This window comes from Rhinolophus ferrumequinum, chromosome X (genome assembly GCF_004115265.2).
Source record: "Rhinolophus ferrumequinum isolate MPI-CBG mRhiFer1 chromosome X, mRhiFer1_v1.p, whole genome shotgun sequence".
NCBI lineage: Eukaryota > Metazoa > Chordata > Mammalia > Chiroptera > Rhinolophidae > Rhinolophus > Rhinolophus ferrumequinum.
Window position 1 is genome coordinate 70891274 of NC_046284.1, and position 72089 is coordinate 70963362.

The 72089-nt window shown below is 39.6% G+C and overlaps 1 protein-coding gene across 1 annotated transcript; it reads right to left on the minus strand.

Moving 5' to 3' along the window:
* Window positions 1–16168: 16168 nt before the first annotated feature.
* CYLC1 (cylicin 1) lies at window positions 16169–58746 on the minus strand. The gene is made up of 8 exons (XM_033090957.1): window positions 58742–58746; window positions 58452–58505; window positions 41260–41300; window positions 39676–39794; window positions 36795–38468; window positions 19774–19974; window positions 18632–18746; window positions 16169–16260 (listed from the first exon to the last, which is right to left on the minus strand). Exons 1-8 carry the CDS (start codon window positions 58744–58746, stop codon window positions 16169–16171), a joined length of 2301 nt encoding a protein of 766 aa, XP_032946848.1.
* Window positions 58747–72089: the final 13343 nt, after the last annotated feature.

The window sequence follows — 72089 nt, forward strand, 5'->3', positions numbered from 1 at the left end:
TTCTCAAGGATAGACAATATATTGGGACATAAAACTAACCTCAGCGAATTTAAGAAAATTGAAATCATACCAAGCATATTCTCTGATCACAAGGCTTTGAAATTGGATATCAACTGCAAAAAGAAAACAGGAAAAACCACAAATACATGGAGATTAAACAACACACATTTAAAGAATGACCGGGTCAAAGAAGAAATAAGAGGAGAGATCAAAATATATATAGAAAAGAATGACAATGAAATACATCCTACCAAAATTTTTGGGATGCAGCAAAAGCAGTTTTAAGAGGGAAATTTATATCAGTACAGGCCTATCTCAAGAAACAAGAAAAATCCCAAGTAAATAACCTCATGTTATTCCTTAAAGAACTAGAAAAAGAAGAACAAAAGAAACCCAAGGTCAACAGAAGAATGGATATAATAAAAATCAGAGCATAACTAAATGAAATAGAGAACAAAAACACAATAGAAAAAATTAATGTGACAAGGAGCTGGTTATTTGAAAAGATTAACAAAATTGACAAACCCTTGGCTAGGCTTACTAAGATAAAAAGAGAGAAGCCACTAATAAACAGAATCAGAAATGAAAAAGGGGAAGTTATCATGGATGCCACAGAAATACAAAGGATCATCCAAGAATACTGTGAAGGACTATATGCTACCAAATTCAATAACCTAGAAGAAATGCCAAGTTCTTAGAAATGTATAACCTTCCTAGGGTGAACCATGAAGAACTGGAAAATATAAACAGACTGATGATGAAAAGGAAATTGAATCAGTCATCCAAAACCTTCCCAAAAGCAAAAGTCCGGGACCAAATGGCTTCACTAGTGAATTCTACCAAACCTTCAAAAAGGATCTAATGCCATTCCTGCTCAAACTCTTCCAAAAAATTGAAGAAGAGGCAGTCTTCCCTAACTCATTTTATGAGGCCAACATTACCATGATACCAAAACCTGGCAGGGACAACACAGAAAAAAGACCTACAGACCAATATCTCTGATGAATACAGATGCAAAAATCCTAAACAAAATTCTAGCAAATTGAACGCAACAATGCATTAAAAAGATTATTGATCACAACCAAGTGGGGGTCATCCCAGGGGCACAAGGATGGTTCAACATAGGCAAATCCATCAATGTAGTACATCACATAAACAAAATAAAGGACAAAAATCATTTGATTATATCAAATGATGAAGAAAAAGCATTTGACAGTATACAACATCCATTTATGATTAAAACACTTAATACAATAGATATAGAAGGAAAATACCTTAACATAATAAAGGCCATATATGACAAACCCTCAGCTAATCTCATAAGTAATGGTGAAAAACTGAAGCCCTTTGCTCTACGTTCAGGAGCACGACAGGGCTGTCCCCTATCACCTCTGGTTTTCAACATAGTGTTGGAAGTCCTCGCCAGAGCAATCAGGCAAGAGAAAGAAATAAAAGCCATCCAAATTGGGAATGAAGAAGTTAAATTGTCACTCTTTGTTGATGACGTGATGCTGTATATAGAAAACCCTAAAGACTCCACCAGAAAGCTATTTGAAACAATCAACAAATTTAGTAATATGGCAGACTACAAAATCAACATACAAAAGTCCATTGCGTTCCTATATACTAACAATGACATCTCAGAAAAAGAAATAAAAAAAAATTCCTTTTGCAATTGCAGCAAACAGAATAAAATACCTAGGAATAAACTTAACCAAGGTTGTGAAACGACTATTTGCTGAAAACTACAAGACATTTTAAAAAGAAATTGAAGAAGACACAAAGAAATGGAAAGACATTCCGTGCTCATGGATCGGAAGAATCAACATAGTTAAAATGGCCATATTACCCAAAGCAATATACAGATTTAATGCAATCCCCATCAAAATCCCAATGGCATTTTTAAAAGAAGTAGAACAAAAAATCATCAGATTTGTTTGGAACCACAAATGACTCCGAATAACCAAAGCAATCTTAAGAAAAAAGAACAATACTGGAGGTATCACACTCCCTGACTTTAGCTTGTACTACAGGGCAACCATAATCAAAACAGCATGGTAGTGGCAGAATAACAGAAACGTAGAGCAATGGAATAGAATTGAGAACCCAGAAATAAACCCCCATAAGTATGGACAGATAATTTTTGACAAAGAAGCAAAAAACATACAATGGAGAAAAGACAGCCTCTTCAATAAATGGTGCTGGGAGAATTGGAAAGCCACGTGCAAAAGAATGAAACTGGACTGCTGTCTGTCACCATGTACCAAGATTAGTTAAAAATGGATTAAAGACTTAAGCATAAGACCTGAAACAATAAACTGCATAGAAGAAAACATAGGTACTAAACTTATGGACCTTGGGTTCAAAGAACATATTATGAATTTGACTCCAAAGGCAAATGAAGTAAAAGCTAAAATAAATGAATGGGACTATATAAAACTTAAAAGCTTCTGCACAGCAAAAGAAACCTTTGACAAAATAAAAAGGCAACCAACCGAATGGGGGAATATTTTTGGAAACAATTCCTCCGATAAGGGGCTAATATCCAAAATATACAAGGAACTCATGCAACTCAACAACAAAAAAACAAACAACCCAATTGAAAAATGGGCAGACGACCTGAAGAGACATTTCTCCAAAGAGGGTATACAAATGGAAAATAGACATATGAAAAAATGCTCAACATCACTAATCATCAGAGAAATGAAATTAAAACCAGAATGAGATATCACCTCACCCCAGTTAGAATGACTATCATCAAGAAGACAAATAATAACAAGTATTGGAGAGGCTGTGGAGAAAAATGAACCCTCATGCACTGTTGGTGGGAATGCAGATGGTGCAGCTGCTGTGGAAAGCAGTGTGGAGGATCCTCAAAAAATTACGAATAGAATTACCATAAGACCCAGCAATCCCTCTCCTGGGTATCTACCTAAAAAATCTGAAAACAGTTTTTCGTAAAGATATATGTGCTCCAATGTTCATTGCAGCTTTATTTACGGTGCCACGACATGGAAACAACAAAAGTGTCCTTCGAAAGATGATTGGATAAAGAAGTTGTGGTATATATACACAATGGAATTCTATTCTGGCATAAGGAAAGATGAAATAATACCAATGCGACAACATGGATTGATCTTGAGATTATTGTGCTGAGCGAAATAAGTCAGACAGAAAAAGTCAAGAACCATATGATTTCACTGATATGTAGTATATAAAACTGAAAACAACTAAAGAACAAGACAAACAAATGAGAAACAAAAACTCATAGACACAGGCAATCGTTTAGTGGTTACCAGAGGGTAAGGGGGGTGGGGGGTGGGAGATGAGGGTAAGGGAGATCAAATATATGGTGATGGAAGGAGAACTGACTCTGGGTGTGAACACACAATGGGATTTATAGATGATGTAATACAGAATTGTACACCTGAAATCTATGGAATTTTACTAACAATTGTCACCTCAATAAATTAAAAAAAAAAATACCCTGGTTTGGAAAAGACAGAATTAGTTTTTAATTACATAATCTTAAGGTACTTTCTAATGAGAAGAGAGTAATTCAACTATGTCAAATTATAAAAAGTAAAGGTACTAATCTAATATGAGATGTGTCCTTATAAAAATGGAAAATCTGGACACAGAGACGTGCATAAAGGGAAAATATCATGTGAACATGAAGACAAGCATCTACAAGCCAAGAAGAGTGTCCTCCCCTCATACCCCTGAGAGGGAACCTACTCTGTCAATACCTTACTTTTGGACTCCGGCCTCCATAACAGTGAGAAAATTAATTTGTATTGTTTCAGCTGCTTAGTTTGTGTTGGCTTAGGCACTTGCCACTTTTTATAGCAGCCCAACAAAGTAATATATATGGACAGGTAATAAACAGAGTACTGGTTATAGTTGAGTTTACAGTGGGTCTAATGGATTTTGCAATACCACCCAGTGGTAATTTCCTCAACTCCTAAGTGTATAGGTACCAATTACATGGTTTGCAGTTGGAGTAACTCTCTATTTGTTCCATGTACTGTGGAGTAGGAGCTGTTATAGTAGGGAAATCCAAGTGTAAAGCTTTGAAACTTCCCTGCCCCGGAGAAGAGAAATACAAAAAACAATATAGTTTTCCTGGATACAGTTGGCAATGATTTGTACCACTTTTAAAGATCTAAAGGTCCCATTCATATCTCTAGTTACTTTGCCAGTTTGGCTACTGAGGAAACTGGATAGATTGTGGAGAATGATTATAGACTACCACAAGCTCCTCTAGGTAGTAGGCCCCATTGCAGCTGCCCTGTTGGGCATGACATTATTGCTTGATCAGCTTAGTAAGACCTCAGGTGCACTGATTTGGTCAATCAATTCTATTCTATCCAATCATAAAAGAGGAACAGAAAAAGTTCACCTTCACATGTGAGAGAGACTATTCATTTACAGTTCTACTCAGAGCTATGTAAATTTTCCATTCTCTCTCAGTATAGTCCAAAAGTTTCTGGAACATCTGGACACCCCACAGAATAGTACACTGCTTTTTTACATCAATGATATGCTGATTAGGCAGGATAAAAAAATGGTAAATAGTATGCTGGAAGGCTTTATTAAGATACATTCAGAAAATGAAGATAAATCCTAAAAATATTCAGAAACTTGCAACTTTAGTAAAATTTTTAGAAATAAGTGGTCAAGAGCATGCTGAGAAATGCCTGCTCTAAAAAAATGAAAAATTACTGCATTTTGCATTTACTACCACACAGAAGGAAGCACAATTCCTGGTAGCCTTCTTTGGATACTGGAACAACACATTTAACATCTAAGAATACTGCTCCATCCCAATTTACTGGATGACACAGGCTGCCAGATTTCAGTGAGACCTGGAAACAGAAAATTGCTTGACAGCAAGTCCAGGTTGTGGCACGAATATTCCTGCTGCTTGTTACACATAATCAAGAAGACACTTTGGTTTTGGAGGTGTCAGTTGTAGGAAAGGATGTAAGGTGAGGCTTATGACAGACTCCAGTGTGAGAATCCAATGCAAACCCCTGAGATTCTGGAGCGAGCCCATGCCATCTATAGCAAAGAATTATATGCCCTTTGAGAGACAGGTCCTGGCATGGTACTGGGCCATAATAGAGACAACATACTATTGGGTATTAAATGACCATGCATCTAGAACTGCCAATTATAAGCCAGATTCAGTTGGACTTAACAATTAAAAAAAAATCAGACAGATCCAGCAGCTGTCCATTGTAAAATGGACATTGTCATTCTGGAATGAAGTCTGAGCAGGACCAGAGGGTATATGTAAGCTGCATAAACAGGTAGTACAGACCTCCATTTTATGCGACATACTTGCACCAGCACCTTCCCTCACCTTGCACCTATGGATATATGACAGAAGAGAGAAAGCCTGAGCCTTGATTATAAATAGGTTGGCTCAGTATATGAGTTCAAGGGGATGGCACCTTACAGCAATACTTGGGTGACACTGAAGGAATAAGGTGTCTGACAAGAGTATCCACTTCACAATAAGGAGGTATGGGGCTGGGTACCTGACTGTGAGATCCACTTGTTATATTACATATCACACTATCCGGAAGATGCTGACCCCAAAGAGAGCTTGAATGACCTACTGAAGGTGCAATAAAGTGTTAGCTTGGATTGCAAAACTCTGCAAAATTGAGTGCCATCCTTTAAGATGCAGTATATGCATTAAATTGGAGAATTATCGATGATGTCTCTTCAACAGGAAAAACACACGTGCCCAGAAACCAAGGGATATGCTTAGGAGTGGTTTCACTTACCATCACTTCCAGTGACTCATTCAGGGCTTGTGCTCTTTTCAAATCAAATTTGGTCACTGCAGAGATATATGTGCTGATCTCCAAAAACGGGGCATATTGCCAGGGATCCAGCAGTAGTCCCATTGAAGTACAAGTTATGGCTGCTGTCAGGACACTTTGGACTCCTATGCTTAGAGGCTAACCGTTGTGAAGAAGAATCACCATCTTGACAAGGGTAATTTAACCTGATGGGCAAGTGTTGCTTTTCACAGTATGGGAAGGAATGGATATCTGTGGAAGCAACATGATCCACTTGGGAATCTCTTGGTACTTCCTTGCCCAATTTTAACTGTGAATGGAGTTTGAGGAGGATATGATTGCTAGAAGCTCAGACCCTTCAGAAATGAAGTTTGGGATCATACCATCAGGTAGGGCATCAACACCTGCAGAAACAGTAGCTGAGGATAAGAAGAATTTTGAATAGACAGTGTAAAAGGCCAAACAACTGTGGCCTTAAAGTCAACTGCAGTGATGGAAGCTATCCTTTCTATTTTAATTTTTCCCTAAGGAGAAGAAGCCCATGGGAATTTTGGAAGAGTGAATATGGATAGAGAAGTGGACCTGTGTAATGAGTCATGGGAATTTGCTGCTTAGATCTCACTTTAAGAGAGGTCCTGCTTTGAGGAGTGTAGTCACCTGACAGCCTCTAGCTGGTGCAAATTTGAGGTCCACCAGTGTACAAGCTGGGGCCACACTCCCACTGGACTGCTTCCAGCCAATTGTTGAACACCATGGGTGTAATAAGGCCAGGGTATTCATGTACAACACAGACTCCTTTAAAGAGCACTCTTTGTTGAGGGTTCCTCCATTGGCCTGCTTGAGACTTTCTCTGAGCTGCAGAATGTCTGAAGCTATTCTTACCCAGATTTCCTTTCTCCTTTCAAAGAGGTCAGAACTGAATGGTAGTCTGAAGGCTCTCCCTACCTACTCTTGTTCCCCTTCTCCATTATCCTTCACTAGTGTTTCTCTTAATAAGTCTTTTATATTTCTCATTATGTTTTAGCTTTTGATTCCTGGAGGATCCCTGGTGTTCCAGAGGAGAAGGCCAGAGCAAAATTTAAGGTGGAGGGTGAACAGTGTAGCTGCCATTTACCAACTGCTTTAGGAGTACAGTTCACCCTTGAGCAACATAGGGGCTAGCGATACCAACTCCTCATGCAGTCGAAAATCCATGTATAACTTTTGACTCCCCAGAACTTAACTACTAATAGTCTACTGTTGACCGGAAGCCTTACTGATAACATGAACAGTTAATTAACATATTTGCATGTTATATGTATTATATACTATATTCTTACAATAAAGTAATCTAGAGAAAAGAAAATGTTATTAAGAAAATCATAAACATGAGAAAAATACATTTACAGTACTGCACATATTTAGTGAAAAAATCCTTGCATAAATGGACCAACACGGTTCAAATCCATGTTGTCCAAGGGTCAACTGTATTTTATCAATGAGTATGGCTCTATCCTTGCATACTGGTTGAATATCGGTATTAGATTTAAACTTCATCCCTGTTCCTCATCTATTTATTTCTCCCAACACCATTCCTCCTTCATATCTGTAAATCACTTTTATTATTTTATTTTGTATCCTTCCAGAGTTTCTTTACACAAAGACAGGCAAATACATACATACATACATATATATATATACACATATATATATGTATGTATATATGTGTATATATATATATATATATATATATATATATTCTCTTTCCCCCTTTTAAAAATATACTACAGCTCATAGGGCATATATTCTCTGTACCTTGAATTTTTTCACTTAAATTTATATTGGAGATCTTTTCATCTTACTACATAAAGAGATTGCTTATTTTTTTCCACATTCACATGACATTCCATTGTGGAGAAGAGCTGTTATGTTTTCAATAAATCACTTATTGACATATAATTAGATTGCTTCTAAACTTTTTCTTTTCTTGTCTTTTTTTTGTACATTAATATTCTTATCAGCTTTATTTGTAATAGCACAAAACTGGAAACAACTCAGATGTCCATCAGTCAGTGAATGGATAAACAAGTTTTGTTTTTTACATACATTGAAATACTGCTCAGCAATAAAAAAAAGAATGAATTACTAATTGAGGGGATCACTTCATAAATTATATAAATGCTTAGCCACTATGCTGTACACCTAAAACTAATAAAAAATAATATTGAGTATCAACTGTAATTGAAAAATAAAAAATATTTTAAAAGAATGAATTATGTATACACAGCATAGATGAATCTTAAAATAATTATGCTGAGTGAAAGAAGGCAGACAAAAGCAGAGTGGACACTAGACACTATATGATACCATTTATATAAATCTTTAGAAAATACAAACTAATCTACAGTGATATAACAGAAGACAGGTTAGTGATTGCCTGAGGAAGAGGGCAATCACTCTTCTCCTTTTCACGAAGAAAAGGGGCACGAAGAAACCTTTTGGGGTGATAGATATGTTCACTATCTTGATTGTGGTAATGGTTTTACATGTATATACATATGTCAAAACTTGTCAAATTATACACTTTAAGTATGTGAAGTTTATTGTATGTCAATTATACTCAATAAAGCTATTTAAAATAATACTTATGTGACAGATGCAGAGATTGAAGAGGGAGGAATGAGAAGGTATAATCTATATAGTAAGTTTCCATAAGGTGGAGGTGAGGTATCCAAAACACAGGTCAAGGAAATTATTTGCATAGGGTAGGGACACCTCTTCAGCAACAAGAAGGATAAAAGAATGGTTGGGGACAGATGTGCATGTCTGTAAGTTTGGTGGCAGGGAGCTGAGGGAATCCCACCTAATGGCTCGTTTTAATGGAAATTTGGAAGGAAAATAACCTGCTGAGAGTGAGGTGGAGGTTTGGAATAATCATTTCAGATGGAATATAATGTGTCTAGAAAAAGAAAGAATGGATTCTGGAAGGTGTTGAGGGCACCACTGGGGTGGCTCTGCATAAATGGACAGTGGTACCCCTCTGACCTTCCACGAGATTTCCTCCAGCAGCAATCTGATGCCCTCATGCAGACATCAAGGAAGTAGGTAGTTCAGTTCACACAAAGTTGGTGACTTTGCTAGACAGTGATGACAAAAAAGATAAATAGGAAGGAAGTTCAGGTTATTAATGGAGCATGAAATCTAAGGTGAATAGGAGTGAAAGGAAGAAAGGAGAAAGCTAATATTTTGTGAGAAAATAAATCTATGGAATGTACCTTCTGATGGTATCTGAGAATAGTTGTAGGGGTCTTTTCTAGGTATACCCTTATACATATCACAGTTTTACTTTGTGATCTAATCTGCAAAACATTTCTTTCTTTCTTTTTCTTCTTTTTTTAATTTAAATTAAAATTATTGGGGTGACAATAGTAAAATTACATAGGTTTTAAGTGTACAATTTTGTAATACATCATCTATAGATCACATTGTTTGTTTACCACCCACAGTCTGTTCTCCTTCCATAAACTTTTTAATTTACAATATTGCAATGAAAAATATTTTATGTGTGATTTAGGTCATGTGTAAGTGATCAAATGGGTTACAAAAATGACTCCTCTTTAAGAATTGGATCTGAAATCTAGTCATTTCTGAGAGGAAATGGAAGTCAAGATTATAACAAGAAGGCAGAAAGCGACTGAGTGAAGTGAAGGAAGTCTCTATATTTATATCTATCTTTAACTATCTGCATATATATCATTGCTATAGATTAAATATTTATGTCCCCACAAAAGTCATAGGTCAAATCTTAATGTCCAAAGTATTATTAGAGTGGGGCCTAACACCCTAAAAGTAAGGACTTTGGGAGGTGTTTTGAGAGGGTGGAGCCCTCATGAATGGGATTAGTGCTTCTATAAAAGAAATTACACAGAACTCCCTAGTCCCCTTCCACTGTGTGAGGACACAGTCAGAAGGACTGTCTATGAAACAGAAAGTGGGCTCTCACCAGACATCAAATCTCTCAATACCTTGATCCTTGATTCCCCAGCCTCCAGAAGAATGTGAAATAATTTTCTGTTTTTCATAAGCTACTCCATTTATGGTATTTTTGTTACATCAGCCCAAAACAGACTAAGACAACTATCTATTATCTATCTATCTATCTATCTATCTATCTATCTATCTATCTATCTATCCATGTGGGTTGAGTCTCGGGGGTAAGGTATTTGTGCCTCGGGGAGCTGGAAGAAGATGTGTGGAGTCGAAGGCAAAGTAGACATACTTTATTCAGGTTTATGGGGCACAATCAACCCCCTCGCTGGATACAGCCAGCAGCCCCCGTCATGTCTCAGCCGCCCACCTCGTGAAACAGCCAGACACCTTTATACCATAAAGAAGCAAAGGTGGCATACGGTCAGGATGCTTACATAAGAGTATATCTTTAGGATGGATGGCACCTGTGCTATGTTCCATCGTGTTGGATTGGCAGGTTGTCAGGTCAGGACTAGTACTGCATACCATCGTCTCCAACCGGTAGGTTGCTGGGTCAGGGCCAGCAGCTGGTCAGGGAGGGAACCTGACCAAGGCTATTTTCCCTATATTCCACCCCTTCAGGGCTCCTCACTGGCCAGCTAGTCTCCTCTGGTTTGGGCTTTGCTGTAGACATCTTTGTTAACAGGGCAGAACCCTGCACCCAGAGGCCACAACAGCAATACAAAGAACAGCAGAAGGTCTCTAGGAGAGAAGCCCCTCAATCCAACAGGGCAAAGGGCCATCTCTAAGAGGAGGAGAGTTGAGCCCACCATTCTCCTATCAGGTGCTGAATGCCAGTAATCTCTCCTGCCAGGGCAGAGAGTGCCCAGCTTACGTTTGCCTTACTATCAGCAATGTATACCATGTTTCCCTGAAAATAAGATCTAGCAAGACAATCAACTCTAATGCGTTTTTTGGAGCAAAAATTAATATAAGACCTGGTCTTATTTTACTATAAGACCTGGTCTTTATAATGTAATATAATATAATGTGATGTAATATAATATAATATAATATAATATAATATAATATAATATAATATAATATAATATAATATAATATAATATAATATAATACCGGGTCTTATATTAATTTTTGCTCCAAAAGATGCATGTGGGGACAGAGTCCCAGACAGCAGTTTCCAGGCTTTCTGCCTTACATGGGGAGGTGCTGGCTCAGGTAGTGAATGACGATCAACTGTGATTGGTTGGCCGTCAGCTGTGACCAGTTGGCCAATTGGCTGCTGATGTAACTGCAGGGCTGTGTTGATTGGTTGGTTGGCAGGCAGAGAAGTGAATGGTGGACTGCGGATTGTGTGGCTACTACTGCGTGTGTCTCGCCTGGCTGCCAGAGAGAATATAGTGGTATGACTCCCCTATCTACTGCTCCGTGGGTGTTCCTTTTTGGCCTAGCCATGTCCAGCGTTCTAATGTGGGGAGCGGGACCAGAGGTCCCACAGGCCGCCCCGCACGACAAATGGTGCAGTGAACAGGGTCTGCCGCACAACAAATGGTGCAGCGAGAGAGTATGGCGCCGGCCAAAACCTACCGAAGCATGGTGGAGCAGTTTGTGCCTGTAAAAGTTCAGTTTCAGAAGGCCCGAGAGGAGTTGCGCTGGGAATGGGAGGCGCGGTCTGCCTGGGAGACTCGAGCCTCCAGATGGTACACCTCCCTCCTGGCCACAGAAGGCGTCACCTTCCTTTTAGTAATGTGCTGCTGCTGTAGTCTCCGAGGGTTGCAGACATCTTACACTGAGACCTCCACTCAATCGGATGCCTGGCACGGTGAGCAAAATTCCGGCCAGGTAGGAATGGAGTCTGACTCTGGGCAGAAGGCTGTGTGGCCCCCACACAGTGTGTGGTGCCCGGTGACCACTGTTCTCAGGAGTTGGACCCCCAAGGAGGGGTGGGAGGACATGGATGGCTCTCCAGCCAGCGTGGAGAGTGCCCTGCAGGCGCGGTTGCCAGAGGAGGAGAAGGCCACAGCCGGCCGTGTGGGCTGGATGTTCCTCACGGCCTTGAGTTGTAATACGGAAAATGTGCCTAATGAAATAGCCCAGGTGCCAGACCAGGTGTCCCGGTTGGAGGTGCTGGAAGCTCCAGTCCGCCTGTTAGAAGATGGGCCCTAAGGTGGAGACTCTGAGGCAGAGGCAGAGGAAGCGAGTGGAGACAATGTAGCTCCTAACCCCCAAGCCCGGCCAATCTTGAAACAACAGGTAAAGCATGAGCAACCTTTGGGCCCCGGGGGCGTTGCTGCCAGCAACCCAGCTGTGACTGAGTTCACAACCTACACCCCTTACACTCCCACTGAGTTGCAGGAGCTGGGGAGGCCATACCGACAGTGCCCTGGAGATCCAGTCTCGGCTTGGCTACTATGTTTATGGGATGAGGGAGCAGACAACATTCTCTGCTCCCCAAGCGAGATGGAAAAGCTAGCATTCGTGACAATGCATCTGTCCTTGCGACAAAGGTTACAGAACTGCCATAGGTTGGCCCAAGACCAGGGCAACCACTCTCTAATGGAGTGGCTCACTGCTGCAGTACACACAGTATGGGGACAGGCTGGCAAGCTGCCAGACACTGTGAGTCAGTGGCAGTGATATACAGAACTTACTCAAATCATCCGTGAAATGGGTATGAGACATGCTATTTTCAACCCTAATATTCAGGGGCCGGATGACGAGCTTTTTACAACCAGCATGAGAGATCTGGTTTTGGATACTGCACCTGCGAGTGCTTTTGGATCCTTGGTTGCCATTCTTACACCCTATGTGGGGCAGCGGATCCGTGAAGTTACAACTGCCATGGTCACCCTAGGGGATGTTGAAAGCTGGAGGCAAAGGAAGTTAAGACAGGAGGTCCAAACAGTTGAGACCTGGAAGCCCAAATCAAAAGTAAAGGGGCGAAGTCGTGGGCCTCAGAGAGTAACACGCACACAGATGTGGCATGGTTTCATGGCAGCAGGGGTCGGTCGGGAAAAATAGACCGACAACCCAATGCACTCTTGTTGGAACTTTGCAAACAGTTGCGTCTGGAACAGCACTTCCGGAGAAGCCTAAAGGAGAAGTCTGGGAAAGCGCGACCCGTGTCCCTCTAGGACTTCATGCGGCCGCTTGAGGCCGACTCCTTTCCACTTAATTAGGGGTGGGGCCAAGGTACCAGCTCAGAGGGGACGATCAGGGACCAGAGGCCCCACGTGGAACTGTCCATACATTGGTCCCCTTCTAATGTGCAGAGGGTTTTAGCCCTAGTGGACACTGGCGCAGACTGCAGTCTTGTTTATGGGAACCCAGAACTGTTCCCCGGACCAGCAATCTGCATTGATGGCTACGGGGAAAGACTGTGACTGTAAAAGCCGTTTCCTTACCACTGGGTATAGGAAGGCTTCCCCCTGTACCTACAAGGTTTATGTCTTCCTCGTTCTGGAGTATATTCTAGGGGTGGACGTGCTACATGGCCTCAGCTTACAGACGTCGGTAGGAGAGTTCCGTCTCTGGATCAGGGTGGTGAAAGCGGTTACACACAGGCATGCTCACAACCCTCCTCAAGTGTTGCCACAGCCCTGGCGTGTGGTTACAGTGCGACAGTACCGCCTGCCAGGAGGGCAGGAGGAGACTGGTCGTACAATATTGGAATTGGAGAAGGCACATATTGTGAGACCAACGCACAATCCCTTTAACTCCCCATTATGGCCTGTCAAGAAGCCAGATGGGACCTGGCAAATGACTGTGGACTACAGGGAGTTAAATAAGGTGACTCCACCTTTGCATGTGGCAGTACCTTCAATACACGATTTGATGGATCGTCTGACTGTCTGCCTGGGAACATATCACGATGTAGTGGACTTGGCCAATGCTTTTTTCTCTACTTGTCCCGTAAATTGAGGTGAGACCCTGGAGGGGTGGAGTGTGGGGACAGAGTCCCAGAGAGCAGTTTTCAGGCTCTAGGCCTCGCTTGGGGAGGTGCTGGCTCGGGTAGTGAATGACCATCAACTGTGATTGGTTGGCCATCAGCTGTAACCGGTTAGCCAATTGGCTACTGACGTAACTGCAGGGCTGCGTTGATTGGTTTGTTGGTTGGCAGGCAGAGAAGTGAATGGCGGACTGCGGATCGCGTGGCTACTACTGCATGTGTCTCGCCCGGCCGCCAGAGAGAATATAGTGGTATGACTCCCCTATCTATGGCTCCATGGGTGTTCCTTTTTGGCCTAGCCATATCCTGTGTTCTTATGTGGGGAGCGGAACCAGAGGCCCTGCAGGCCACCCTGCACGACAACACATTAGAGCTGATTGTCCAGCTAGGTCATATTTTTAGGGAAACAGGGTACACAGCAGTCAGTATGCACCATGGTGCATGTCCCTCCCTGGGCAGCCGTTAAAATGTCTAAAGCCATCCAGTTTTGGAGGACTACCTTCTTCATCTGGTCTACTTCCTCCGTCAGGAGGCCCAGAGCCCATTGGGTTTGGTTGAGAGCTCAGACAGTGTGCTTGGCAAGCGCAGTTACTTGTGTGTCCACCACCATAGAACTGGCTTGTGGACTCAGAATAGCCAAGGGATAAAACCACCTGGGTGTCGTCTTGACACAGTGGTGCCTGGCTTTAAAGGACTCCCAATTTTGGGGTTGACTTTCTAGTGTGGGTCATACACTAACTGGAAGGTATGGCCACCCCATGTACAATGCCCTGTCCACTGGGTAGGGAGGTAGGGCCAACCATAACAGCCACAAACCCACAGGCTTCCATTGGGGACAAAAGTGGTGGGGGCCAACCCCTGTTGCTTTTGGCCAATCCATCATACACGACCCTCGGGGATTAGGGTTGTGTTCTGACATAGGGCCACAGGCACTCAACCCATGTCTCTGGTGCTAGTCTGTCATTCCAAACACAGAGGAACAACCTGGGTAAGCTCTATACCTTCACTCATGAGCCACCACCACCCATCCCACACTGCATGACTCAGACACAGCTTGATGTGGTTTCTTTGCGCCCTCATGCGGGAGAGGACGTGTCGCCCACTTGTGTTCCAGTCTGCCTGTCAAGGGTTCCATCCTTACAACCAAGTCCAATTCACTGTGGTGGCTGGATAGATACGCCATGACAACCCCGCCATGGGGTTAGCCGGAAACTCCATGCAAATCCAACAGAGACGTTGACCACTCTAGCATAAGTGTGGGCCCAGTCCACCATGGTATTGGCCCACAGGTACCTACGGGCAGAAAGAAACAGTAATCATTGAACCAGCAATGGCAAACCCTTCCCATGTGGGAGGATACATGCCAGCTTTTTGTCCTGGGAGAGGAGGGTTGCTGCCATTGGTACCTTTCCCAGTTTGTGGTACCAGACCTTTACAGAAGTGCTTGTTGTCCCTTGCATTGTTTCAACATGTAACAGAATAGGGGATACCATGATAGGCCACAGTGACAGCACAAAAGTCCCTCGCAAAATTGTCCCACTGTCGGGGCCTTCATAGACCACAGTCACCTGCGGTGGCCACTCGGCCACCACCCCTGGAGTCACTTACAAATCGTGGGTCACACCAGTTCCCCATGGGGCTATCAGGCCCAACCACTGACAGTGGGGTTTTTTGACCCACCAGGGCCAAGTCCATTGCAGTCGTTCTCCTGCTTTCAAACATGTGGGTGCTAGTAACAGGATGTTTCCATTTCTACCATATCCCAGCTGTAACAGGGTCTCACTGGTAGTGACTTGTAGTTGAACGGGAGCGGCTGTCCGATGTAGCAGAGCTTCTACTGGTGAGGGCCCGCCCTTTTGTGGCCTCTCATTCAAGCTTCTCAAAACGTCCCACAAAAACAAGGTCCAGTCATGCATTGTGGGAGGGTGTTTCGACAACCAAAGGCCTTGTTTCAATAAGTCGTTATAATGCTCAATCATACCAGCTGCCTGTATAGGGCATGGGACAATCATTGTATGTCCATCTTGGAAGCCCATCGCTGCACTTCTTGCCCTGTAAAGTGAGTACCCTTGTCACTTTCAATGAACTGGGGGCACCATTAGAAGGCAAACATCCGTGTGAGAGTGGCCACCATATGCCGCTGGTCTGTGACCAAACACGGCCAAGCAAACAATAACCCTATAGCAGTGTCTACTGCTGTGAATGCATAAGTGGCAGTCCGGGCTTTGGGTAGGGGTCCTATGTAATCTACTTGCCAGCAAGTGAGGGGCATCCTCCCTCGCATGAGCTGCTGTGTCTCCCAAGGGAGTTTTTGTTGTTGGGGGCTGTCCTGGGCATAGACCATACAGTCATGGCAGACATCAGCTATCTTCTGCCATTTCAAGGGCAGCCTCCAGTGTCTGTTCACCTGCCACACAGTTTTGCTTCCAGAGTGTTATAACTTCCTATGCAGCCAATGGGCCACATCAGTGGCGGGGGCCCGTTCTAACCACCGGACCCGTGCTAAGGCATCTGCCTCATCATTACCTGGGGATGTTAAGGGGGAGTGACCCGTGATGTGCATCAGGATCACCTCCTTTCTCTGCCCTAGTTCCCAGAGGTCTTGCCACATGGCTTGACCCCACAGTGGACAGCATCCTACCAACCAGTTTTGGTGTTTCCACATGGGGAGCCACAACGTCAGGTCCCGAAACACCACCCAGCTGTTTGTACAAATAACCAGGGGCCCAGGCTCATGGCTGATTATCATCCACACAGCCCATAGCTCAGCCCACTGGCTACTCCGACCCACTGCTGTATCAAACCAAATGGTGTCTGTTTTGGGCTGCACACCAATAGCCGTCCAAATGGCTGCAGCTCCCCAACTGGAGCCATCAGTATACCAGGCATCTTTAGGTACAGGGGTCTGTCCTTCTCTGTAGGGTGAGGGCTCCAAGTCCTCCCCACTAGGTAGGGCTACAAGCTCCACAGGCCCCAGGACCTGTTGCAATTCTGTGCTCAAAGGGCTTGAACTGAGGGTGCTACGTTGCTCCAAGTAGGCACCCCATTTGACGAGAGTGGTGGTCTGTGCCACCCCCATTTTGGATCCCTGGGTCCACGTACGGACCCTACCTTGGACGGGATAGGTTGTGTGAACCAGCACCCGTGCCTTTCCTATGATGGCTTCAGTGGCCACCAAAGCTGCATATACAGTGGCTGTTTCTCTATCAGGGAGTAGCGGACTTCTGCTCCTTTCCACAATTGGGACCAGAAACCCACTGGCGACTGGAGATTCTCCTGCTGTTGCCAGAGGCCCCAACCGTACCTGTCGTGCGGGGTGTCAGGCGGGGTCTCTGCTCCCACTCCCCACACAAGAACGCAGGATATGGTGAGGCCAAAAAGGAACACCCACGGAGCCATAGGTAGGGGAGTCATACCACTATACTCTCACTGGCGGCTGGGTTGGAGACACAGGAACCAGGAGCAACACAATTCTCAACCCTCACTGTGCCGCTTGCAGACTCAGCCACCATCTTCTTGCTAGCTCCCCCTTTTCTGCTAGCCTAGCCACGGCAGTTATATTAGTGCCCAATGGCTCAATGGTTACAGCTGACGGCCAACTAGCCACAGCTGATGGCCATTTGGTCACAGTCGATGGCCATTTACTACCTGAGCCAGCACCTTTCTATGTGAGGCTGAGAGCCTGGAAACTGCTTTTTGGGGCTCTGTCCCCACAGTACCCCTCTTGTGTTACATGAACATCGAGTTCAAACAGGCGACCTGGGTCTACTACTTGTATTAACTGTGCCTGCTTCAGTGCCCCTTTAGTGGTAATAAACGCCTGCCCTATAGCCTCTGTCCAATCCCATGAGGCACCCTTCTCCACTGTGGAATACAAGGGTCTTGCCATCTGTGCTAAATGGGGTATAAACATCTGCCAATATCCCAGCAGACCTAAATACACTTGTAGTTGGGAGACCTTGGTTGATTGGGGAAATGCCTGTATTTTATCAATAATAGCTTCTGGTATAACCTTTGTCTTACCCGACCACACAACACCCAAAAACTTGACAGATAAGCCAGGGCGCTGGACATTTCCTTCGTTCACCACCCAGCCACATGACTTCAGGTGGAGGAGGAGGGAGGGAGCTGCTTGCTCTAATTCTGAAAGAGAATCAGATGTTAGTAATACATCATCAACATAGTGAGACAGGGCCACAGAGGATGGGTGTTCCCACTGTGCCAAATCTTGGGTTACAAGCCCATGGCAAATAGTGGGGCTATGCAAATATCCCTGCGGGAGGGCTTGAAAGGTCCATGATACCCATTCCAAGTGAAGGCAAACTGCTCTTGACTCTCAGGTGCAATGTCTATAGAGAAGAAGGCGTTCACCAGATCCACTATATAGTGATATGTTCCCAAGTGTACAGTCAAGTGGTCCATCAAATCATGAATTGAAGGCACTGCAGCATGCAAAAGTGGCTTCACCTTATTCAGTTCCCTATAGTCCACAGTCATTCGCCAAGTCCCATCTGGTCTCTTCAGCGGCCACACTGGGGAGTTAAAGGGACTGTGCATTGGTCTCATAATGTGTGCTTTTTCCAGCTCTAAAATTGTGCGGCCAATCGCCTCATGATCCCCGCCACCCCCTGCCCCCCGCAGGCGATACTGTCACACTGTAACCACGTGCCGGGGCTATGGCAGCACTTGAAGGAGTTGGTGAGCATGCCGGCGTATCACTGCCTTTGCCACCCGGATTTGGAAGCAGAACTCTCCAACTGATGTCTGTAAGCTGAGGCCATGCAGCATTTCCACCCTTAGAATATACTCCAGAATGGGGGAGACATACCACTGTGTAGGTATGACACAGGGGTGGGGGAAGCCTACCTATACCCAGTGGTAAGGAAATGATTTTCACCTTCAAAGTCTTTCCCTGCATAGCCGTCAATGCAGATTGTTGGTCCGGGGAACAGTTCTGGGTTCCCGTAAATAAGGCTGCAGTCTGCATCAGTGTCAACTAGTGCCAAAACCCTCTGCACATTAGAAGAGGACCAATGCATGGACAGTTCCATATGGGGCCTCTGGTCCCTGCTTGTCCTCTCTGACCTGGTACCTTGCCGCCCCCACCATCCCCCAGTCAAACTGGAAGGAGCTAGCCTCCCGCGGTTGCAGGAACTCCTGGAGGGACACGGGTCATGCTTTCCCGGACTTCCCCTTGGGGCTTTGCCAGAATTGCTGTTCTGGACGTAACTGTTTTCACAGTTCCAACAAGACCGCATTGGGTTGTCTGTCTATTTTTTCCTGATCAACCCCTGCTGCTACAAGGTCTTTCCACATTTGCATGCATGTCACCCTTTGTGACCCTCAGGCTAGCCACCATACTTCTACTTTGGACTTCCTTGTCTTAACTTCTTGGACCTCACACCCTAACTTCCTCTGCCGCTGGCCTTCCACGTCTCCCAGGGTGGCCATGGCGGTTGTAACTTCATGAATCCGCCACCCCACATAGGGTGCAAGGATAGTAATCAAGGACCCAAAGGCACTTGCAGAGGCAGTCTCCAAAATAAAATCTCTCATGCCAGTCGTAAAACGCTCATCACCCGGTCCCCGCATATTAGTGTGGAACATAGCACGCCTCATACCCATTTCACAGATGATTTGCACAAGTTCGGCATATGATTGTCATTTGGTCACAGTCTCAGGCAGCTCACCTGCATTTTTGCACACTGTGAACACCACAGCAGTGAGCCACTCTATTAGGGAGTGGTTCCACTGGCCTTGAACTAACCTATGGCAGTTTTGCAGCTGTTGCTGTAGAGACGGGTACACTGTCACAGAGGCTAGCTTTTCCATTTTGCCTGGGGAACAGAGAATGCTGTCTACTCCCTTGTCCCACAAGCACAGCAGCCAAGCCAGGAGCGGCTAACAGAGGCATTGCCGGCATTGCTTCCCCAAGTCTCTCAACTACATGGGAGTATAGGGAGTGTAAGCTGTGAACTCAGTCACAGCTGGGTTGCCGGCAGCAATGCCCCTAAGCCCCAAAGGTTGTTCACGGTTTACCTTTTGCTGCACAATGGGCTGAACGCAGGGGTGTGGGATGTCTTCAGCCTCCCCAACGTCCTCTGTTGGGAACTCTGGAGTGGCATCTACTTCAGACCCCCCCACTACAGAGGGCCTCCTCGAGCTGATGGACTTGGGCCTCCAGCACGTCCTCCTGAGACTGCAGGTCCCGCACTCAGTCCACTTCAGCGAGCACTTCCTCTTTAGTGCGACACAGTTCAGTGAGGAACAGCCAGCCAGCCCACACAGCCTACAGCGCCTCTTGCTTGTTCTGGCAACTGCTCAGTTAAAACCTGCAAGGCTTTTTTTATGCTGGCCCAAGAACCATTCACGTCTTCCCACCCCTCCATGGGGGCCCAGCTCCTGAAAACAGCAGCCACTGAGTACCATACACTGTGTGGGGGCCACATGTCTTCCTGTGTAGGGATGCACAGCTCTCTTAACTGACAGAGACCCTGCTTGCTACGCCAGGTGTCTGGGTGGGTTGAGTCTTGGGGGTAAGGTGTGTGTGCCTCAGGGAGCTGGAAGAAGATGTGTGGAGTCGAAGGCAAAGTAGACATACTTTATTCAGGCTTATGGGGCACAATCAGCCCCGTTGCTGGATATAGCCAGCAGCCCCTGTCATGTCTCAGCTGCCCACCTTGTGAAATAGCTGGACACCTTTATACTGTACGGAGACAAAGGTGGCTCACAGCCAGGGTGCTTACATAAGAGTATATCTTTAGGATGGATGGTGCCTGCACTGCGTTCCATCTGGCAGGTTGCCAGGTCAGGGCTAGTACTGCATACCATTGTCTCAGACCAGTAGGTCGCTGGGTCAGGGCCAGCAGCTGATCAGGGAGGGAGCCTGACCAAGGCTATTTTCCCTACACTATCTATCATCTATCTATCTATCATCTATCATCTATCATCTATCTATCCATCTATCTAATCTGTTTCCTTCCACATTCCTTTCTTGCCCTTAGGAAAGAATGTGACAAGCATAATTATGGAAATATGTAAAATGATTGATAAATGTGTTATTATTCCAGGGAAGTTTTCAGTTTATCATTAAATAAAATAATAAACTAAAGGGAAAAATATCTAAAGATAAATGATTACATTGAGAACTCTGTATATGGATGTGGGAGGTGGGGATCACTATCTACATAAAGCTCTCTATTTCTTTTAAGTGTGTGAAAGATCTGGTTCCTTCCATTCTGGTTACTTTTATTAATAATAAATAAAACAGAAATTTAACATGATAGGGGTATCCAAAGGAAGAGTACTAAGTTTTAACCTAAACTCAGAAATGGCCTACAACATGAAGCTTCAGAACATGGGGTAAAATGCTACAGTATTTTGGTTCAGGTATTTAATGAATAAAGCACATACCTCTATAAATTGCATGCAAAAAATCATTTCCTGGTACTCACAGACTTGGTTTTATTTATTACAGTTCCACAGAAGTAGAGATGCTCATTTGAAAGATGCTCACTAGTAAAGCTACTGTTTGCTGTGGTAAGGCCATTCTGTCAAACCAAATGCTCAGTTGTTCTTTAAATCAGCTTTCGAATCCACTTTGCTTCAGGCTGAGAAATAAAGTAAAAAGTAAAATGTTATTTATCTGTTAATTATAGGGAGTTTCTGGTGTGTTAAGAGCCACATCAAAACACAGAATGTCTTCAGTGGAAGGGAACTTGCATATCATTTGTATTATTTCTTATTAAAAATGCAGGTCCATGGACTCCACCCCAGACCTACCAATTTAAAGTCTAAGATGGAGTCAGCAATGTGCATATTCAAAAACTTTCTAAAAACAGACTCATAAACACAGAGAACAAACAGATTGTTTCCAAATGGGAGGGGATTGGGGGACTGGGTAAAAAATGTGAAGGAATTAAGAAGCACAAATTGGTAGTTACAAGATAGTCATGGGGATGTAAATTACAGCATAAGGAATATAGTCAATTATACTGTAATAACTATGTATGGTGCCAGTGTGTACTAGACTTATCAGGGGGGATCACTTCATAAATTATACAAATGTCTAACCACTAAGCTGTACACCTAAAACTAATATAAAATAATACTGAATGTCAACTGTAATTGAAAAATACAAATAATAAATTATTATTTTTTTAAAAACCAAGTGAGATGTCTACTTAAGTTTCCCCTTACCACAAGATTTTGGAAAAGGGGGATGGAAGAGGAGATCATCTGGAGGGCAGAAAGTGAAACTTGAAATTTACAGAGTATTTGGAGACATCATCAAAATGGTGGTGTGAGGTGAGCCTCTGGAAATCTTCCCTGGAATTCAAAACAAATTGAAAAACTATAACTCCACAAAGGACTCCTTGCACAGCAGACAGGCAAGACGAAGTGTCTCACTACTGAATTCACCTAAAGGTGGGAAAATTGCGCAAGCAGGGGAGGAGGGAAGGGAGAAGTGCGGGGGTGGAGCCTCCCAGGCGCAGGAAGCAGACCTAGATCAGTGCTCTGAGCTAGCTGCATCTGGGAACTACCGCAGCTGCGGGAGAGGGAAGAACTTGGACTGCTAGGGCTCTGCCTAGGGCCCACAGAGCTGAGGGGACAGCATACAACACGGCTGAACCAAACTCTCACGGCAGAGACCTCGGAGCAAAGACTGAGGGAAAAAGGCTGAAAACGGTGGTTTAAGCCCTCACTGCCACAGAGAATGAAACCCTTAGGCACTGAGACTAGCCGCCCGTCCCTACCATCCCAAGGTTCACCCAGCCCCCACATGCCCAGTGCTAGAAGTGGAACAGTAGCAGTGTCAGATCAAAAGAACAGAATATTTGCAGTTCTGAGAACTGTGGTCTGCAGACAGAGATTCACAGCACAACTAGTTCTGGCAAAGGGGAAGGAGCTTTGGAAACAGGACCAGCTATGGTGGTGGTCACTGCCATTGCTCTGGGCCACCTCTCACAACTCACCCCGCCCCTGTCCCCACCTATCTGGGCGAATCCCTGCAGGAGTGAACAGAATGGCTGAAATACATGGGCTCTGAATCTGGTGCAGGAAGAGCTTTGGAACTTCAAAAGCTCTCCAAAGCTCCACAGGGACATAGGTGCCCTATGACCTAGGCGAACTGTTAACAGAGGAGAAGCCCGCCTTCCAGGGAATCCCCACATTGTGTGAGAAGCTGGAATAGTGCAGAGAAAACATAACACTCCAATGTGATAGAGAAAAAAAGGCTGCAGTCAGAGAGCAAATGAAACATTCTAGCAACACATACTGGAAAACAAAAGAAAGACCTGTTCCTATCAACCTGTTGCAGAACCCACTCCTGCAGATGTCTAGGAAGAGAAATAATAAATCAGTACTTTCCGTGAATAACCAAGGCAACAAGAAAGTTCAGAAAGAAAGTGAAAAGTCTCCAGAAAATGAACTTAAAGATATGAAAATATGTGACTTAAATGACAGAGAATTCAAGATTGCAGCTCTGAAAAAACTCAACGTGATGCAAGAAAACACAGAAAGGCAGTTTAATGAACTCAGAAAAACAATCAAGTGAGCATTTTACGAAAGAGATTGAAATTTTAAAAAATAACCAAATAGAATTTCTGGAGATTAAGAACGCAATAGAAGAAATTAAGAATGAAATAGCCAGCCTAGGTAGTAGAGGTGACCAAATGGAGGAAAGAATCAGTGACATCGAAGATAGAAACCTGGAAATGATATGGATGGAAGAAGAAAGAGACTTGAGACTTAAAAGAAATGAAAGAACTCTACAAGAATTTTCTGACTCCATCAGAAAGAGCAATATAAGAATAATGGTCATACCAGAAGGAGAAGAAAGAGAGAAGGGAGCAGAGAGTATATTCAAACAAATAGTCTATGAGAACTTCCCAAACTTGTGGAAAGAACTGGATCCTCAAATCCAAGAAGCAAATAGAATACCTAATTACCTCAACCCCAACACGTGTTCTCCAAGGCACATTGTATTGAAGCTCTCAAAAATCAATTACAAAGAAAGAATCCTCGGGCTGTCCCGGTGGCTCAGGTGGTTAGAGCTCCATGCTCCTAACTCTGAAGGTTGCTGGTTCAATTCCCACATGGGCCAGTGGGCTCTCAACCACAAGGCTGCTGGTTCAACTCCTTGAGTCCCCCAAGGGATGGTAGCCTCTGCCCCCTGCAACTAAGATTGAACACGGCACCTTGAGCTGAGCTGCTCCCGTATGGCTCAGTTGGTTGGAGCGCGGGCTCTCAACCACAAGGTTGCCAGTTCAATTCCTCAACTCCCGCAAGAGATGGTGGGCTGCGAACCCTGCAACTAGCAATGGCAACTGGACCTGGAGCTGAGCTGCACTCTCCGCAACTAAGACTGAAAGGACAACAACTTGAAGCTGAATGGCACCTGTCACAACTAAGATTGAAAGGACAGTAATTTGACTTGGAAAAAAGTCCTGGAAGTACACACTGTTCTCCAATGAAGTCCTGTTCCCATTCCCCAATAAAATCTTAAAAAAAAAAAAAAAAAAAGAAAAAGAAAGAAAGAATCCTCAAGGCAGCCAGGGAAAAGAAGACGGTAACCTACAAAGGAAATCCCATTATATTATCATCAGATTTCTCAGCAGAAACTCTACAAGCCAGGAAGAAATGAAATCAAATATTCAAACAATTGAAAGAGAGAAATTATGAGCCAAGAATAATATACCCAGCAAAGACATCCTTTAGATATGAAGGAGGAACAAAGACCTTTCCAGGCATACAGAAGCTGAGGGAATTTTCTAATACACGACCTACACTACAAGAAATACTAAAGGTGGCTATTCGACCACCATCAACAGGAACAATCTGTGGCAACCAAAACAGAAAAAGGGGGAAAGTAAAGGCCTGAACAGGAATATGGGAATGGAGAAAGTAGGCATGCTGAAGAAAAAGGAATACTCTAAATATTAAACTTTTCTTTACGTAAACTTAAGGGTAACCACTCAAAGAAAATCCAGAACTGAAATATATACTGGAATCAAAGAAGAAAGAAAGGGATACATCATAGAATACCACCACACAGAAATAATAGACAACAACAAAAAGGCAAAGAAACAATGGAGACACAGTCTTACCAGAAAACTAAAGATAGAATGACAGGAAATCCTCACATATCAATAATCACCCTAAATGTAAATGGACTGAACTCACCAATAAAAAGGCACAGAGTAGCAGATTGGATCAAAAAACTAAACCCAACCATATACTGTCTCCAAGAGATGCATCTCAGTTACAAGGACAAGCATAGACTCAAAGTGAAAGGGTGGAAATTGACACTCCTAGCAAATGGTATCCAGAGAAAATCAGGTGTAGCCATGCTGACATCAGATGAAACAGACTTCAGGGTGCAAAAGATAACAAGAGACAAAGATGGACATTTTATAATGGTAAAGGGGACTATACAACAAGAAGACATAACACTCATCAATATTTATGCCTCCAATCAGGGAGCACCAAAACATATCAAGCAACTACTAAAAGAGCTAAAGAGAGAAATTGACCAAAACACAGCTATACTAGGGGACCTAAATACATCACTGACAGCTATAGATAGATCATCTACACAGAAAATAAATAATGAAATAGCAGCCCTAAATGACACATTAATGAAATGGATATAATTGACATTTATAGAGCACTTCACCCTAAAACATCAGAGTATACATTTTTTTTTCTAGTGTACATGGAACATTCTCAAGGATAGACCATATATTGGGACATAAAACTGACCTCAGGAAATTTAGGAAGATTGAAATCATACCAAGCATATTCTGATCATAAGGCTTTGAAATTGGATATCAACCTCAAAAAGAAAGCAGGAAAAAACACAAATACATGGAGATTAAACAACACATTTAAAGAATGAACGGGTCAAAGAAGAAATTAGAGGAGAGATCAAAAGATACATAGAAACAAATGACAATGAAAATATATCCTACCAAAAATTTTGGGATGCAGCGAAAGCAGTTTTAAGAGGGAAATTTATATCATTACAGGCCTATCTCAAGAAACAAAAAAAACCCCAGATAAACCAGCTCACGTTACATCTTAATAAACTAGAAAAAAAGAACAAATGAAACCTAAGGTCAGCAGAAGAAAGGAAATAACAAAAATCAGAGCAGAACTAAATGAAATAGGTAACAAAAAGACAATAGAAAAAATGAATTTGACAATAAGCTGGTTCTTTGAAAAGATAAACAAAATTGAGAAAACTTTGGTTAGACTCATGAAGACAAAAAGAGAAATAACACTAATAAACAAAATCAGAAATGAAAGAGGGGAAGTTATCACAGTTGCCACAGAAATACAAAAGATCATCCAAGAATACTATGAAGGACTGTATGTATGCCACCAAATTCAATAACTTAGAAGAAATGGACAACTTCGTAGAAACATATAGCCTCCCTATGTTGAACTATGAAGAACTGGAATATCTAAACAGACTGATCACCAAAACGAAATTGAATCAGTCATCCAAAATCTTCCCAAAAGCAAAAGTCCGGGACCAGATGGGTTCACTACTGAATTCTACCAAACCTTCAAAAAGGATCTAATACCAATCCTGCTCAAACTCTCCCAAAAAATTGAAGAAGAGACAGTACTTCCTAACTCATTTTATGAGACGAACATTACCCTGATACCAAAACCTGGGAAGGACAACACAAAACAAGAGAACTACAGACCAATATCTCTGATGAATACAGACGCAAAAATCCTAAAGAAAATTCTAGCAAGTCAAATGAAACAATGCATTAAAGAGATTCATCACGACCAAGTGGGTATCATCCAAGGGGCACAAGGATGGTTCAATATATGCAAATCCATCAATGTGATACATCACATAAACAAAATAAAGGGAAAAAATCATATGATTATATCAATTGATTCAGAAAAAGCATTTGACAAGATACAACATCCATTTATGATTAAAACACTTAATAAAATAGGTATAGAAAGAAAATACCTTAACATAATAAAGGCCATCTATGACAAGCCCTCAGCTAATCTCATAATTAATGGTGAAAAACTGAAGCCCTTTGCTCTATGTTCAGGAACACGACAGGTCTCTTCCCTATCGCCTCTTGTTTTTTTTTTTTTAATTAAAGTTAATTGAGGTGACAATTATTAGTAAAGTTACTTAGATTTCAGGTGCTTTTCAACATAATGTTGGAAGTACTCGCCAGAGCAATCAGGCAAGAGAAAGAAATAAAAGGCAACCAAATTGGGAATGAAGAAGTCAAACTGTCACTCTTTGCAGATGATGCTTTATATAGAAAACCCTAAAGACTCCACCAAAAAGCTATTAGAAACAATCAACGCATAGAATAAAATTGCTGGCTACAAAATCAACGTACAAAAATCCTCTGCATTCTTATATAATAACAATGAAATCTCAGTAAAAGAAATTAAAAAAAAATTCCTTTTGCAATTGCAGGAAAAAGAATAAAACACCTAGGAATAAACTTAACCAAGAATGTGAAACACCTATATGCGGAGTACTATAAGACATTTTTGAAAGAAATTGAAGACACAAAGAAATGGAAAGACATTCCATGCTCATGGAGTGGAAAATCAACATAGTTAAAATGGCCATATTACCCAAAGCAATATACAGATTTAATGCAATCCCCATCAAAATCCCAATGGCATTTTTTTAAAGAAGTAGAACAAAAAAATCATCAGATTTGTTTGGAACCTCAAAAGACCCCGAATTGCCAAAGCAATCTTAATAAAAAAGAACAATACTGGAGGTATCACACTCCCTGACTTTAGCTTGTACTACAGGGCTACAATAATCAAAACAGCATGGTATTCAGAGATGATGTCATAGGAATGGCGGCAGCTGGGTGCACTTTCTGAGTTCTCCTCCGGATCTTATTACAAATGGGACCTATAAGCCATCAAAGAACTCTTTGCTCATCACACAGAACAGCTAAGACACTCGTGGAAGCATTACTTGAAGGTGTGCTAATTGGGCGAGCAGGGGAAGGAAGGAAGGGAGCGGAGTGAAAACTCGCGGGCTCGCGGCGGGATCTCGGCTGGAGGCGGCGGCGGTGGCGAAAACCGCGGTGGCACCCGCAGTTCCGGGCACGCATGGGATCTCAGGGCAGAACAGAGAGCACAGAGACCAGGAGGTGGGCTCTTTCCCTGCGTCCCACGGCTGATTTCTCCTGCCGGGAGGGCAGCTAGTGGGCCCTAGGGCGGACAAAGAACAAAGACTCCATACCTGGGCCCCGCCCCCCCGCTCTTCCAATCCTACCTCCGCCCTTCCAGAGATTCAAACTGGCCCCTAAACTGAGGAGTAGTGTCAGATTACAGAGGAGCCATAGTAGTGCTCAGGCTCTGGGAAGACTGACAGGCAGCCCTGACCCAGGGAAGAGGCTGGGAAGAGTGTGATTTTGGCTGGGCTAGGAGAGAAGAGACTCCTCCACCCCCAGCCACCACCTTTTCTGGCCTGCGGGAAGAGGGTGACGCGCGGCTGGGCTGGGAGAGAGAACACCCCTCCATCCCCAGCCCCCACCCTTTCTGGCCTGCCTAGGGCGGGGCAAGTGCAACAACCGAAACACTCCCAGGGATCAGCAGTAAGCAGCAGACGCAGCTCAGGGCTTTCAGCACCTCAGAAATCTCCCGCCCACACCCCCTCCCCATTACACACACACACTGAAGAAGTGCCCTAACACTCAGGAGTACTGGACACAGGGCTGGTGGTGCTGCTCTCAGTGGGCATATGTGCAGGCAAGGGCAGAAACTGCACTGACTTTCTAAAACTATCATCCAGACCCCTCAGGCCCACGCATTTAAATCTACAGTCCCAAAGTCACTCAGGGCACCAGGTGACCGGCTCTGCCTGCGCAATAAGCAGGGGGCTCTTTGGTACAGCAGAGGACAACCTGGACATTACTTGGTGGGCTTAAGCCAAGACTGGTGCTGCTTTTTGTTTTGCTTTGTTTTGTTTTGTTTAGCTTTGTCTTTATATCTTTGATATCTTTGCCTGTGTCGAGTGGGGGTTATCGGGTGTTTTTACATGTGAATGTATTTGATTTTTTTCTTTGTTGTTGTTGTTGTTGTTGTGCTTGGTGATTTGCTTTGTTCTGAAACTGCCCTACCAGGGCCCAGCTTAAGAGGCACAAGGTTCAACATATCCAGAGGCCAACTCCAGACCAAACCAGAGTACTACCGGGTTTGACCTACAAGTCACACACCCAGAGGGAATTCTCTGCAGGCACTAGAGCCCATAGAGGCCACACCACATTTAAGTGGTTAACCCTCAGGCAGCTGAACGCCCTGCAGTGGGCAGAGCCAAGTCTCACAACGAGTCAGCCTAGGAGTTAACCCCACCTACTCACAAGCAAAAAGCAATTAAAGATCTTCTTTAACAGGACAATACACACAACACAAGAGTCACCTTTGGAGCACATGCAGAGGAGAAGAACAAAGTAGTGCAAGTCAAATATAAAGGACACATACTACATAAGATAACCTAGCAAGATCTAAGAACTCTAGCGGATCTACCTAATACATCAAAGCAAACACAAAGAGTCAGCCAGAATGGGGAAACAAAGGTACACGTACCAAATAAAAGAACAGAAGAAACCTCCACAACTAGAACCAAATGAAGCGGAGGTAACCAACGTTTCAGATACAGAGTTCAGAACACTGGTGATAAGAATGTTTAAGGAGCTTAGAGAAAACATAAAGAAGGATGTAGAAATCATAACAAACAACCAGTTAGAACTAAAGAACAGAATTACCGAAATTAAGAACTCACTTGAAGGAATTACCAGCAGGTTAGATGAAGCAGAGGATCGAATCAGCGACTTAGAAGCAAGGTAGCAGAGATCACCCAAACGGAACAACAGAAAGAAAAAATAATAAAAAACAATGAGGATGGCTTAAGAGACCTCTGGGATAACATCAAGCGCAACAACATGCGCATCACAGGAATAGCAGAAGGTGAACAGAGGAAGCAAGGGATTGAGAACATATTTGAAGTAATAATGTCCGAAATCTTCCCCAACCTGTTGAAGGAAACCAACATACAAGCCCAGGAAGTGCAGAGAGTTCCAACCAGGATAAACACAACAGGTCAACACCAAGACACATTATAGTTAAAATGGCAAAGCTTAAAGACGAAGAGAGAATCCTAAAAGCAGCAAGAGAAAGACAGAGGGTTACATACAAGAGAACTCCCATAACACTATCAAATGACTTTTCTACAGAAACATTGAAGGCCAGGAGGGAGTGGCAGGAGATACTCAAAGTGATGGAAAACAAAGGCCTACAACCTAGATTGCTTTATCCAGCAAGGCTATCATTTAAAGTTGATGGAGAGATTAAGAGCTTTCCAGAAAAAAATAAGCTAAAGGAATTTATTACCACCAAGCCAGCATTGCAGGAAATACTAAAAGGACTTCTGTAAATAGAAGAAAGATCAAAACAACCTAACTACAAATTTAAAAATGGCAATATCTATGTACCTATCAATAATCACTTTAAATGTAAACGGATTAAATGCTCCAATCAAGAGACATAGGGTGGCTGACTGGATAAGAAAGCAAGACCCTTGTATATGCTGTATACAAGAGACTCACCTAAGAACAAAAGACACACACAGGCTGAAAGTGAAGGGTTGGAGTAAGATATTTCTTGCAAATGGAAATGAGAAAAAAACTGCAGTTGCAATACTTATATCTGACAAAATAGACTTTAAAATGAAGAACATATTAAAAGATAAAGATGGGCACTATATAATAATAAAGGGATCGATCCGACAAGAGGACATAACCCTAGTAAACATCTATGCAACCAACATAGGAGCACCTAAATACATAAAACAGGTACTGACTGACATAAAGACAGAGATCAACAGTAACACTATCATAGTAGGGGACCTCAACACACCTCTGACAACAAGGGGCAGGTCTTCCAGACAGAAAATCAATATGGAAACAACAGCCTTAAATGATACATTGGACTACTTGGATCTAATCGATATTTTCAGAACATTTCATCCCAATGCTGCAAAATACACGTTTTTCTCAAGCACACATGGAACATTTTCCAAGATAGACCATATGTTAGGCCACAAAACAAGTCTTGATAAATTTAAGAAAATTGAAATCATACCAATTGTCTTCTCTGATCAAAATGCTATGAAATTAGAAATGAACTACAGGAAAAAAACTGGAAGACACACCAATTCATGGAGGCTGAATAACTTATTACTAAATAATGAATGGTTCAAGCAGGAGATCAAGGAAGAAATCAAAAGATATCTCGAGACAAACGAAAATGAAAACACGACGACCCAAAATCTATGGGATGCAACGAAAGCAGTCCTAAGAGGGAAATTCATAGCTTTACAGGCCTACCTAAAGAAACAAAAAAATCACTAATCAACAGTTTGTCTTCACACTTAAGGGATCTGGAAAAAGAACAGCAAAATAAGCCTAAAGGGAGCACAAGGAAGGAGATAATAAAGATCAGAGCAGAAATAAGTGAAATAGAAACCAGACAAACAATACAAAACATCAATGAATCCAAGAGTTGGTTCTTAGAGAAAATAAACAAAATTGACAAATCTTTAGCCAGACTAATTAAAAAAAAGAGAGAGAGGACCCAAATTAATAAAATCAGAAGTGAAACAGGAGAAGTGACAATGGACACCGCAGAAATACGAAAAGTTTTAAGAAATTACTATGAGCAACTATATGCCAAGAAATTTGACAATCTGGAAGAAATGGGCAATTTTCTAGAGGCGTACAACCTCCCAAGGCTAACTCAAGAAGAAACAGAAAACCTGATTAGACTGATTACCACCAGGGAAATTGAATCAGTAATCAACAATCTCCCAGCAAACAAAAGCCCTGGACCAGATGGCTTAACAGGTGAATTTTACAAAACGTTCAAAAAAGAATTATCACCTATTCTCCTCAAGCTCTTCCAAAAAATCCAGAAGGAGGGAAGACTCCCAAAAACTTTTCACGAAGCCAGTATCACCCTGATCCCAAAATCAGACAAAGACACCACAAGAAAAGAAAACTACAGGCCGATATCTCTAATGAACATAGATGCAAAAATCCTCAACAAAATATTAGCGAACAGAATTCAGCAATACATTAAAAAGATCATACACCACGATCAAGTGGGATTCATCCCTGGTATGCAGGGGTGGTTCAACATCCGCAAATCTATTAATGTGATACACCACATTAACAAAATGAAAAATAAAAATCACATGATCATATCAATAGATGCAGAAAAAGCATTTGATAAAATCCAACAGCCATTTGTGATCAAAACCCTTAAGAAAGTGGGAATAGAGGGATCATATCTCAACATAATAAAGGCCATATATGACAAACCCACAGCTAACATCATACTCAATGGGGAAAAGCTAAAACCATTCCCCCTAAGATCGGGAACAAGGCAAGGTTGCCCACTATCTCCGCTTCTATTCAACATAGTGCTGGAAGTTCTAGCCACGGCAATCAGACAAGAAAAAGAAATAAAAGGCATCCAAATTGGTAAGGAGGAAGTAAAATTATCATTATATGCAGATGGTATGATACTATATATAGAGAACACTAAAGACTCCACCAAGAAGCTATTAGAGCTGATAGATGAATTTAGTAAAGTGGCAGGATACAAAATTAATATTCAGAAATCAGTTGCATTTGTATATACCAATAATAAAACATCAGAAGGAGAAATTAAAAAAAAACAATCCCATTTACAATTGCTCCAAAGACTATAAAATACCTGGGAATAAATTTAACCAAAGAAGTAAAAGATCTGTACTCAGAAAATTATAAGACACTGAAGAAAGGAATGAAGGAAGATATAAATAGATGGAAACACATATCATGTTCATGGATAGGAAGAATTAATATAGTTAAAATGTCCATACTGCCTAAGGCAATATACTTATTCAACGCAATTCCTATCAAACTACCAACGACGTTTTTCACAGAAATAGAACATATAATTCTAAAATTTATATGGGACCATAAGAGACCCCGTATAACCTCAGCAATCTTGAGAAATAAGAACAAAGTGGGAGGTATAACAATACCTGACTTCAAATTATACTACAAGGCTACAGTAATCAAAACAGCATGGTACTGGCATAAAAACAGACACATAGATCAATGGAACAGAATAGAGAGTCCAGAAATAAATCCATGCCTATATGGCCATTTAATCTACGACAATGGAAGCAAGAATGTACGATGGGGTAAAGAGAGTCTATTCATTAAGTGGTGCTGGGAAACCTGGACAGACACATGCAAAAAAAATGAAGCTGGACCACCTCCTTACACCATATACAAAAATAAATTCAAAATGGCTTAAAGACTTAAATGTAAGATCTGAAACCATAAAATTCCTAGAAGAAAATATAGGAAGAAACTTCACAGACATTACCCTGAGTAGGATTTTTACTGATATATCCCCTCGCGCGAGGGAAGTAAGAGAAAAAATAAACATGTGGGATTATATCAAACTAAAAAGTTTTTTCACAGCAAAGGAAACCATCAATAAAACAAGAAGGGATCCTACTGAATGGGAAAAGATATTTGCCAATGATATATCTGATAAGGGATTAATATCACAAATCTATAAAAAACTCACTCAACTCAACTCCAAAAAAAAAACAAACGACCCAATTAAAAAAGGGGCAGAGGACTTGAAGAGACATTTTTCTAAAAAGGACATACAGATGGCAAACAGACATATGAAGAAATGCTCAACCTCACTAACCATCAGAGAAATGCAAATAAAAACCACAATGAGATACTACCTCACCCCAGTCAAAGTGGCTATCATCAATAAATCAACAAACAACAAGTGCTGGCGCGGATGTGGAGAAAAGGGAACGCTTGTGCACTGTTGGTGGGATTGCAGATTGGTGCAGCCACTATGGAAAACAGTATGGAGATATCTCAAAAATCTGAAGATGGAACTACCCTATGATCCAGTAATTCCACTCCTAGGTATCTATCCGGAGAAATCCAAAACTCCAATTCAAAAATCTTTATGCCCTCCTATGTTTATTGCAGCACTATACACAATAGCTAAGACATGGAAACAACTGAAATGCCCATTGGTAGATGACTGGATTAAGAAACTGTAGTACATTTATACAATGGAGTATTACGCAGCCATAAAGAAGAAAGAAATCTTACCATTTGCAACAACATGGATGGACCTAGAGAACATTACGGTAAGTGAAATAAGTCAGACAGAGAAAGATAAGTACCATATGATCTCACTTATATGCGGAATCAAAAGAAAGAATAAGTGAATGAACTAATCAGAAACAGTTTTGGAGACAAAGAGGAAAAACTGAGGGTTGCTAGAGGGGCGGGGTGGGGTGGGGGTAAGGGGGAAGGTGTGGGGATTAGAAAACAATCAGTAACCAGAAGATGGTCACGGTGTTTTGAAAATTAATCTGGGGAACATAATTTAGTGGTTACCAGAGGGTAAGGGTGAGAAATGAGGGTAAGGGGGATCAAATATATGGTGATGGAAGGAGAACTGACTCTGGGTGGTGAACAATGTAATTTATAGATGATGTGATACAGAATTGTACATCTGAAATCTATGTAATTTTACTAACAATTGTCACCCCAATAAATTAAAAAAAATAATAAAAAAAAATTTAAAAAACCCAAAAAACAAAAAAAAACACAGCATGGTATTGGCAGAAAAACAGACACGTAGACCAATGGAATAGAATTGAGAACTGAGAAATAAAACCACATAAATATGGACAGATAATTTTTGACAAAGAAGCAAAAACATACAATGGAGAAAAGACAACCTCTTCAATAAATGGTGCTGGCAGAATTGGAAAACCACGTGCAAAAGAATGAAACTGGACTGCTATCTGTCACCATGTACCAAAATTAATTCAAAATGGATCAAAGACTTAAGCACAAGACGTGAAACAATAAACTGCATAGAAGAAAACATAGGTACTAAACTTATGGACCTTGGGTTCAAAGAGTGTTTTATTAATTTGACTCCAAAGGCAAGGGAAGTAAAAGCTAAAATAAATGAATGGGACTATATGAAACTTAAAAGCTTCTGCACAGCAAAAGAAACCATCGATGAAATAAAGAGGCAACCAACTGAATCGGAGAAGATTTTTGCAAACAGTGTCTCCTATAAGGGGCTAATATCCAAAATATACAAGGAACTCATGCAACTCAACCAAAAAAAACAAACAACCCAACTGAAAAATGGGCATAGGACCTGAAGACACATTTCTCCAAAGAGGGTGTACAAATGGCAAATAGAGATATGAAAAATGCTCAACATCACTAATCATCAGAGAAATGCAAATAAAAACCACAATGAGATATCACCTCACCCCAGTCAGAATGGCTATCATCAACAAGACAAACAGTAACAAGTGTTGGAGAGGCTGTGGAGAAAAAGGAACCCTCATGCACTGTTGGTGGGAATGCAGATTGGTGCAGCCACTATGGAAGGCAGTGTGGAGGTTCCTCAAAAAATTACAAATAGAATTACTGTATGACCCAGCAATCCCTCTCCTGGGTATCTACCCAAAAAATCTGAAAACATCTACATATAAAGACACGTGTGCTCCAATGTTCACTGCAGCTTTATTTATGGTGGCCAAGTCATGGAAACAACCAAAATGTCCTTGGTTGATGAATGTATAAAGAAGGTGTGGTATATATACACAATGGAATACTATTCGGCGGTAAGAAAAGATGATATAGGAACATTTGTGACAACATGGATGGATCTTGAGATTATAATGCTAAGCGAAATAAGTCAGACAGAAAATGCAGAGAACCGTATGATTTCACTGATATGTGTTATATGAACCAAAAACAACAAAAGAACAAGACAAACAAATGAGAAACAAAACCTCATAGACACAGGGGATAGTTTACTGGTTACCAGAGGTTAAGGGGGAGGTGGGTGGCGGAGTAGGTTAAAGAGGGTCAAATATATGGTGATGTTAGGAGAACTGACTGTGGGTGGTGAACACACAATGGGATTTATAGATGATGTAATACAGAATTGTACCCCGAAATCTATGTAACTTTACTAACAATTGTCACCCCAATAAAATGTAATTAAAAAAAAATTTACAGAGTATTTAACACCAAAGGGACCGAGTTAACCTTAAAGAGACTTTTATAAACCAAAAGAGATCGATTAGGCAGGCAAGTTAACTTTTTCCTGATGATTAATAAGAATGATGGCTCATAAAGAAGTTTAGTTCAGATATGGATTATATAATTTATTTTTTTTATATCTGAATCTGGTAATGTAATATTTGCAAACTGCTATGTCTGGATTTTGGTTGAGTTTTTACTATATTCAGCAAATTCCTAGAAATGTCTTTACATCTCACTTGTAGGAATTTTAATCAATTTTCATGTTTGTTTTTTCTAACTACATAACAGTTACCATGTTTTGCCATGTGTAATGTGCACCCACGTTTTTGGTGCAAACTTTCAGGGAAAAAAATCTTTCAGTTTAATTTTTAATTCAAATTTTTATTTGTTTATATTTAGGTGCTTGTTTTTTGTGTTATAAAGGAATTTTAGAATTTATTTATTTATTTATTCATTACACTTTTAACTCATAAGCATAAATAAAATAATTGAAAACATTTATATAGATATGGAATAAGTACTACCCATTTATTATGTGCATCCTTATTTTTCTCATAAATTTGGGCAAAAGGTGCACATTTTACATAGTAACATATGATAACTACTTTTGTAATATGACTCTCTTTACAAATAGTTTTATATGTTTTCTTAAATCACAAGCCAGTTCTCTGTGCTCTTGTCTAAATGTTATTAACTTTTTGACATTTGTTTCGCAACTCTTTTGAGTCATTTTGAAGTATTCTTTATCTTTCTAACCTGAGAGTCCCAAACTTGTCAATATTCCAGAGAAAATATAAATTCAAATCTTTAAAATATCTTTCATTTTCAATACAATTGTCTCTACAAATAAAACAGGAATAAACATACCAAAGGAGCATATCTTGGTTTTGGAGGTGGAGGAGGCATCTTGCACCGACAGAGACGTTTTACCTTAGGTGACAGTAATAAAGGCTTACAAGGAGGAAGCGGTGGTCTTTCTCTTGATGGAGGAACTCTACCTGGAGGTGTTTTTGTCCCTTTTCCTTTGAATGTGATCTTTTTGAATGGCATTTTGTATTCTCCCTTTTGTGCTTCTTTCTGTGAATCTGTAGATGTGGCATCTGATTCATCAACTCCTTTCTTTTTAGCCCCAGATTTATATATTGACTCTTCAGATTCAGCATCTGAACTTTTCAACATTCCGGTCTTCTTTGGGTCTTTCCTGGAAGACTCATCAGATTCAGCACTAGTAGTAGACTCTATGCCCTTCTTTGCGTCCTGCTCCTTGGCATGTTTCTTTAAATGTCTCTTAGCCTTCTTTAAATTTTTCTTTTTCTTCTTTGACTCCCAATCAGATTCAGTTTCACTAGATTCTTCATACTTCATTGCAGACTTCTTTTTGTCATCTTTCTTTGAATCTCTCTTACCTTTCTTTTCAATTTTTTCACTCTTTTTTGAATTCCATTCAGGTTCAGAATCAGCATCAGTTGACGATGTGTCCTTCTTGACATCTTTTTTCTTGTCATCTTTCTGTGACCCTTTCTTATCCTTCTTTGAATCTTTCTTACCTTTTTGTGACTCCAATTCAGACTCAGATTCAGCATCAGTAGACTCTATGTCCTTCTTTGCACCCCTTTTCTTTGAATCTTTCTTAGCCTTCTTTGAATCTTTTTTTGCATCCTTTGAGTCTACAGATTCTGCATCAGTAGACTCTGTGTCCTTTTTCGCATCCTTTTTCTTTGAATCTTTCTTAGACTTCTTTGGATCTTTCTTTGCATTCTTTGAGTCTACAGATCCTGTATCAGTAGACTCTACATCCTTTTTTGCATCCTTCTTGCTGTCTTTCTTTGTACCTTTCTTATCTTTCTTTGCATCCTTTGAATCTACAGATTCAGCATCAGAGCTCTTTGCTTCCTTCTTTGAAGACTTCTTTGAATTATTCTGTGAGTAATTCTTTAACCACCGATCATATTCCATGGATTCAGCAACAGACTCCTCTAAATACATCATTAAATCCATATATGAACTGTTTTTTGAGCAAGCCTCTGATTTGGCATCAGAATTGTTATTTGAGTTCTTAGAATCCTTCTTTGTACATATGGATTCAATATCTTTCTCCTTGGAATTTTTTGAATCTCTCTTATTTTTTTTTAGATCCTTCATCAAGACTGCCTTAGAATGTTTGGATTCTGGGTTTGCTTCTGATTTGTACTTTGACTTCTTAGATAGTTCACTTTCATGTGATGATTTTGATGGAGTTTTATCTGCTTTATTTCCTCTTTTAGATTTTTGGTCATTTACTATTTTCTTGGATTCTGGAGTTGTTTTATGTGGGCCTGTATTTTTCTTAGACTCTTTCTTAAAAGTTGTTTCTTTTTTATCATTTTTGGACTTTTTAGATTCTGCATTTTGAGGATGGGTTTTAGGAGTATAAAGATGTCTAAATGGAGCCTGTCTCCTGACAGTTAAGTAAATAGATGGTCTTTGGTAAATTTTCCTTAAAGAATGCCTTGTCCATTTATTAGCTGTCTTCTGAACCTCTAATTTTCTTTTGTCACATCTCTGAAAAGATTGGTTAGAATAATAATAAGCATTTTTAAATGAGTTATATCTTAACATATTGATACATGAAAATAGTCTAGCTTCTTATTTATTAACCATCCATTTAAAATGAACTTTTATTTATTTTTCAATGTCCTACATGTGTTTTTGTGTGTTACTTTAGTAGAAAGCTTAGGATTTCCTCAATGATTCGTATTGGGATTGGAGCAGCCTTACAAGGATCCATGATATTTTAGGGCTGGTACTCACAATTGATAGTGGGTTCCTTTTGGACCCCTATATGGGAGAGATATTTTGGAACATTTTATGCACCCTTCACTCTCAAGTTAGTTCAAAAATAAGCTGCTGCCCTTCAAGTTTGTCATGACAATCTTTGTGATAGCTGTAGACTTCAGGTCTAGCCTTTCTACTCCTGCTTTCAAATTGAGAGACTGAAAGCCCTGCTGTGAATTACTGTCAAAAAGAAGAAAATAAAATGAAACAAATGTTTGATCCACATTAATTTGTGTAGCAGTAGTGTAATTATTTTTGAACTCCCACCCAAACATTTGTAAAATCTGGTTGTCATAGTGAACACATAGATTAATTTTACATTTATTTCTTGTATTTTTTCAACTATTCAGTAGAGACATCACTAGTCAATGAAATGGTCATATGGAATTAAAGGAGGATCATGAAGATAAGCATGAACTTGGATCACTACAAATGAAATGAATGGCCCTTGAATAAGTGCATTGACTGTAACTCTGCTTTGGGAGATGCTTTTAAAACATATTTTGATATTACCATGGGTGACCTCTGTGTGCTAGTTTTTCTTTTCACTGGTTGATAAGATAATTCCACTTTAAAAAACAGTAGAAAACTTGAATCTCCCAGTATCTAATATCCCAAGTGCCAGAATAAATAAAATGGAGAGGCCTTGAAAACCTCATCAAGATAAATTCCTGTTCTAAGTTTCAAATTTTAGATGCTTTTGCAGCTGGTAAACATTTCCTGACACATCCCACCAGTTTCAGCATTAGGTTCTCTATCTTGCCTAGCATATTAGCTATATAATGCCTTTGAAATGAAGAACAAATTATAAATAGAAGTTTAATCTGAAACAGGTGGTAGCAACCTGTTGTATGGGGAATTATAAATTTTAAAATATCAGCTTCCAATAGGTAGTAAAATTCAAATTACATATATCTATATTTCCAATACGTACAGGAACTGTGATTTGTAATTCTGAAGGTCTTGATGTTTTTTTTCTATCTGGCTGGGGTTGTTTGGGAAATGTCAAAGTGAAGTATTCTTGATTCCATAATTTTTTGCTTGATTCATTGACTATGAGAGAGGACAATAAACAATTTGTAATTAGTAGCTAGAGTTTCATAAGCATGGAACTATTTTTGACTGGGAAATATATTGTTTAAATTAAACTAAGTTATAACTCAAAATATAGCTTCCCCCCTGGTGTTTGTAGTTTATTTGCATATCAATTAGGGATTAAACCAATTTTTACAAATAGTTATTTAAATCATAAAAGTGAAAATAATACAATCAACAGTAGAAATGGAAAATAGAGAAAGATTCACTGTTTCTTTTCAAACATCTCCATCATCTCCTCTATCTTGGTTTTGTTCCTTTATGTCTTTTTGGTTAGATTGCAGACAATATGACTTGTGCTGTCCCTATAATAGCTAGCACAATGCTGAGTATAAAGTAAGTAATAAAAGTCTCAAGTGATTAAATCTAAGTGTTTATGCTAGCCCTCCTCTGACCTCAATGACATGCCAAGTCACATAAATTAGGGCCACGGACCAAAATATTGCATTCAGTTATGTGAACCTTGTTTGAGAAAAAGCATATATCCACTTGAGGGCATCCAGAATAGAGTGATCAAGAGGATCATTGTATCTGGAAGCTATGTCAAAAGAGGAACTGGTAAGATAGCTCGGGATAGTTCTCCTGGAGATAGAGAGACCAATGAAAGATGTGATCACTATATTCAAATATTTAAAGAGATGTTATATGGAAGAACAGTAGTAAGAGCAATAATAGAATAGGTGTAACTGCTCACACTTATATAGTGTTTACTATGTGCCAGACAGTGTTTTAAGCACTTTACACATATTATCTCATTTAATCCTCAAGCATTTTGAATTAGGTAATGTAATTATAATTGCCTCCGTTTTACAGATGTAGCAAAATGAAGCACTAAGAGAGGTTAAATTACATGCCCCAAATCATAAAGTAGAAGGATTAATATTCAAACACAGATAGCTTGGCTCCAGAGTCCATTATCTTATCACAAAGTCAGAGACTTTTTTTATGTGTTTCCTGGGGGAAGAGGTAGAACCAATGAGCAAAAGTTGTAGCAGTGCAGGCATATTTAAGCTCAATATATTAAGGAGAACTTTCCTAAAGTTGTATCCATTTAACAAATGGACCATCCACTTTCATCTTTCTGACTGTATTTTCCTTTTCTACTTTGGGTTTTGTTATTGTGGATTTTAAACACAAGGGAAACTTATGCAATTAAGGTTGGTTTATATAATAAGGAAGAACAAACTAAATATTTCCTTTTTAAAACAGTGAGTACAAATCTACATCAAGGCCAGAAATATTTTAAACACACATACATACCAATACACACATCCACACACATACATGATTCTCCTAAATTTTAACAAAAATTCAGAGCATTTTATACTTTATCACATTGACTGGAAGATACTAGATATTTGTCCTTAAATTTATTACCAAATATAATCTAAACAATATTGAACTCCAAAGACTAAATTCTTACGTGGTATGGAATTATCATATGATCTGATGTTTACTTCTTGTCTGTTAAAAGAAAAGAAAATGTTTTTCTCTGAAGAAAACCCACAACTTTTTAATGTTCTCAGTACTTAAATGAAGTCAAACCACTAGTGATGTGTGAAAGTGGCACATTTAAGTTTTTATCTGGAATTTGAATTTTTCTTACACACAAGGAAAATTGGTCCATGATATTTTCCATTTGGAAGGTGCCCATTTGATATGGTAATAATCATTTTCTACCGAGGAAATAAGTGCTACAATTTATTTTTAAGGTATTACTTCCTTATTAGTTAACAGGAACAGTAAGTTGTGACCATTCCTAATTCTGAGATTGTACTTATATATACATGTGCTCTACAGCTTGTTTTTTGACTTTTATAAACTATCAAGTTAGTGAAAAAAAACCCAAAATAAGTAAAAATGGTCAGATGTATTTATGTTTGAGCCAAATATATTTTCATTCCCTAAGTGAAGCTCTAGTATCCAGGACAAAGCCTAATCCATACTCATCATTAGATATCTACTGACTTACTTAAGAAAGATTTTGGAGACACTGAGTAATAAAAATATCTATTCCAGTGGTTTCTCAACTTGAGGTAAACATCAGAATTAACTTGGAATTAAAAAAATATATAAACATTCCCAAGAACTTCTGGACCCATGAGCAGAACCTCTGGGTGTGCCTTAATCAAGTCTGTATTTAAAAACTCAGGTGGTTTGTAAACTCAGCTCTGGTTAGGAATGACTGCTTTGAGTGGTCTTGGAAAAAGAAAACTTCATAAATATCTGAAATAGTTCCAGCTTGCGCTTTCTGCTTTTCCAAAATATAATTGATCAACGATCTATTAGTCTGTGTTGATATCACATACATTCAATAGTGTAGCTAGAAGATATACTATGGCCTGGGATATGAGAAATTTAACAGTTTGAAAGTCTGACAAACTGGCTGGATCACTGCTTTCATATTCTGGGAAAAAGACTTTGCACCTGCATTGATTTTTGACCTCCTTCCCACAGTCGAAAGTAGTTTCCAAAACTTTATTTTGAGCACAACTCAATATGTATGTGTATAATTTATACTCTACTGTAATAATATACCTTATAAATCATACATTAAGATAGAAATTTTTTGAAAGATGAAATAAAACATAAATTGAAGTTCTGATGTCTTATTCCCCACACTCCAATGGATTACTTTGCACATACATCTCACTGTGGAGAACAGTAGGAAAGGCCATCAAGGAACTGTGAGAAAAGGAACAATTTCTCCAAATATCTTGGTATACCTGCGTATATATAGTTACGGTCTCAGTCTCAGATTATTAGAAGTTCAAATATAATTAAACCTCTGAGTATTTTTCTTCCTTTCAAAGCATATTAGTTTTTTACAATTTTATAAATAATTGTGTGTATATTTGTTTGTTACACAGGTGATCCTAACCTATATCATGACATAAAAGAGAAAATGAGTGATAGATGGCAGAAAGCAATGGAATGGTATTTTTAAAGCTCTAAAAATATATCAATTTATGATTTTTAATGCAGCAAAAATAGTTTTCAAAAATCAACACAAATAATTTTTCCACAAACAAAAATTGAAAATGTTATTGCCAGTAGAAAGCACTGACAAAAATACAAATGAGAATTCCTTAGGTTGGAGAAAATGACTGAAAAAGATGCACATTTAATACAAGATGAAAAAAAGAGCATCAACAACTTTACTAGCAACTAGGGAAATGCAAATCAAAACCATGATGAGATATCATCTCACACTTGTCAGAACGGCTGTCATCAATGAGACAAATAATAACAAGTATTGGAGAGGCTGTGGAGAAAAACGAACCCTCATACACTGTTGGTGAGCATAAATTGGTACAGCTGCCATGGAAAACAGTATGGAGGTTCCTCAAAAAATTAAGAATAGAATTATCATATCAACCAGCAGTCCCTCTCCTGGGTATCTAACCCAAATATCTGAAAACATTTATCCACAAAGATATATGTACCCCTATGTTCATTGCAGCATTATTCATGGTGGCCAAGATGGAAACAACCAAAATGTCCTTCGATAGATGATTGGATAGAGAAGATGTGGTGTGTATACACAATTCTGCCATAAGAAAAGATGAAACACTGCCATTTGTGACAACATGGACAGACCTTGAGATTATTATGATAAGCAAAACATGTCAGACAGAAAAAGTCGAGAACTATATGACTTTACTCATATGTGGGAAATAAAATTGAAAGAACCAAAGGAAAAAGACAAAAAAAAGAAACAAAAACTCATAGACACAAACAGTTTAGTGGTTACCAGAAGGTAAGGGGGGACGAAGTGTGGTAGGTGAGGATAAAGGGGATCCAATATATGATGATGGAAAGAGAACTAACTCTGGGTGGTGAACACACAACGTGATATATAGATGACGTATTACAGAATTATACACCTGAAACCTATGTAACTTTACTATCAATTGTCACCCCAATAAACTTTAATTAAAAAATTAGGAGTGACGTCATAGGAATGGCGGCAGCAGGGCACACTTTCTGAGTTCTCCTCCGGATCTTGTTGCAAATGGGAACTATAACCCATCGAGGAAATTTTCGCTCACCACACAATATAGTGCGGAGATTCGTGGATTGCTTGAAGCTAAGAAATTCTTGGGGGTACGCTAACTGGACGGAGCAAGGAGAGGAGGAGGAGGGGCGGCGTGGGAGCGCCCGGCCGGCAGCGGAGCCTCGGCTGGCGGGGGCGAAAACCGAAAACCACTGAGCCGGGCATGCACGGGATCCCAGGCGGAGCTGAGAGCGCAGAGACCGGGGGTAGGCTCTTTCCCTGCGTCCCACGGCTGATTTCTCCCGCCGGGAAGGCGGCGCGCCCTGCGGCGGTCGGGGGGCTCAGTCTCCATACCTGGGCCCCTCCCCCCCGCCCTGCTCTCCCAATCCTACCCCTCCCTTCCAGAGACTTAAACCGGCCCCTGAACCGAGGAGTGGTATCTAAGGCTCACGCTTTGGGAAGCCTGACGGGCAGCCCTGACCCAGGCAGACTGGGCAGTGTGCGTGATTTTGGCTGCGCTAGGAGAGAAGAGACGCCTCCACCCCCAGCCACCACCTTTTCTGGCCTGCGGGAAGAGGGTGACGCACGGCTGGGCTGGGTGAGTGAAGACCCCTCCATCTCCAGCCCCAACCCTTCCTGGCTTGCCTAGGGTGGGGTGGGTGCAGCTGCCGAGACACACCCGGAGATCAGCAGTGAGGCAGGCGCAGCTCTGGGCTTTCAGCAGATCAGAAATCTCCCGCCCGCACTCACACACACACACTGAAGAGGTGCCTTAAGACTCAAGAGTTTTGGTCACGTATCTGGTGGTGCCACTCTCGGTGTGCATTTGTGCAGGCAAGGGCAGAAACTGCACTGACATTGTAAAAACTATCACCCAGACCCCTCAGGCCCACGCTTTTAAGTCTGCAGTCCCAAAGTCTCTCTGGGCACCAGGTGATCGGCTCTGCCTGTGCAATAAGCAGGGGGCTCCTTGGTACAGCAGAGAACAACCTGGACATTGCTTGGTGGGCTTAGGCCGAGACTGTCGCTGCTTTTTGTATTGCTTTGTTTTGTCTTGTTTTGCTTTGTCTTTATATCTTTGATATCTTTGCCTCTGTCGAGTGGGGTTATCAGGTGGTTTTGCATGTGAACGTATTTGATATTTTTCTTTGTTGTTGTTGTTGCTGTTGTGCTTGGTGATTTGCTTTGTTCTGAAACTGCCCTGCCGGGGCCCAGCTTGTGAGGCACGGTCAGCAGATCAGAAATCTCCCGCCAGCACCCATACACACACACTGAAGGAGTGCCCTAGGACTCTGGAGCTCTGGACAAAGGACCGGTGGTGCTCCTCTCGGTGTGCATACGTGCGGACAAGGGCAGAAGCTGCACTGACTTTGTGGAGACTATCATCCAGACCCCTCAGGCCCACGCTTTTAAGTCTGCAGTCCCAAAGTCTCTCTGAGCACCAGGTGACCGGCTCTGCCTGCGCAATAAGCAGGGAGCTCTTTGGTACAGCAGAGGACAACCTGGTCATTGCTTGGTGGGCTCAGGCCGAGACGGTCGCTGCTTTTTGTTTTGCTTTGTTTTGCTTTGCTTGGTTTTGTTTTGCTTTGTCTTGTATCTTTGATATCTTTGCCTGTGTCGAGCGGGGGTTATCGGCTGTTGTATTTTTTTTTTTTCTCTTTGCTGTTGTCGTTGCTGCTGTGCTTGGTGATTTGCCTTGTTCTGGGACTTCCCTGCCGGGGCCCAGCTTGGGTGGCACGGGACTCGGCATATCCGGGGGCCAACTCCAGACCAAATCGGAGTGCAGCCGGGTTTGACCTGCAGGTCACACACCTAGAGGGGGTTCTCGGCAGGCTCTGGAGCCCATAGAGGCCAAATCACATCGGGGTGGTCAACCTTCACGCAGCAGAGTGCCCTGCGGGGGGCAGAGCCAAGTCTCACGGCAGGTCAGCCCAGGAGTTGACCCCACCTGCTCATTAGCGGGAAGCAATTAAAGATCTTCTTGAACGGGACAGTGTACACAACACAAGACTCACCTTTGGAGCACACGCAGAGGAGGACGACGTGGTGCGAGTCAAATATAAAGGACACATACTACATAAGATAACCTAGCAAGAACTAAGAACTCTAGGGGATCTACCTAATATATCAAAATAAACACAGTCAGCCAGAATGGGGAAACAAAGATACACGTCCCAAATAAAAGAACAGAAGAAGCCTCCACAACTGGAACCAAATGAAGCAGATGTAACCAACCTCTCAGAGACAGAGTTCAGAACACTGGTGATAACAATGTTTAAGGAGCTTAGAGAAGACATAAAGAAGGATGTAGAAATCATAACAAACGAGCTTAGAGAAAACATAAAGAAGGATGTAGAAATCATAACGAAAAACCAGTTGGAACTAAAGAACACAATTACCGAAATTAAGAACTCACTTGAAGGAATTACCAGCAGGCTAGATGAAGCAGAAGATCGAATCAGCGACTTAGAAGACAAGGTAGCAGAGATCACCCAAACGGAACAACAAAAAGAAAAAAGAATAAAAAACAATGAAGATGGCCTAAGAGACCTCTGGGATAACATCAAGCGCAACAACATGCGCATCATAGGAATACCAGAAGGTGAAGAGAGCAAGCAAGGGATTGAGAACATATTTGAAGTAATGATGTCTGAAAACTTCCCCAACCTGATGAAGGAAACCAACATACAAGTCCAGGAAGTGCAGAGAGTTCCAACCAGGATTAACCCAAACAGGTCCACACCAAGACACATTATAGTTAAAATGGCAAAGCTTAAAGACAAAGAGAGAATCCTAAAAGCAGCAAGAGAAAGACGGAGGGTTACATACAAGGGAACTCCCATAAGACTATCAAATGATTTTTCTACAGAAACATTGAAGGCCAGGAGGGAGTGGCAGGAGATACTTAAAGTGATGGAAAACAAAGGCCTACAACCTAGATTGCTTTATCCAGCAAGGCTATCATTTAAAGTTGATGGAGAGATAAAGAGCTTTCCAGAAAAAAAAATAAGCTAAAGGAATTTATTACCACCAAGCCAGCACTGCAAGAAATACTAAAAGGACTTCTGTAAATAGAAGAAAGATCAAAACAACCTAACTACAAATTTAAAAATGGCAATATCTATGTACCTATCAATAATCACTTTAAATGTAAATGGATTAAATGCTCCAATCAAAAGACATAGGGTGGCTGACTGGATAAGACAGCAAGACCCTTGTATATGCTGTATACAAGAGACTCACCTCAGAACAAAAGACACACACAGGCTGAAAGTGAAGGGTGGAGTAAGATATTTCATGCAAATGGGAATGAGAAAAAAGCTGGAGTTGCAATACTTATCTCTGACAAAATAGACTTTAAAATGAAGAACATACTAAAAGATAAAGATGGGCACTATATAATAATAAAGGGATCGATCCGACAAGAGGACATAACCCTAGTAAACATCTATGCACCCAACATAGGAGCACCTAAATATATAAAACAGGTACTGACTGACATAAAGGCAGAGATCAACAGTAACACTATTATAGTCGGGGACTTCAACACACCTCTGACCACAAGGGACAGGTCTTCCAGACAGAAAATCAATATGGAAACAACAGCCTTAAATGATACATTGGACCACTTGGATTTAATCGATATTTTCAGAACATTTCACCCCAATGCTGCAAAATACACCTTCTTCTCAAGCGCACATGGAACATTTTCCAAGATAGATCATATGTTAGGCCACAAAACAAGTCTTGATAAATTTAAGAAAATTGAAATCATACCAATTGTCTTCTCTGATCACAATGCTATGAAATTAGAAATGAACTACAGGAAAAAAACGGGAAGACACACCAATTCATGGAGGCTGAATAACTTATTACTAAATAATGAATGGGTCAAGCAGGAGATCAAGGAAGAAATCAAAAGATATCTCGAGATAAATGAAAATGAAAACACGACGACCCAAAATCTATGGGATGCCGCGAAAGCAGTCCTAAGAGGGAAATTCATAGCTTTGCAGGCCTACCTAAAGAAACAAGAAACATCACTAATCAACAGTTTATCTTCACATTTAAGGGATTTAGAAAAAGAACAGCAAAATAAGCCCAAAGGGAACACAAGGAAGGAGATAATAAAGATCAGAGCAGAAATAAATGAAATAGAAACCAGAAAAACAATACAAAAGATCAATGAATCCAAGAGTTGGTTCTTAGAGAAGATAAACAAAATCGACAAACCTTTAGCCAGACTCATTAAAAAAAAGAGAGGACCCAAATTAATAAAATCAGAAACGAAAGAGGAGAAGTGACAACGGACACTGCAGAAATACAAAGAGTTTTAAGAAGTTACTATGAGCAACTATATGCCAACAAATTTGACAATTTGGAAGAAATGGACAATTTTCTAGAGGCGTACAACCTTCCAAGGCTAACTCAAGAAGAAACAGAAAACCTGAATAGACTGATTACCACCACGGAAATTGAATCAGTAATCAACAGTCTCCCAACAAACAAAAGCCCTGGACCAGATGGCTTTACAGGTGAATTTTACAAAGCGTTCAAAAAAGAATTATCACCAATTCTCCTCAAGCTCTTCCAAAAAATCCAGAAGGAGGGAAGACTCCCAAACACTTTTTACGAAGCCACTATCACCCTGATCCCAAAATCAGACAAAGACACCACAAAAAAAGAAAACTACAGGCCGATATCTTTAATGAACAGAGATGCAAAAATCCTCAACAAAATATTAGCAAACAGAATTCAGCAATACATTAAAAAAATCATTCACCACGATCAAGTGGGATTCATCCCTGGTATGCAGGGGTGGTTCAACATCCGCAAATCTATTAATGTGATACACCACATTAACAAAATGAAAAATAAAAATCACATGATCATATCAATAGATGCAGAAAAAGCATTTGATAAAATCCAACAGCCATATATGATAAAAACCCTTAAGAAAGTGGGAATAGAGGGATCATATCTCAACATAATAAAGGCCATATATGACAATCCCACAGCTAACATCATTCTCAATGGGGAAAAGCTAAAACCATTCCCCCTAAGATCAGGAACAAGGCAAGGATGCCCACTATCTCCGCTTCTATTCAACATAGTTCTGGAAGTTCTTGCCACAGCAATCAGACAAGAAAAAGAAATAAAGGCATCCAGATTGGTAAGGAGGAAGTAAAGTTAGCATTGTATGCAGATGATATGATACTATATATAGAGAACCCTAAAGACTCCACCAAGAAGCTATTAGAGCTGATAGATGAATTTAGTAAACTGGCAGGATACAAAATTAATATTCAGAAATCAGTTGCATTTGTATATACCAATAATAAAACATCAGAAGGAGAAATTAAAAAAACAATCCCATTTACAATCGCTCCAAAGACTATAAAATACCTGGGAATAAATTTAACCAAAGAAGTAAAAGATCTATACTCAGAAAATTATAAGACACCGATGAAAGGAATGAAGGAAGATATAAATAGATGGAAACACATATCATGTTCATGGATAGGAAGAATTAATATAGTTAAAATGTCCATACTGCCTAAGGCAATATACATATTCAATGCAATTCCTATCAAACTGCCAACGTCGTTTTTCACAGAAATTGAACATATAATCCTAAAATTTATATGGGACCATAAAAGACCCCGAATAGCAAAGGCAATCTTGAGAAATAAGAACAAAGTGGGAGGAATACCTGACTTCAAATTATACTACAAGGCTACAGTAATCAAAACAGCATGGTACTGGCATAAAAACAGACACATAGATCAATGGAACAGAATAGAGAGTCCAGAAATAAATCCACGCCTATATGGCCATTTAATCTACGACAATGGAAGCAAGAATGTACGATGGAGTAATGACAGTCTATTCAATAAATGGTGCTGGGAAACCTGGACAGACACATGCAAAAAAATGAAGTTGGACCACCTCCTTACACCATATACAAAAATAAATTCAAAATGGCTTAAAGACTTAAATGTAAGGTCTGAAACCATAAAATACCTAGAAGAAAATATAGGAAGAAACTTCTCAGACATTACCCGGAGTAAGATTTTTACTGATATACACCCTCGCGCGAGGGAACTAAGAGAAAGAATAAACATGTGGGATTATATCAAACTAAAAAGTTTTTTCACAGCAAAGGAAACCATCAATAAAACAAGAAGGGATCCTACTGAATGGGAAAAGATATTTGCCAATGATATATCTGATAAGGGATTAATATCACAAATCTATGGAATACTTACTCAACCCAACTCCAAAAAACAAACGATCCAATTAAAAAATGGGCAGAGGACTTGAAGAGACATTTTTCTGAAAAGGACATACAGATGGCAAACAGACATATGAAGAAATGCTCAACCTCACTAACCATCAGAGAAATGCAAATAAAAACCACAATGAGATACCACCTCACCCCAGTCAGAATGGCTATCATCAATAAATCAACAAACAACAAGTGCTGGCGCGGATGTGGAGAAAAGGGAACGCTTGTGCACTGTTGGTGGGATTGCAGACTGGTGCAGCCGCTATGGAAAACACTATGGAGGTATCTCAAAATTCTGAAAATGGAACTACCTTATGATCCAGTAATTCCACTCCTAGGTATCTATCCGGAGAAATCCAGAACTTCAATTCAAAAATCTCTATGCACTCCTATGTTTATTGCCGCACTATACACAATAGCTAAGACATGGAAACAACCAAAATGCCCATCGGTAGATGGGTAGATGACTGGATTAAGAAACTGTGGTACATTTATACAATGGAGTATTATGCAGCCATAAGGAAGTAAGAAATCTTACCATTTGCAACAACATGGATGGATGTAGAGAACATTATGTTAAGTGAAATAAGTCAGACAGAGAAAGATAAGTACCATATGATCTCACTTATTTGCGGATTCTAAAGAAAAGAATAAGTGAATGAACTAATCAGAAACAGTTTGGGAGACAATGAGGAAAAACTGAGGGTTGCTAGATGGGCGGGGGGGTGGGGGGTGGGGGGGAGGGTGAGGGGATTGGAGGGCAGTCGGTGACCACAGGATGGTCACGGGGTTTGAAAATTAATCTGGGGAACGTAATTTGGTGGTTACCAGAGCGTAAGGGGGTTGGGGGGTGGGCGATGAGGGTGAGGGGGATCAAATGTATGGTGATGGAAGGGGAGCTGACTCTGGGTGGTGAACACACAGTGTGATTTATGGATGATGTGATACAGAATTGCACAACTGAAATCTATGTAATTCTACTAACAATTGTCACCCCAATAAATTAAAAATAAATAAATAAAAAAAAAATTAAAAAAAAAAAGTTAACACATTAAAAAAAAGTTTGGAGAATGACGTCAAAAAATGACAGCGTGAGGTGAGCCTCTTGAAATCTCCCCTGGAATTTACAACAAATTGAACAACAACTCCACAAAGAATTCCCTGCACAGCAGAAGGGCAAGACTAAGAGGCACACTACTGAAATCACCTAAAGGTGGACAAATTGTGCGAGTGGTGGAAGAGGGAAGAGAGAAGTGCAGAGACAGGGAAGCGCATGGGCGCAGGATGCAGACCTAGTTCAGTGCTCCAAGTTCCCTGCTATCTAGAACTACTGCAAGTGCAGGAGAGAGAAGAACTCGGACTGCTAGGGCTCCGCTTATGGCCCACAGGGTTGAGGGGACAGAATATAACACGACTGAACTCAACGGTCACGGCACACACCTCGAAGCAATGAATGAGAGAAGAAGGCCGAAAATGGTGCTTTAAGCCTTCATTGCTGAGCAGAGAATGGAAGCCTTAGGCACTCAGCCAGGCTACCCCCTCATTACACTCCCAGAGATCACCCCGCCCCCACCAACCCAGTGCTAGAAGCAGAAGAGTTGCAATGTCAGATCAAAAGAACAGAATATTTGCAGTTCTGAGAACTTATGGTCTGCAGACATGGACTTGCAGCCCAACAAGTACTGGCAAAGGGGAGGAAGCTGTGGAAGCAGGACTGCCAGTGGTGGTGGCCGTGTCTATTTCTCTGGGCTACCTCTAACAACCCAACACGCCCTTGTCCCCACCTATCTGGGTGGATCCCTGCAGGAGTAAACCGAGCTGCTGAAACACATGGGCTCTGATTCTGGTGCAGGAAGAGCTTTAGAACTTCAGAAGCTCTCCACATCCCCACACGGAGGTAGCACCCTATGACCCAGGCAAACTGTTCACAGAAGAGAAGCCCACCTTCCAGGGAATCCCCCCATTGTGTGAGAAGCCAGAATAGTGCAGAGAAAACAAAACACTACAGTGTGAGAGAGAATAAAAGGCTGCAGTCTGAGAGAAAATAAAATATTCTACCAACACCTACTAGAAAAAAAAGAAAGACCTCTTAGTATCAACTTGTTGCAGAACCCACTGCTGTAGATGTCTAGGAAGAGAAATAACAAATCACTAATTGCCATGAATAACCAAGGTAACAAGACAGCTCAGGAAGAAAATGAAAAGTCTCCAGAAAATGAACATAAAGACATCGAAATATGTGACTTAAATGAAACAGAATTCAGATTGCAGTTCTGAAAAAACTCAGCAAGATGCAAGAAAACACAAAAAGGCAGTTTAATGAACTCAGAAACAAAATCAAAGAAAAAAATGAACATTTTACAAAAGATACAGAAATTTTAAGAAAGAACCCAATAGAATTTCTGGAGATTAAGAACTCAACAAAATAAATGAAGAATGAAATAGCCAGCTTAGGTAGTAGAGTTGACCAGATGGACGAAAAAATCAGTGACATAGAACATAGAAACCTGGAAATTACATGGATGGAAGAAGAAAGAAACTTGATACTTAATAGAAATGAATGAACTCTACAAGAACTCTCTGACTCCATCAGAAAGAGCAACATAAGAATAATGGGCATACCAGAAGGAGAAGAAAGACAGAAGGGAACAGAGAGTATATTCAAACAATTAGTCAATGAGAACTTCCCAAACTTGTGGACAGAACTGGATCCTCGAATCCAAAAAGCAAATAGAACATCTAATTACCTCAACCCCAACAGGCCTTATCCAAGGCACATTGCATTGAAGCTGTCAAAAATTAACTTCAAAGAAAGAAATCTCAAGGCAGCCAGGGAAAAGAAGATGGTAACCTACAAAGGAAAGCCCACTAGATTATAATCAGATTTTTCAGCAGAAAATCTTCAGCCAGGAGAAAGTGGAATCAAATATTCAAACTATTGAAAGAGAGAAATTATGAGCCAAGAATAATATATCCAGCAAAGATATCCTTTAGATATGAAGGAGGAATAACGACCTTTCCAGACATACAGAAGCTGAGGGAATTTTCTAACACACGACCTACACAACATGAAATACTGAAGGAGGCTAGTCATCTGGCAAAAATAGGGATACTTTGTGACAACCAAAACATAAAAGGGGGTAAACTGACGGCCTGAACTGGAATATGGGAATGGAGAAGGTAAGCATGCTGAAGAAAGTGGAATACTTGAAATACGAAAATTTTTTTACATAAACTTAATGGGAACCACTGAAAAAAACCCAAAAAACCAAGAACTGAAATATATAATGTAATAAAAGAAGAAACAGAGGGAAACATCATACAATACCACCACACAGAAATAACAGGCAACAACAAAAAGGCAAAGAAACAATGGAGACACATTCTTACCAGAAAACCAAAGACAGAATGTTAGGAAATCCTCACATATCAATAATCACCCTAAATGTAAATGGACTGAACTCACCAATAATAAGGAACAGAGTACCAGATTGTATCAAAAAACTAAACCCAACCGTAGGCTGCCTCCAAGAGACACATCTCAGCTACAAGGACAAACATAGACTCAAAGTGAAAGGGTGGAAATCAACTCTCCAAGGAAATGGTATCCAGAGAAAATCAGGTGTAGCCATTCTGACATCACAAGAAACAGACTTCAGAGTGAAAAAGGTAACAAGAGACAAAAATGGACATTTCATAATGGTAAAGGGGACTATACAACAAGAAGACATAACAGTCATCAGTATTAGTGCCCCCAATCAGGGAGCACCAAAATATACCAAGCAACTCCTAACAGAACTAAAGGGAGAAATTGACCAAAACACAATTATACTAGGGGACCTAAATACATCACTGACAGCTATGGATAGATCATCCAAACAGAAAATAAATAACGACATAGCAAGGCTAAATGACATTAGATGAAATGGACATAATTGTCATTTATAGAGCATTTCATTCTAAACATCAGACTATACATTTTTTTCTAGTGTACATGGGACATTCTCAAGGATAGACTATTTATTGGGATATAAAACTAGCCTCAGCACATTTAAGAAGGTTGAAATCATACCAAGCATATTCTCTGATCACAAGGCTTTGAAACTGGATACCAACTGCAAAAAGAAAGCAGAAATAACCACAAATATGTGGAGATTAAACAACGTACTTTTAAAAACGACTGGGTCATAGAAGAAAAAAGAAGTGAGATCAAAACATATGTAGAAACAAATGACAATGAAAATAAATCTTACCAAAATTTTAGGGATGCAGCGAAAGCAGTTTTAAGAGGGAAATTTATATCAGTACAGGCATATCTCAAAAAACAAGAAAAATCCCGGATAAAAACCTCATGTTACACCTTAAAGAACTAAAAAAAGAAGAAACAATGAAACACAAAGTCAGCAGAAGGAAATAATAAAAATCAGAGCAGAACTAAACGAAACAGAGAACAAAAAGACAATAGAAAGCATTAATGTGACAAAGAGCTGGTTCTTTGGAAAAATTAATAAAATTGACAAACCCTAGTCCAGACTAATGAAGATAAAATGATCAAAGACACGGATAAACAAAATCAGAAATGAAAGAGGAGAAGTTATCAGGGATGCCACAGAAAAACAAAGGATCATCCAAGAATACCATGAAGGAATATATGCCACCAAATTCAATAACCTATAATAAATGGACAAGTTCTTAGAAACACATAGGCATCCTAGGCTGAATCACAAAGACCTGGAAAATCTAAATAGACTGATCAATAGTAAGAAAATTGAATCAGTCATCCAAAACCTTCCCAAAATCAAAAGTCCGGGACCAAACTGCTTCAATAGTGAATTCTGCCAAACCTTCAAAGAGGATCTAATTCCTGTCCTACTCAAACTCTTCCAAATAATTGAATAAGAGACAGTACCTCCCTAACTCATTTGATGAGGCCAACATTACCCTGATACCAAAACCTGGCAGGGACAACACAAAAAAAGAAAACTACAGATCAATACCTCTGATGAATACAGATGAAAAAATCCTAAACAAAATTCTAGCAAACCGAATGCAACAATGCATTAAAAAGATTGTTCATCACGACCAAGTGGGGTTTATCACAGGGGCACAAGAATGGTTCAACATATGCATATCCATCAATATGATACATCACATAAACAAAATAAAGGACAAATATCATATGATTATATCAATTGATGCAGAAAAAACATTTGACCAGATACAATATCGATTTATGATTAAAACACGTAATAAAGTAGGTATAGAAGGAAAATACCTTAACATAATAAAGGCCATATGTGCCATACCCACAGCTAATGTCACAATTGATGGCGAAAAACTGAAGCCTTTTGCTCTACATTCAGGAACACGACAGGGCTGTCCCCTATCACCTCTGCTTTTCAACATAGTGTTGGAAGTCCTTGCCATAGCAATCAGGCAAGAGAAAGAAATAAAAACCATCCAAATTGAGAATGAAGAAGTTAAATTGTTACTCTTTGAAGATGACATGATGCTATATATAGAAAACCCTAAAGAATCCACCGAAAAGCTATTAGAAACAATCAATGAATACAGTCTAGCTGCTGGCTTCAAAATCAACATACAAAAGTCCATTACATTCCTATACGCTAACAATAAAATCTCAGAGAAAGGAAAATATCCCTTTTGCAATGTCTACAAAAAGAATAAAATATCTAGCAATAAACTTACCAAGGATGTAAAAGACCTATATGCTGAATACTATAAGACATGTTTAAAAGAAATTGAAGACTACACAAAGAAATGGAAAAAGTTCCTTGCTTATGGATTGGAAGAATCAACATAGTTAAAATGGCTGTATTACCCAAAACAATATACAGCTTTAATGCAATCCCTATTAAAATTCCAATGGCATTTTTTTAAAGAAATAGAACAAAAAGATCATCAGATTTGTATGGAACGACAAAAAACCCCAAATAGTCAAAGCAATCCTAAGAAAAAAGAACAATGCTGTAGGTATCACACTCCCTGACTTTAGCTTGTACTACTGGACAACAAGAATCAAAACAGCATGGTATTGGCAGAAAAACAGACACGTCGACCAATGGAATAGAATTGAGAACTCAGAAATAAAACCACAAAAATATGGACACATAATTTTTGACAAAGAAGCAAAAAACATGCAATGGAGAAAAGACAGCTTCTTCCATAAATGGTGCTGGCAAAATTGGATAGCCACGTGCAAAAGAATGAAACTGGACTGCTATCTGTCACCGTGTACCAAAATTAATTCAAAATGGATCAAAGACTTAAGCATAAGACCTGACACAATAAACTGCATAGAAGAAAACATAGGTACTAAACTTATGGACCTTAGGTTCAAAGAGCATTTTATGAATTTGACTCCAAAGGCAATGGAAGTAAAAGCTAAAATAACTGAATCAGACTATGTCAAACTTAAAAGCTTCTGCACAGCAGAAGAAACCATCGACAAAATAAAGAGACAACCAACTGAATGGGAGAAGATTTTGGCAAACAGTGCCTCCGACAAGGGGCTAATATCCAAAATATACAAGGAACTCATGCAACTCAACAACAAAAAAACAAACAACCCAATTGAAAAATGGGCAGAGGGCCTGAAGAGACATTTCTCCAAAGAGGACATACAAATAGCAAATAGACATATGAAAAAATGCTCAACATCACTAATCATCAGAGAAATGCAAATAAAAACCACAATGAGATATCACCTCACCCCACTTAGAATGGCTATCATCAACAAGACAAACAGTAACAAGTGTTGGAGAGGCTGTGGAGAAAAAGGAACCCTTACACATTCTTGGTGGGAATGTAGACTGGTGCAGCCGCTGTGGAAGGCAGTGTGGAGTTTCCTCAAAAAATTAGAAATAGAATTACCACGCGACCCAGCAATCCCTCTCCTGGGTATCTATCCAAAAAATCTGAAAACATTTATCCATAAAGACACGTGTGGTACAATGTTTCATTGCAGCTTTATTTACGGTGGCCAAGACATGGAAAAAACCAAAATGTCCTTCGGTAGATGAATGGATAAAGAAGTTGTGGTATATATACACAATGGAATACTATTCGGCGGTAAGAAAAGATGATATAGGAACATTTGTGACAACATGGATGGATCTTGAGAGTATAATGCGAAGCGAAATAAGTCAGACAGAAAAAGCAAAGAACCATATTATTTCACTGATATGTGGTATGTAAACGAAATAAAACAAAAGAACAAGATAAACAAATGAGAAACAAAAACTCATAGACACAGACAATAGTTTAGTGGTTACCAGAGTGGTGTGAGGGGGGTGGTAGATAAGGGTAAAGGGGATCAAATATATGGTGATGGTGGTGAACTCACAATGGGATTTATAGATGATGTAATACAGAATTGTACATCTGAAATCTATGTAACTTTACTAACTATTGTCACCCCAATAAACTTTAATTAAAAAAAGAGTAAATCCAAAAGTAAGATGTAACAATTTTAAATTACAGTGCACTCACTGATCATTGACATTGCTCTAAAATGCATAAAGCAAACATTTGTAAAACCAAGAGTGGTAATAGAAACACAGAATTATAGTTGGAGACTTTAACATACTTATTTTAGCAACTAAGAGACCAAGAAAACAAAAATATATCAACAGAGATGTGGAAAATTTGAATAATATGATTAACAATTCTTTACATGATATAAATATACTGCAAAAACAACTGTACACATTCTTTTGAAGTTTATGTAACATATTTAACAAAAGTGGCCATAGACTGGGCTATATAAAGTAAGTCTCAACAACTACCAGAGTACTGATATATGGTATATGTTTGCTGACCACAGTGAAATAAATTTAGAAATAAAAAATAAATAAATAAATAAAAACTAAACTAAAAAATACCTATACATTTGAAAAATTAAGAATATAATCTATGAGTTCAAGAATAAATCACAATGAAAATTAGAAAATATTTTGAACAATATATTGAACATAATAAATTCAAATACGATATTTACATATTTGTGTAATCAGAGAGCTATTTAGAAACTTAAAACTTAACTTCATGTTTTAGAAAAGAAGAGAGGCTGAAAATAAACAATTTAAGTATCCAACTCAAGAAGCTGGAAATAGAATTGAAATTGAAAACAACATATGTAAGAGGAAAAAATTAAAGATAACAGAAAGCAATGGCAATAAATTTGAAAATTTAGATAAACTAGAAAAATGTCTTGAAAAAGAACACATGTAAAAGCAGAAATAAGGAGAAATATGAAATCTCAATTATTGTACACATAAGATGTTGAACTGATTATTTAAAAACTTACCGACATGGAGAGTTCCAGGCCTGGATGTCTTCATTGATTAATTCTCCCAAACACCTAAAGAAGAAATAGAAAAAACTATTCACAAACTCTTCTAAACAATAGAAAAATAGAACAGTTTCCAATTTGTTCTATAGAAGAGGATGAGTTTGATAATTAAATCTGACATGATTATTAATAGAAAATAAAATTACAAGCCTATATTTCTGATAAGCATAGATGCCAAAATCCTTAAACATTTTTCAAAATTAATACATAGAAAGGATATTATATCACAACTAAGTAAAGCTTACTTCATGTTGGTTTAACATTTTAAATTCACCATATCAACACATTAAAATAAAGTAGGGAAAGTTATATGATCATTTCAATATGCAGAAAAAGCTGTTGATGAAAGCTAACATTCATTCATGGTAAAAAATTTTTAGCAAACAAGGAATAGAAGGGAACTTCCTTAGTCTGATAAAGGGAATATACAGAAAACTAGAACAAATCTAATATTCAATGGCAAAGTATTGGAAACATTCCCCCTGAGTTCAAGAACAATAAAAGGATGTCCACTAGTACAACTTCAATTTAGCATTGTACTGGAGGTCCTAGGCAATAAGGCAAGAAAAAATAAAAAGTCTAAGAATAGGAAAATAAGAAACAAGTTATTGTTATTTACAGGCAGCACAACTGTTCACATGGAATAGCCAAAATATCTAGACACACAATTAAAATTAATAAATACATTTAATAAAGTTCTTAGATACAAAAACTCAATGGAAAAATTAATTATATATATATATATTTATTTTTTATTATTTTTTTAATTTATTGGGATTACAATTGTTAGTAAAATTACATAGATTTCAGGTGTACAATTCTGCATTACATCATCTATAAATCCCATTGTGTGTTCACCACCGAGAGTCAGTTCTCCTTCCATCACCATATATTTGATCCCCCTTCCCCTCATCTCCCACCCCCCACCCCCCCTTACCCTCTGGTAACCACTAAACTATTGTCTGTGTCTATGAGTTCTTGTTTCTCATTTGTTTTTCTTGTTCAATTATATTTTTAAACTAAATTTATTGGGGTGATAATGATTAGTAAAATTACATAGATTTCAAGTGTACAATTCTATAATACATCATCTATATTTTATATACAATAAAATTAGAAAATATTTTAATAATACCACTTACATAATAACATAATACGAAATACTTAGGAATAAATCTAAAAATACATGTATAACACCTCTACACTAAAGAGTAGAAATAAATATTAAGATAAATTAAACAGCAATTGGAAGACTCAGTATTATAAGTATAGCATTTTTTTCCCCAAATTGATAGTGAGTCAATGAAATCCCAATAAAATTTTTGACTTTTTTTAATGACACCTGACTACTTGATTCTAAATTTTATATGGAAAAGAAAGAGTAATAATATGCAAGACAATTTGGAAAGAAAACAATAACTGTGAAGAATATGCATTACCAAATATCAATACATAACTTATAAAGTGAGAGCAATTAAGACAATGTTGTATTGAGACAAAGACAGCCAATGGAATAGAATAGGGCATACAAAAAAATACATATAGATATATTTACATAAATTATCCCAAAGTTGTTATGTATTGGGGGGAAATGGTATTTTCAATAAATAATGCTAGTCAATTGGGTATCTTCAAGGGAAAAATCCTTCAAACTTGAATAAGACATTATGAAGTGATTTTCATGAATTTATTAATACAACTAATAAATATTGGGCACTGTGAAAGGCTGATAAATCACCTCTCAAACTATCTATATCCAAATCCCTGGAACCTGTGAATGTTACCTCATATGGCAAAAGGGACTTAACATATGTGATTAAGAATCTTGAGATCAGAAAATTATTCTGGATAATCCAATAGGGCACTAAGTGTAATCACCAGAGTTTTTATAAGAGGAAAACAAGAGGGTCAGAGGAGCAAAAGACAAACTGATGATGAAAGCAGAAAGTGGAGTGTTGCACTTTGAAGAAAGGGAAAGGAAACCAAGCCAAAGAATTCATGTGATCACTGAAAGCTATAACAAGGCACGGAAATCGGTTTACTCCTCAGAGCCTCTAGAGAAAACCAACCTCACTGGCACATTGATTTAAGCTTAGTAAAACTGACTTCAGACTTCTAACCTCCATAAATATGAAAAAAATAAATTTGTATTGTTTAGTTCACTGAGACTGTGGTATTTTTCTACATCAATAATAAAAAATTAATACAAATCTTGGTACCAGTAATGGGTGCTGCTGTAAAAAAAATAATTGAAAATGTGGAAGTGGCTTTGGAATTGGGCAGTGGGCCAAGGCTGGAAGGATTTAGAGGAGCATAATAGAAAAAGCCTAGATTGCCTTGAAAAAAAAAACGTAGTACAAATATGGATGTTAAAGACACTGCTGATGAGGACTCTGGAAGAAGTGATAGAAAAAGCCTATACCATTTGAGAATACCTAAATTTTTATAAACAGACTATTGATGAAATATGGACATTAAAGGTGTTGTTGAAGTGGCAATAGTTCAGTGGTTACCAGAAAGTAAGAGTGAGGGGGGTGATAGATGAGGGTAAATGGGATCAAATATATGGAAGGAGAACTGACTCTGGGTGGTGTCCACACAATGTGATATATAGATGATGTATTACAGAATTGTACACTTGAAACCTATGTAACTTTACTAACCCATTGTCACCCCAATAGACTTTAATTAAAAAAAAAGAAAACTGTGGTAAGCTGAATAATAAACCCTAAAGATATCCATTTCATAATCCTTGGAATTTGTGAATGTCACCTTATGTAACAAAAAAGAATTTGTAGGTTTGATAAAGGTAAGAAACTTCAATTGGAGAGGTTATCTTGAATTATCCAAATGGGTCCTAAGTGTTGTCACAGTTACCTTTTAAAGAGAGGAGCTAAGCAAAATTTGACTGAAGAAATAGACAAGGCAATATGACAACAGAACAGAGATCGAAGCAAAGCAGTCACAAAGTGAAGAAATGTGGCTAGCCACCAGAAACTGGAGGAGGCACTGAAGGAATTCTCTCCCCAAGTCTCCAGGAAGGTTTGACCCTAGCAATACCTTGTTTTAGCTCAAAATGACTCATTTTGGACTTCTGTTCTCCAGAACTATAAAATAATAAATTTATGTCTAATTCATTAAGTTTACAGTAATTTTCACATAAGTAATTGGAAATAAATACCTAAGTTAATGAGTTAAAAGGATTTCACAATAATCTACATAAGTGATCAAGATGATTTTGATTTTGTGGCAGAACTGTTGGTAAAAAGTGGCTGAATTCTAAATATATTATGAAGGTAGTCCCTATAGATTTACTGATGTACTAAATCTTAGATGCTAGATAAAGATAGAAGTCATGAATGACACCAGAGATATGTTGTTGTTGTTGTTGTTGTGTGTGTGTGTTTGAACAACCAAGTGAATAATGGTGCCAATTTCTGAGATGGAGTATATTTATGGGTGAGCAAGTTTAGATTGAAGCAAGAGTTTTGTTTTCGGGCTGGCCTGGTGGCTCAGGCGGTTGGAGCTCTGTGTTCCTAACTCCGTAGGCTGCCGGTTCGATTCCCACATGGGGCAGTGGGCTCTCAACCACAAGGTTGCCGGTTAGATTCCTCAACTCCCACAAGGAATGGTGGGCTGTGCCCCCTGCAACTAGCAACGGCAACTGGACCTGGAGCTGAGCTGCGCCCTCCACAACTAAGACTGAAAGGACAACAACTTGACTTGGAAAAAAGTCCTGGAAGTACACTCTATTCCCCGATAAAATCCTGTTCCCCTTACCCATTAAAATCTTAAAAAAAAAAGAGTTTTGTTTTCATATTAATTTTGAGATATCTATTAGACATTTAAGTGGAGATGTTAATAAGACAGTTGCATATATGTTTCTGGACATTAGAGGAGAGGTCTGGGTAGAATAGAAATACAAATTTAGAATTCATCAGCATATGGGTACCAAATAAAACCATGGGACTGGGTGATATTGTATACTGAATGGTTATAGATAGGAAAGAGAAGAGGTCCAAAGACTGAGTTTTTGGGCTTACCAACATTTAAAGATTGGAGAGAAGAAAAACCAGCAACAGAGTTTGAAAAGGAATAGCCAGTATGGTAGATGGGGAAGCAAGAAAGTATAGTGGCACACACAGTAAATAAAAAAGAATAAAAAAGAGTGAAGAAAGCCTACATAACCTCTAGGATACCACCAAAAGAAACAATTTGTCAATTCCTAAGGATATATATATTATATTATATTATATATATATATATTTAAAGGTTTTATTGGGGACGGGGAACAAGACTTTATTGGGGAACAGTGTGTACTTCCAGGACTTTTTGCAAGTCAAGTTGTCATCCTTTCAATCTTAGTTGTGGAGGGCGCAGCTCAGCTCCAGGTCCAGTTGCCATTATTAGTTGTAAGGGGTGCAGCCCACCATCCCTTGTGGGAGTCCAGCCGGCAACCTTGTGGTTGAGAGCCCACACTCCAACCAACTGAGCCATCTGGGAGCTCAGCGGCAGCTCAGCTCAAGGTTCTGTGTTCAATCTTAGTTGCGGGGGGCAGAGCCCACCATCCCTTGTGGGAGTTGAGGAGTCAAACTAGCAACCTTGTGGTGGAGAGCCCATGCTCCAACCAACTGAGCCATCTGGCCACCGGGAGGTGAGCGGCAACTCATTGACTTCATTCTAGTTGTGGAGGGCACAGCTCGCTGACTCATGTGGGAATCGAACCGGCAGCTCCGTTGCCCAGAGATCGTGCTCTAATCAACTGAGCCACCCATCCGCCCCTAGAAGGATATATTTAAAGAGCTTCAAAAAAACAAAACAAAACAACAACAACAACAAAAAAAACCGCCAAGCAAGAAAACTTTATCCAGCAAAGTTGTCCTTTAAGAAATGAAAGAAAAAAATTTCCCAGACAATCAAAAGCTTAGGGAATTCATCACCACTACATTTTCATTTTTTTTGCAAGAAATGCTGAAATAGTTCTTCAAGTTGAAATGAAAGAATACTAATTACTAACATGAAAACATATAAATATACTTAACATATTGATAAAAAATGGTATATAGTTAAATTCATAATACTCTAATAATGTAATAGTGTGTGGTATGTTAACCACTTATTAATTAAAGTTAAGTTCTTATCAGTTTAAACTAGACTATAATATCTATAAGATATTTTTGTAAAACTGATGGTAACCACAAAGCAAAACCATACATACTATGGAAAATAATCAATCCACAAGAAGGCAGCAATAGAGTGCAATAGAGGAAGAAAAGAACAAGAGAACTACATAACAGCCAGAAAACAATTAATAAGATGGTGTTAATAAGTCCTTACCTACCAATAATTACTCTAAATGTAAATGGATTAATTTCACCAAACAAAGGGCAAGGAATGGCTGAATGGATATTAAAAAAAAAGAAAAGAAACCCTAATTAGATCATGCTTACAAGAGACTCACTTCAGCTTTAAGGACACTCACAGACTTGTTAGTGAGGTGATGGGAAAATATATTCCATGCACATGGAAACCAAAAGAAAGCAGATGGAACTATACTTATATCAGACAAAATAGACTTTAAGCCAAAAGCTATAACAAAAGAAAATGAAGGTCATTATCGAATGATAAAGGGGTCAATTCATCAAGAAGATTAACAATGGTAAATATATATGCAGTGAAGATTAGAGTACCTAAATATATTGAGCAAATACTAAGAGATTTGAAGTGAGAAATACACAACAATACAATAATAGTTGGGGCCTTTCAACAATGCATAGATACTCCAGATATAAAATCAGTAAGGAACCATTGGATTTAAACTATATTTTATACATAGTTGGTCTAACAAACATATACAGAACATTTCATCTAATAGCAGCAAAATACACATTTCTTTCAAAAGCACATGGAACAATCTCCAGGGTAGATTATATAATAGGTCACAAAACAAGTCTTAACAAATTTAAGATTGAAATCATTCCAAATATTTTTCCAACCACAATGGTATGAAACTAGACATCAATAATAGGAGAAAAATTGGAAAATTTACAAATATGTGGAAATTAAAGAGCATATTCCTGAACAACCAATGAATCAAGAAAAGAAATCAAAAGTGAAATCAAAAAGCACCTTGACACAAAAGAAATCAGAAACACAACATACCAAAACTTATGAGATGCTGCAAAAGCAGTTCTACTTAGGAAGTTTATCACAATAAACACCTACGTTAAAAAGATCTCAAGTAAGCAGCCTAACTTTACATATCAAGGAATGAGAGAAAAAAAAAAGAACAAACTAAGCCAAAGTTATAAGGAAAAAAAAAGGAGGAAAAACAAAACAAACAAACAAACAAACAAACAAACAAACAAACTAGAGACCAGAAAAAAATAAGATCAATAAAACTAAGAGCTTTTTAAAAAGTTAAACAAAATTGACAAACCTTTATTTAGACTGAGGGGAAAAAAAAACAGAGACTCAAATAGATAATATAAATGAAAGGGGATACATTTCAACCAATACCACTAGAGTACAAATGATCATAAGAAACTACTATGTACAGATATATGCCAATAAATTGGATAACCTAAGAAAAATGGATGGATTCCTAAAAACATACAATGTACCAAGATTGAGTCATGAACAAATAGAAAATTTGAACTGATCAATAATGAGTAAGAAGATGGCTACAGTAACCAAAAATCTACCAATAAATAAATGCTTAGTACCGGATGGTTTCCCTGATGAATTCTACCAAAAATTAAAAAAAAAAAAAATAATCCAACTATTCTCTAACACTTTCAAAAAAAAAAAATCAAAGAGAGGATAACATTACCAAACTCATTTTATGAGGTCAGCACTACCCTGATACCAAAGTCACATAAAGAAACTACAAAAAAAGAAAATACAGGCCAATATCCCTGATGAATATAGATAGAAATATCCCCCCAAATATTAGCAAAGAAAATTCAACTTCACATTAAAGTGATTACACACTGTGATCAAGTGGGATTCAACCCTGGAATGCAAGGATGTTTCAACATATGCAAATCAATAAATGTGATACCCCATATTAATAGAATGAAAGAAAAATCATATGACCATCTCAATAGATGCAGTAAAAGCATCGACAACATTCATCCTTTTTTTTTCTTCTAACATTCACCATTTCATATGAAAACTTTCAACAAGTTGACTATAGAAGAAATATTCATCAACATAATAAAGGCCATGTATTACTAACCTATGCCTTTCATTATACTCAATTGTGAAATGTTGAAAGTTTTTCCTCTAAGATCTAGAACAAGACAAGTTTTCCCACTTTCCACTTTTATTTAAGATAGTACTGGATGTCCTAGCCAGAACAATTAGGTAAGAAAATAAATAAAAGATATCTAAATGAGGAAGAAGTAAAATTATTTCTTTTTGCAGACATACAATCTTACATATAGAACATTCTGAAGACTCCACAAAATATGTTAGAACTAATCAACACATTCAGTGAAGTTGCAGGACACAAAATCAACATACAGAAATCTGTTGCATTTTTATACACTAAAAAACAAAATATCTGAAAAATAAAGACAAAAATATCTTTCATGGTTAAGAACAATAAAATACTCAGGAACACATTTGACCAAGGAAGTTAAAGATCTGTGCAATGAAAGCTATAAGCCTCTAATAAAAGAAAATGAAGAAGACACAAATAAGTGGAAAGACATCCCGTTTGTGGATCAGAAGAATAATATTGTTAAAATGCCCATAGCACCAAAAACCACCTATAGATTAAATACAATGCTGATCAAAATCCCAATGATATTTTTCACAGAAAACAGAAAACATAATTCTAAACTTTTTATGGAACCACAAAAGACTATGAATAGCCAAAGCTTTCCTGAAGAAGTAGAATAGTGCTGGAGACAACACTTCCTAATGGCAAACCGTACTACAAAGTTACAGTAAAACAGTATGGTACTATAACTTTGTAGTATACTGTAGCAACATGGAGGGATTTTGAGATTATCATGCTAAGCAAAATAAGTGAGACAGAAAAAAATTGAGAACCATATGATTTCACTCATATGTGGGATATAAAACTGAATGCAACAAACGAACAAGACAAACAAACAAAAACTCATAGACACAGACAACAGTTTAGTGGTTACCAGAAGGTAAGGGAGGAGGGAGTGGTATAAGAGGGTAAAGGGTGTCAAATTTATGATAATGGAAGGAGAATTGACTTTGGGAGGCGAACATACAATGTAATATACAGATGGTGTATTATGGAATTGTACACTTGAGACCTATAATTTTACTAACCTATGTCACCCCAATAATTTAATAAAAAATAATAAATAAAATGACATGTACAAAAAAACCCCAAAAAACAACCCCAGTATAACACTGGCATAAAAACAGAAATGTAGACCAACGGAACAGAATCAAGAACAAAGAAATAAACCCATGCATATATGGTCAACTAATTATTTATGAGGGCACAAAGCACACACAATTGGGATAAGCAATTCAGGAAAACTTGTATATACACCTGCAAAAAATAAAAGTGGAACCCTATCTTATAGAGCTTACAAAATTAACTTAAAATGGATTAGACTTAAACATAAAAACTGAAAATATTGAAATTTTAGAAGCAGGAAAAAAGCTCTCTGATATTCTCTTGACATAGATTTTTTAAAAATATAACACCAAAAGTACAGGCAACAAAAACAAAAATAAACAACTGGGTCTACATCAAACTTAACAGATTCTGTACAGCAAAGGATCAATAAAATGAAAAGATAGCCTGTGGAATGGGAAAAAAATATCTGCAAATAATCTATTTTATGAGGAGTTAATATCCTAAATATGTAGGGAATCAAATGCAACTCAATAACAACAACAAAAAAAATCTGATTTAAAAAATGTGCAAAAATATAAACACATTTTCCAAAGACGTTCAAATGGCCAACAGGTACTTGAAGAGATGCCCATTATCCCTAATTATCAGGGTAATCCATATTAAAACCAGACTGAGATATCACTTCACACCAGTTAGAATGGCTCTTTACAAAAAGAGAAGAGACCAGGGCAACCTGTCAGCTCAGTAGGTTAGAGGGCGGTGTTGATAACACCAAGGTTGCTGGTTCGATCCCCGCATGGGCCAGTGTGAGCTGCGCCCTCCTCAACAAGATTGAAAAAAAATACTTGACTTGGAGCTGATGGGTCCTGGAAAAACACACTTAAAACACACTTAAAATTAAAAAAAAACAGTTAAGATATTCATAGGAATGGCGGCAGCAGGGCGCACTTTCTGAGTTCTCCTCCGCATCTTGTTGCAAACGGGACCTATAACCCATCAAAGAACTTTTTGCTCATCACACAGAACAGCGGGGAGATTCGTGGATTACTTGAAGCTAAGGAGTACTTGAAGGTGCGCTAATTGGGCGAGCAGGGGAAGGAAAAAGAGGAGCGGAGTGAAAATGCCCGGCCGGCAGCGGCGGGAGATCCCAGCCCGCAGCGGAGCCTCAGCTGGCGGGGGCGAAAACCGAAAACCGAGGTGGAACCCGATGTGCCGGGCACGCACGGGATCCCAGGGCGGAACAGAGAGCGCAGGGACCAGGAGGGGGGTTCTTTCCCTGTGTCCCACGGCTGATTTCTCCTGCTGGGAGGGCGGACAGAGGGCCCAAGGGCGGACGGGGAGTACGGTCTCCATACCTGGGCCCCTCCCCCACCCCGCTCTTCCAATCCTACCCCGCCCTTCCAGAGACCTAAACCGGCACTGAACTGAGGAGTGGTGTCAGATTACAGAGGAGCCGTAGTGCTCAGGCTCTGGGAAGCCTGACGGGCAGCCCTGACCCAGGGAGACTGGGAAGTGTGTGATTTTGGCTGCGCTAGGAGAGAAGAGACTCCTCCATCCCCAGCCACCACCTTTTCTGGCCTGCGGGAAGAGGATGATGAGCTGCTGGGCTGGGAGAGAGAAGACCCCTCCATCCCCAGCCCCCACCCTTCCTGGCCTGCCTAGGGCGGGGCGGGTGCAGCTGCAGAGACACACCCGGAGATCAGCAGTGAGGCAGGCGCAGCTCTGGGCTTTCAGCAGATCAGAAATCTCCCGCCCGCACCCATACACACACACTGAAGAAGGGCCTTAAGACTCAAAAGTACTGGACACGGAACTGGTGGTGCCACTCTCAGTGTGTATATGTGCAGGCAAGGGCAGAAACTGCACTGACTTTGTAAAAACAATCATCCAGACTCCTCAGGCCCACGCATTTAAGTCTGCAGTCCCAAAGTCTCTCTGGGCACCAGGTGACCGGCTCTGCCTGCGCAATAAGCAGGGGGCTCTTTGGTATAGCAAAGGACAACCTGGACATTGCTTGGTGGGCTCAGGCCGAGACTGTCGCTGCTTTTTGTTTTGCTTTGCTTTGTTTTGTTTTGCTTTGTCTTTATATCTTTGATATCTTCGCCTGTGTCGAGTGGGGGTTATCGGCTATTTTTTGCATGTGAATGTACTTGATTTTTTTCTTTGCTGTTGTCGTTGCTGTTGTACTTGGTGATTTGCTTTGTTCTGAAACTGCCTGCCGGGGCCCAGCTTGAGAGACACGGGATTCAGCATATCCAGGGGCCAACTCCAGACCAAACCGGAGTGTTGCCGGGTTTGACCTGCAGGTCACACACCCAAAGGGTGTTCTCTGCAGGCACTGGAGCCCATAGAGGCCAAACCACATTTGGGTGGTCAACCCTCACGCAGCAGAGCACCCTGTGGGGGGCAGAGCCAAGTCTCACAACGGGTCAGCCCAGGAGTTAACCCCACCTACTCACAAGCAAAAAGCAATTAAAGATCTTCTTAAACGGGACAGTGTACACAACACAAGAGTCACCTTTGGAGCACACGCAGAGGAGGACGACGCGGTACGAGTCAAATATAAAGGACACATACTACATAAGATAACCTAGCAAGAACTAAGAACTCTAGGGGATCTACCTAATATATCAAAATAAACACAGTCAGCCAGAATGGGGAAACAAAGATACACGTCCCAAATAAAAGAACAGAAGAAGCCTCCACAACTGGAACCAAATGAAGCAGACGTAACCAACCTTTCAGAGACAGAGTTCAGAACACTGGTGATAACAATGTTTAAGGAGCTTAGAGAAGACATAAAGAAGGATGTAGAAATCATAACGAACGAGCTTAGAGAAAACATAAAGAAGGATGTAGAAATCAAAACGAACAACCAGTTAGAACTAAAGAACACAATTACCGAAATTAAGAACTCACTTGAAGGAATTACCAGCAGGCTAGATGAAGCAGAGGATCGAATCAGCGACTTAGAAGACAAGGTAGCAGAGATCACCCAAACGGAACAACAGAAAGAAAAAAGAATAAAAAACAATGAGGATGGCTTAAGAGACCTCTGGGATAACATCAAGCGCAACAACATGAACATCATAGGAATACCAGAAGGTGAAGAGAGGAAGCAAGAGATTGAGAACATATTTGAAGTAATAATGTTTGAAAACTTCCCCAACCTGATGAAGGAAACCAACATACAAGCCCAGGAAGTGCAGAGAGTTCCAACGAGGATTAACCCAAACAGGTCCACACCAAGACACATTATAGTTAAAATGGCAAAGCTTAAAGACAAAGAGAGAATCCTAAAAGCAGCAAGAGAAAGACGGAGGGTTACATACAAGGGAACTCCCATAAGACTATCAAATGATTTTTCTACAGAAACATTGAAGGCCAGGAGGGAGTGGCAGGAGATACTCAAAGTGATGGAAAACAAAGACCTACAACCTAGATTGCTTTATTCAGCAAGGCTATCATTTAAAGTTGATGGAGAGATAAAGAGCTTTCCAGAAAAAAATAAGCTAAAGGAATTTATTACAACCAAGCCAGCACTGCAAGAAATACTAAAAGGACTTCTGTAAATAGAAGAAAGATCAAAACAACCTAACTACAAATTTAAAAATGGCAATAACTATGTACCTATTAATAATCACTTTAATTGTAAATGGATTAAATGCTCCAATCAAGAGACTGGATAAGAAAGCAAGACCCTTGTATATGCTGTATACAAGAGACTCACCTCAGAACAAAAGACACACACAGGCTGAAAGTGAAGGGTTGGAGTAAGATATTTCATGCAAATGGAAATGAGAAAAAAGCTGGAGTTGCAATACTTATATATGACAAAATAGACTTTAAAATGAAGAACATATTAAAAGATAAAGATGGGCACTATATAATAATAAAGGCATTGATCCGACAAGAGGACATAACCCTAGTAAACATCTATGCACCCAACATAGGAGCACCTAAATATATAAAACAGGTACTGACTGACATAAAGACAGAGATCAACAGTAACACTATTATAGTAGGGGACTTCAACACAGCTTTGACAACAAGGGACAGGTCTTCCAGACAGAAAATCAATATGGAAACAACAGCCTTAAATGATACATTGGACCACTTGGATTTAATCGATATTTTCAGAACATTTCACCCCAATGCTGCAAAATACACGTTTTTCTCAAGCGCACATGGAACATTTTCCAAGATAGATCATATGTTAGGCCACAAAACAAGTCTTGATAAATTTAAGAAAATTGAAATCATACCAACTGTCTTCTCTGATCACAATGCTATGAAATTAGAAATGAACTACAGGAAAAAAACTGGAAGACACACCAATTCATGGAGGCTGAATAACTTATTACTAAATAATGAATGGGTCAAGCAGGAGATCAAGGAGGAAATCAAAAGATATCTTGAGACAAACGAAAATGAAAACACCACGACCCAAAATCTATGGGATGACGCGGAAGCAGTCCTAAGAGGGAAATTCATAGCATTGCAGGCTTACCTAAAGAAACAAGAAACATCACTAATCAACAGTTTATCTTCACACTTAAAGGATTTGGAAAAAGAACAGCAAAATAAGCCCAAAGGGAGCACAAGGAAGGGGATAATAAAGATCAAGGCAGAAATAAATGAAATAGAAACCAAAAAAACAATACAAAAGATCGATGAATCCAAGAGTTGGTTCTTAGAGAAGATAAACAAAATCGACAAAACTTTAGCCAGACTCATTAAAAAAAGGAGAGAGAGGACCCAAATTAATAAAATCAGAAATGAAAGAGGAGAAGTGACAACGGACACTGCAGAAATACAAAAAGTTTTAAGAAGTTACTATGAGCAACTATATGCCAACAAATTTGACAATTTGGAAGAAATGGAGAATTTTCTAGAGGCGTACAACCTTCCAAGGCTAACTCAAGAAGAAACAGAAAACCTGAATAGACATTACCACCACGGAAATTGAATCAGTAATCAACAGTCTCCCAACAAACAAAAGCTCTGGACCAGATGGCTTTACAAGTGAATTTTACAAAACGTTCAAAAAAGAATTATCACCTATTCTCCTCAAGCTCTTCCAAAAAATCCAGAAGGAAGGAAGACTCCCAAACACTTTTTACGAAGCCACTATCACCCTGATCCCAAAATCAGACAAAGACACCACAAAAAAAGAAAACTACGGGCCGATATCTTTAATGAACATAGATGCAAAAATCCTCAACAAAATATTAGCG

What these genes read in the sequence shown, in the direction of transcription:
- CYLC1 (XM_033090957.1), bottom strand. An exon ending in GCCTGGAACTCTCCATGTCG is followed by an intron (nt 41,301 to 58,451) that starts GTAAGTTTTTAA and finishes TTCTTTTAACAG; the next exon opens with ACAAGAAGTAAACATCAGAT. An exon ending in ATATGATAATTCCATACCAC is followed by an intron (nt 39,795 to 41,259) that starts GTAAGAATTTAG and finishes CCTCTCTCATAG; the next exon opens with TCAATGAATCAAGCAAAAAA.